Here is a 72089-nt window from a genome sequence, read left to right as displayed (position 1 = left end):
GAAAGCAAAACTGTCTATTTGCAAAAATGATAATTATGGCCAGCTATGGTTGTGAACCTGCCAGATGCACTTGTTGACTGAAGTTATTCTATTCTTCACTAGCAGATAATTCCTCATCTATGACTTGTTTACAAAGACTCTGGGCAGGATATATCAAATTTTAATTTTCTTACTATGGAAATACCAAGATTTATTTCTTTTTCTGGCCATGGATGAGGACCATTCCTGGCAATAAACACCACAAAATTTGTCAAATTTAGATAGAAGCACATAATTTTGAAAATTATCTTCAGTGAATACTGGAGCAAACAGTGTTCTTACATCCTTTGCATCCATTTTTATGGAGCTAGGATGTAAGGATATTGGGAGATAGTGGACACAGAGCAGCTGGTATTTGACTGATTCAGAAGTAGGCTGGTGCTTTCTCTGGAGCAGTTGTCCAGCCACGAATAACGTTTTTTATTTAGACTTAGACTCCATTCTCAATCTCTGATTTTGAATCATTGTTCAGAGATGTTTTGCCAACCATCTAAGCACTAACTTATATGTACAGAAAGAAAAACAAGTACCTGCAGTGCCAAATATGAGGATGGAGATGGATGCTACCTCAACAAAACCAAGAGAAAAAGGAAAATGCCATTGCAACAGCTCTCTGCTACTAGCCATAGCAAAATAGACAGGGTGAGAAGCAGCAGCTCTTCTGCCAACTTAATGGCCAAGAAACTCGTCATCCGCATGTTGATGGTGATAGTGGTTTTGTTCTTCCTTTGTTGGACTCCCATCTTCAGTGTCAATGCCTGGCGTGCATTTGACACCACTACAGCAGACCAGCGTCTTTCAGGGGCTCCCATCTCCTTTATCCACCTGTTGTCTTACACCTCTGCCTGTGTGAACCCCATCATATACTGCTTTATGAACAAGCGCTTCCGTATGGGTTTTCTGGACACTTTCACCTGCTGTGCAAAGCAAAAGCCCCCTGTGATACGGGGAGAGGTTGGTGATGAAGAGGAGGGGAAGACAACAGGGGCTTCACTTTCCAAATGTTCTTACATGAACATGAATGCATCTGCACCCCTGTGAGCTGTGGCAGAAGAGGCAACAAGTGGTCTACAGAAATACAAGCGTCTATCATCTGATCTTGGAAAGTGACTGTGGCATCAGCTGAATGCGATTTGGTTCTGAGGTAGAGAAACACTTCAGCTGACAGTAAATGCAGTGAGAGTTTTATGGGAAATGGATGTTATCACTGAGCTTTTTATCGTTTCCCCTTCAAAAGTAGAAAGGAGGAAGAGAGCTCTTTGAAGATAAGGGACTTTATAAAAAGCCTTAGAAGATGCTCTATTTGTCATAAATTCTCCTGTAAAAATTGGTATCCTCCGTATCAACAGGTTTGCTCAGTTTTCAGCTGCAGTCTGAGTATCTCTTAAAATTTCCAAGACACTAATAGATCCTCCTCAAACATGAATACATGTATTGCAGTCTTCGATATCTATGTCTCAAAATCAAAACCTTTCCATTACATTTGTAGGATTTTTTCATGTTATTTTATCTGAGCTAATCCATGTTGAGATAATTTTGGTGTCATGGTCAGTTAAAAGAATTCTGGAGTGGATGAATGGGCTTGTCCATGTGCAAATAATGCTTTTAAGTCAAATAATTTAATCTTTTTCTTAATAAAATGAAAATAAATATTGGTGACTTTGTGGATGGAATGCATTCTTCACTTTGGCAATAACCTAAATTAACATAATTTAATGCATTTTTGGTTTAAATAAACTCCATCAAATAAGCACACATAAGTGGTTTTCTTCTGTGCAGCTGCAAGCACTCACATGTAAGGGTAGCAAGGTCTTAGATGACTCCCAAAGGCTTGTGTGGAAATAATCACACTGGGTTAGCTGGATAATTTAGACTAGGGATAAATGCTTGGGGTAAAGGCAAAGAGGTGATTTTACAAAAGATATGTGACTGAAGATGTAGGACGATACCCAGAGTAGTCACGTGGTTCACAGATATATATTTGCAGTTGCTCCTGGCATGGTACTGCCCATGTGGAAATAGAAGCCATTCGATGTATAAAGGCAGAAAGAACACACACAATAAGCAAAAGTGGAAAGACTTTGTCAGAAAACACAGTTATTTAAGCTTTTCCTCCTTGTACACGATTTTCTCCAAGCACACGTATTTGTAACTGTGACTCAGCACTTGGAATGATGCAGCTGTTGGTGTTTTGTTGAGCGAGGACACAGTCTCTTTCCTGTGCAGTGCACAGGTGAGTGTGGGTGTTCAGGTCATTTATTTTGTTTTGTGAAAATATCCTGTTGGAAACACTTCTATCTTCCACCTGAATCAATATTATTTAAAAAACTTGTTATTAGACAGAGATTAAACTTGAGCACAGCACAGAATGTAGATGTGGATATTAAATATCATCTCTCTCAAGGTTTTTAATCAGGAAAATCTGATCTCTTTACAGAATGATTTTAAATTGGAAATACAGTTTGAGTTCCAGGCACTCAGATCCATGTTCTGCACTCATATAATGCCTGACATGGTTTGCCCATACAACTTAGCACACCACTTTGGCCATTCTTTTTGTTGCATCCAGCTTGTCCACAGACAGGAAATTAAAACAAAAATAATTCCGAACAGTATTTATGCACAATCCATAGAAACAATGTTTTCCCTGCACGGTAATAAAGTGCCACTGTTCCTGGAATGGTGCCGAGACTGCCGATACCAGCCTGACCTTCTGCAAATACTCACCAAATTAAATTATGGGCTTTAATTCACAGCAATGAAATGAAAATTTTACTTCACTGAAGGATGCAGGATAAGACCCTCTAGAAACCTGTCCTGTGTGCTGAAATAGAGGGAACAAATTTCGTTGCTTTTGGATTTATGTAAAACAGTGAGAGCAGAAAAACTATTTGTGAAGTCTTCTACACCATTCAAAAGTCTGGTTTTATTATAGGAGATAGTTTAAAAATTGTTGTTTAAGTAAAAAAAAAGATATATATATATATAAATCACGTTTTCTAATAGAAAGGATATGAATTTTGCTATGTGCTGTACAGTGGAACCATCTACTTCACTACTCTGTATGCAGTTTAAAAGGTAAATTCCTTTTTGTAGCTATAGATGCCCCGGTACCTTTAGAGCCTAAGTAGCAGTATGTGCAGCATTACAAGCTCCAACTGATTTAATCGAGGAATAGTGGTTTCAGATGAAAGGTAAAAGCTATTTTCAACAATGCCTTAATCAGATCATAGCCCCCTGTGGCCTCCATTCAGTACCTGCAGCTGAAAGGAGCTGAGTCTCTGATTGATTCCCCACTCATGACTATCAGGGAGCACAATTTGGAGGTGATGAAGTGAGGGAGGCAGGAGAAGAAGACGCTGATGGAGTGGCAGTTGGGCGACAATCAGGGGAGGGTTAGAAATGTGCCTGAACAGACAAATTTCCTTTTCTCCAAGGCTTGTGTGTGCATGTGTCACTCTTCCCCTCCATTGCCCCTATGCACATTTTGCTTTTTAAATGGATGCATTAACTCTTCAACCAAGCTCCCAGAGTCATGAGCCTTAAGACAAATTCCAGCAAGGGGGAGGAATCAAGTTTTTAGAAAGCAATATTGCAATCCAGTAATTTTGTCTCCTTCTGTCCTGCTTTACTAGCACAGGAAATGTCATCCTTCCTGCAACCTGCATGCATCATAATGACATTTACCTGATCAGTACCTTCTGCATTGCAGAAGTCATTCCTGGCTCCAAGTGTTGCCTTTCATTGCTGAAGAGCTGTGGAATTGTCCCAGCATCTTTAACTCAGATACCACTTTGTGTGGAACTGTATTCACCAATATATTCAGCAATAAATGTAGGTGGAATAATTATATCAAAATAAAAGAGACCATGAAATCTCCTTGTTTTAACATTAGTTTATAGGGGGTGGGGGGAGAAATCCTATCCCAAAAGTCTTCTTCTACAACGAATGGGCAGTACCTAACCTAAAGCCAATCTGTTTCCCAGACATAGCGCATAAATGACAGACCAAAAACTTTCAGGTGTATAATGCCTGTAAATCTCTGAGGTCTTTCTCTTCTTCCCCTTTCTTCCCCTGACTCCTGTTCTTTTGTCTTCCTTTGTCTTTCTGTTATCTCTTTCAGCTGCATGTCACCATGGTTTTTTTCTTCTGTACCCTTCCCAGTCTCCAAGTTACCTTCCCCCCATCAGCAATTGCTAGATTTTCTTTCCTCTTTGACAGGTTTATTTTCCTTCCCAGATTTACTTTCCCAGAAAGCACTTTTATCTTCATTTCCCCTATCACCCACAGTTGACAGACTCCTGAAACACATTGTTCCAGGCAATATATCCTGCCCACAGTGCAACAGCTCTGCAATCGTCTCTTACAACCTTATGTCTGAGTTCACACATTGCGTCTCTTGAACACCAGCTTCTGGCATGCTCAAACAAGTGGCATGTGCTAGTTTGTAAGACAAAACCATAGCACAAAATAACGTCCAAGTCCTCCTTTTCTACCCTGTCATTATTGCTTTCAGCCTCTATTATTAAGGTCACTTTAAGGCAGATGCTTAAAATATGACTAAACAGAGCACTTGGTGGGAAGGGTGAAAACTGAGGATATATTTGACTGTTGCCAAGACAAAATGCAGGTGCTCTGAATGAAAAGTAGCGTGTGAGTTTGGAGCTGCAGCCACCGAAAGTTTACACACCCTTAGAAGAGTTGTGACCTCCTTTGTGATGCTGCCAAGCCCTTTTTGGCAAGGTGGTGAACCTGTCCTTGCTCCTGTCTGCCCCTCCTTCCTCCAATCCCAGGGATGGTGCAACCTGCATTTACACATCATGGCTTGTCATGACACTCTTCTGCCATGGAACAGATTATTTCAGGGTCTGACAATACTGAAATACTACAATACAATACAGACACACTGCAGCCAAAGCACAACAAATAAACACACACATAGTTTCTAACAGCATTTAGCAGGATTTCCCTTAAAGCAGGCACTTGCTAGATCATGTGTACAACTGTGCTAGGGCACAGGGCTCATCTGAGGGCAGCTGCCTTCTGTGGGACCTCACAGATAGCGGCTGCCAGGAAAATCTGGATGAACAACTGTGTAGCACAAGGTATAACACTGCTCATGTTTCTGCATCAGAGCTAATCTACACTCGGATATATTCACACTGTGCTCAGATAAGAATGTGGCAGCCATTTAATGGCTGCAGCCAAACCAGCTTCTACTGTTACAATTGCAATGGTGAATACAGGTTTTATTTGTATTTTGTTTCCTCATGAAGCATTTAGCTTGGAAGTACCCATGTAGGTGTTGAGAGGACTCTAATAGCTACTCACTTATTTTTTCAGATACCCATTTTTTCATAGACGATGCACTTTATACAATTGAGATGCACAAACTAAGAGTGTCTTCAGATTCAAGGACTGTACTTACTCCCTCTTCCATTTCTTAGGACTTTGATAAAAATGCTTCTTTTTTTTTAACTCAGTCTAAACTTAACAGATGTTCCTGGTGGCAAAAGATGCCTATTCTCAAGAGGAAATTGAAGAAAGAGAAAATGTAGTGGCTTTGAGTGAGGATTATGTGAAAGGAGAGGCTGTAATCTTTTTATTACAGCACAAGAGACAGGGTGGTAGAGAGGGTTGGTGTTTTTACAGATGTCATGTTCTTCCATTCAGAATATGCCACACACCAACCAAATCACACTTCACTCAGGTGTATGCAGGTCAGCAGTTTGCTCACCCTCTGACCTCAGTTTTCCTCCCACTTTTCTATATGCATTATTCATTTCTTTTATACAGTTCCAGCCTTCTTTCCTCAGCTTTTCTCTCATCAGTTACATCCACAACATAGAAATGTGTGCCATAGAGATGCCAGAATTTCTGTGTAAGTGCTTTATAAAAAAGACCCATTTCTAGCACTACCTTTTTATTTTTCTCCTGCAGTACTTGTTAGGCTGCCTTGGGTACCTACCAAAGTGACAAACATGCAAAGGAAATGTTTGTGAATTGTAAAGCTCCTGCTTTGCTTGCCTAATAGCAAATCATCCCTGCTAGGAGTTATTTATCTGCATCTCTACAGGTAATTATGGCATGAAGTTTTCTTTGGCTTCCGCTCCCAGTTGTGCCCAAATGCACTGATTTCAAGCTAGTGAGATGTCAGTTGTCCACTGTACTAAGGACGAGAACAAAACATCTTCATTAGCATCAGCAGGTAGCAAACATCAAGTGGGAATCATCCCCTATGGGGTAAACACCAATTAATTGACTTCCTGCTATTTTGACAGTTATTAAAAAAATTAAATATATCTCCTGACAGAACAAAGAAATGCAACTTATAATGAGAGTTCGATTTAAAACTGGGAACAAGTAGCTCCTGTGAACATCGTACAAACAGCAGTGTTACAAAAGAAGCATGACACCTACAGAACCCATAGAGATGAGGGGCTGCTCGTGCTCTTGGCTTTCTCTCAGAGCTCATTTAATGAAATGGACAGTGGTTCAGGGCCATGTTCTGGGAACACTTAGCAACTGGCAAGAGTCCTCATTTATAACCAAGTGAAGAATGACACACGCAGGTGAAAGCATGAGGCCAACCACAATAATCAGATGACAACAGCCAAGGGAGAACTGGCCAGTCAGCTGAGAACGATGCCTTGGCTCTTTGAAACCTGCTATGGCCCCTCTAACACTGAGATCTTCAGGACTTCATAACTAAAGTGGGGCAGATGCGGAGTAACCAGAGGTGCTTCCTGCCCTGAAACAGCTCAAAACTGAGTCCACATCCCTGTGAGGGGCATCTGGCAGCATTACCATGCCTGGCTTGCTGTTACCATAAAGAAATATAAGCACAGTAACGTCATCTAAGACACTGTGTCTTTCTCTCTTTGGAGTTCCTTTTTCTGGTGTCCCCCCAAAAGATGGTCCTTCCACAGTCCACTTGCAGGTAGGAAAAATAACACTGTGGTTATGGGCTGAAGTCAATGTATTGTGTCAGAGGGCGCAGCTGCTGCTTCTGCCAAAAACCCAACCCGTTGTAGCTTCCTAGGATGCTAATTAAACACACCTCTGTTTATCTGATGGGGAAGGGCAGAGGTCATCACAGGACGAGGAGGCTGCCATGTCTTAAAGACAAGGAACTTTTTATCTGTGGTCCAGATGTGATCAGTATTCAACTGAGGTAAGAAAAAAGCAATAGTGACCAAAGCAAATTTTCAGCTATGAGACAGATTCTCACAGTGGATTTTTAACCAGAAGAAAGTCCTGCTAGCATCAAAGTCCTCACTTCACTGGGACTGCAGATCTAGGAAAAGGATCCAGAAAACATCTCTCAGTGCCCTTGTGTTTATTGGATAAGAAACCTGCTTAAATAGCATCAAGTGATTGAAGCAGAACAATACAGTCCAGGAATGACTGTCAGGCATAGCTGTATGTTCCCTGGTATTTTTCAAGCATTTTTGTTCTGTTGCATTTCCTTCCTTTTTAATGAATATTAAAAGCTGGTCAAAATTCAAAGAATGCTCACTGAAAGGCAGTGTTTTCCACAAGACATCAAATCTTTATTAACATCCAACCTCACTCCTCTGCTGCACTAATTTGTCAAATATCCATTAAAACCCACAGAGACTTTCTTTGCTACACACCGAAGCCAAGACTGACAAGCCTCCAATTACAGAGGCTGTGTAGAGAGGCAGAGAGCAAGCTGCAGGTGTACAGCTTTGTCCTGTGCTGCTTGTGAGATTTGAAAGAGATTAATAAGGTAGGTAGAGAAGCAAACATTTAGAAAGATGGTGACTGAAGAAAAAGGTGAAATTGATGCACTTGCAGCTGAAACATGGCTCTGCAGAGCCCCAGTGTAGGGCTGGGATAGGAATAGAAGGGAAAGAAGGTGAATAGGAAATGTTTTGGCCTTTTAGAGTCAGGGAAAAATTATAAGGAGGAGGAAAGGACAGTGTGATCTGATCTGCAGGGAGAAAGAATCATTGCAAACACTTTCTGGGTTTGGACTGTCAAGAATGCTCCCTTTATCTTGCTCTCTTTTGAGAGAAAAAGCAGCTGTGCCCTGTATGTGAAGGAGACACATGGAGGCAGACAAAATTTTGCCTAGGCAGCAAGATGGAAGGAAAACCCAAGTTCACTCTGTGTACAAAAGCACACAAGGGCGTGCTTTTAAACAAGGGTGAAAGTGGAGATTTGAAAGGAAAAAACTATTATGGGAAGAATTTCTTTCCCACAGGCTTTGCACAGGGTTTTGCTGCTGAAGGGATTCTGACAACAAGACAGACCAGGCAAGTGGATGTGGGGTCTCAGCAGCATGCCCCAAGCCAAGAAGCCAGATGGAGAAGTACTCTCAGGACCATGGAGAATCTGCTGCACACACTGTACTGCCAGTGAGCAGAACATTGCTCTTGTCTAGCTGATGGGTTAAGGGAACATAACACTATTTTTCTCTCTTCCCCAAAGCCTAATACCTCAGAACACTGTGCATCCTACTGAGAGCTCCATGTCTTGTCGACCAGCCAACCCAGATCTCATCTCTGCCACCAGTGGCATGATAGGAGGTATCCTGTAAGGATCGTATATTCCATCAGACTGAGCTGAAGTGACAAAGGTTTCAGAAACCATAAACCCCAGCTGTGGTCAGGTAAGTAGGAAAACAAGTACCTATGTAAGCAAGCCATTATTTAAAAAAGGAACCAAAAAAACCCCACAACCAACACCCTCCTCCCTCCCAAACTGTGGTGCTTGCATTTATTAGTTACCAGTAACTGGAACAGGATGCTAGTTTTTCACTAGAATCCTGTAAACAAACTTAAAGAGTGGTACTCTCTGATAGGAGGAAACAGCTATTGCCTCTCCTGCCCCACCTCCAGCTCCTTCTAGCTGTAGGTCCTGTGCCCTCAATTCTGCTGACTGACAGCAGCAGTCTGTTGTGTATCCCAGTGCTACCAGCTGGCTTTTCTAGACAATCATTTCCAAATCTACGTGTCTGCCTAGACTACAATGCCTTGTACATTCAATTATTCTCCTGACTCTGACCAAGAGCAACATGTTTCTAAATTAATATAAACTTACTAAAATGCAATTTTATAACTGATTCATGTTGTATCTGCTCTTCCTCCAAATTTAGTTGGAATAATGCTTTCTAATCCACCGCTACATAAAACAAACTGAAGAACTTTGCTATTATTTCCATGAGCCTGTGGACTCAAACGCAGCCATCTGTGCAACTTCAGGCTCTGCTTCCGAGCCAAGAATTGTTATTTACGTACATCTGTCCTTGGTCCTCTCTGGAGGAACATATTTGTACAAGTGCTTTTGAGTACATTTCTTGGTCTGTGAGACTCTCTCCACCTGTGCAACCAGTTATCTCAGATAGCAGTCACAAGGGCTTTTGAAGAACAGACACTTGGGAACACCTGCTTTTCAGTTACACAATCAAGTAACTTCATATCCACTTTTCCTTGTTTTCTTTTTTATACTGCAAATTTTCACATTTGCCTTGACTTCCCTTTACTTTGTTTCCTAGCTTTAATATGAACCTTTCTCTTTCACCTCCCCTGACTGATCTCTGCATTCTAGCAATTCCCAATGTCCATGAGAAGTGTGCCAGATCTAACTCTCTCACATATAAGTCACCAACACAAATAAATCTTCTAGATTTCACTTTTCGCAGTACATTTCAAGGACTGGCGGCACATACACATCTATTGTTACAGGAGGTGCAGCAAGGTGAGAGTGGATTGAAGCTTTTAGCACCTGGTGAAACAGGAGCAGAATTTTCAGGCCACCAAATGAGTACATAGATTGTGTCTGGACTGAAGTAAGAGGAAATTAGTTTAAAATACAGACATTTAAATGTCTTTTGGCCTGGGTATAGCTAGAAACTATTCTTAACTGGAAAACCAGGGAAAACAGATTAGAAATCTCTAGAGAAACTGTTACTGTTCTTCAGTGGGATGCAAGACAGTTACTCAGGTCCCAGCTCTGCATGCAAAGCAAGTATCTTGACCAGTTTTTTTTATAATTTTATTTTACCCTTTTCTACTTTTAAAAAAACTTGCTCTATGTGGCTCTGAAATACATCAAATTGATTAAGATTATGTAAATTCAATATTATTTCAGCTTGGACAGCACACAAGCCCAAGCTGTCCTAGTAGGTATCGTGTATGTGATTTGATATTTTGTACCTGAGCTCTTGGCTGTTTACCAATGAAAATAAATGAATTGCTGGAGAACGACAGATCGTAGCTCAGCTCTGCTCGAGTCCAGCAGCTGATTGCACTGCTATCACCATTCATCTCTTATTTGATTTTTCTCATTTTACATTGTTAGGTTTTAGAACAAAATGATTCATAAGTCCTGGCCATCAAGGAGACACCTCAGCTGGTACTCAGCAGAAAGGTTTCATGTGTCATCATTCCTCCTTCTGAGTCAGCAGCGCTGCTGGCCAGTGGAACAAACCCCTAACAGCATCTCCTCTTGGCCTATATGACAAGTAGCACTCTGACTTTCATAATGGCTGCATACATTATATGATTCATAACTCCCATCAGCCCTGAAATTTCCAGCAGCCTTGCTTAAAAGCTGGCATTCACCTTTGCTGTTAGCTCTCTCCTTCCATCTTATGTAATAATTTGGTAGTACTCACGTTTTACTTAAGGTCTAAACTCTTTTTTCATTCTCATCTCTAACCTGGGCAAATGTCCTTTGCATCAGGATATTACTGCATTGGGACTGTGAATTTCCTGCGTCAGAAAAATGAAAAGTGTCCAATCTGCATTGAACATGCCATAGTGCTTTTGCAGAGAACACTTCTCTAGCTGGCTAGCTAGTGTGAAAAAAACCATAATTTTTAAAAGAAAGAAATGCTTCCATATATATCAAATTAACTGAAAAACAAGACAGACATAGTTAGTGATCACTCTAATATGACCAGCTGCAAATAATTCACCTGTTAAAACAGAATGAAAGTACAGACAAGAGAAGTTAGACTGTAATATAATGTGAAACTGGTTGATACTTTTTTCTCAGATCCCGACAGACGAATAGCAAAACTCTGCACATATTTCACAACTGTGTCCTCCTGGTAGCTGGGGGAACAAGCTGCAAACAGAGGTTCACACGTAATTTTTAAAAGCTATGACTGCACAACATATTTAAATGTTCTCCTTAATCTGAAGACAATCCCATGCAGGTGGTAAGCCTGTTTATTGTTTCACCATCCTCATGTCCAGTGAGGGGACATGGATTTTTTTGCTTCCTATTTTAACACATTTATATTGGTAGCTGATAGCTATTTTCTCCAAGTTTACCTGTCAGATGACAGTAAGACGTTGTGCAAAAGCAGAATTGTATCAAAATTTCTCATTACATCTCTGAATTTTAAAGTAGTCCAGGATATAAAGACACTCAGATCATAATTTTTAGGATGAAATACACTTAGCTCACAATAGCTCAAGAGCCAAAGTATCTGAAGGTAGAATATAAACCAACATGTAAAAAAAAAATATGTAACATTTTTTGACTAAATAACATAAAATTAACTTGAATAATGAACCAGGAGGTAGAAAGTGCAGAAGTATTTGAAATCTTAAACACTTACTGATTGCATTTATACTCCCAAAATCAGAAGAAGTATTTTTCTTATTCACATTACTTGTAAATGAAATAAATAATAAACTTTTGTTTTCAGATCATTATTCCATTTCTATGTCTATTGAATCTCCACAGTAAAACTCTTCACCAGAAATGAATTTAGAAGTCTAAAACTTTCTGAATGTAAGGAACTCGGAAAATGACATAAACACCAGTCTCACAACTGAGGTCATCACATCAAGCAGAATCCAAAACCCTGACAGCTCCTTAAACCCTGGCATGCTGTAAAAAGCAGTATGGAGCAGCAAAAGGACAGATACACAATGTACACACAGAGGTTTATCCACATAAGGCCCTTCAGAAGTTATTTAATTTGCTAAGAACTCTTCTGAAATTTTCACTAACTAAGCAGTGACCTGCACAGCACTGCCACAATGTGTTTTCATTTGGAAAAAAAAGAAACTAAACTCCTTCTTTAGATGGAATTTTGTGCTAGTTGCCTACTTTGTCAATAAAAGATTTTAAGATTTTTGTGGTTTTTAATGGTTTTGCAAGATATTCTGCTTTGTATTGCTGCAGGCTACAAGACTGCCCCTTATCAACTATACTTGATCACACCACTTAAATTGTCACACAAATAAGGCTCTACCACCCATAAAATCTGATCAGGCTGAAGAAACAATGGGACTGCTGACTTTCTTCCCTCAAAAGAAGAAAGTAGATGCTCTGGCAGAAATTGCATTGACTTCAAGAGGTAAATCTGCAGTTGCCTTGTCTATATGTCAAGGTGCTTGTTTTTTCAGTCTTGCAAAGAACTCCACAGAACCAAGTTAAACAGCATGAGAAATTTAAAATTCTTGCTTTCAAAGGCAAAGCACAGAAACACCTTTCACTTTTTTTGTGAATTCCCAATTATGTTTTTTAGAGCAGTACATTACCACGAATCCTCTATTTGCCCTTCGCCAATTTCCACAAAGCAAAATTGTTGGCAGTGAGAGAACTGAAATGGAATTTGAAGCACACCTAATTGAAAACCAAAATAAACCAAAACAGAAAAAACTACAAGAATAGGAAAAATACATAATTTAAGACATCACAGTAACAGATTACTGGGGACAAAAACAAAAGATGAAAGCTAACAAACTACAAACTGACCATTTGTGTCTGCAGTTTGTGTATCTCTATGGTGCTGCATGAGACGTGCTTATGCAGGTAAAGAAATATTTAAGAGTTCACACTGAACTAACAGTGCAACCACATGCACATACAGAAGTATCACACAAAGTTATCCAGATGAGGACCAAAAACCCGAGTTTGAAGTCACTGCTGTCATGTTTGCCATGTGTAATGAAGACAGCAGTGTGGATCTCAGGATCACATCCCATTTCACAGCACAGATACCTTGGCTGGATTAGTTCTAAACAGATTACATAGAATTCATCAGAATTATCAAAATCAAGAAGAAACACCAGAACACACTGACTCACTTTAAAAAAAAAAGTCACTGGGCTCAAACTAGAATTAAACTCACTTGGAGCTTTTAGGGACTACTTAAATGTTTGTGACCAGTTGGCTATTAGACAATTTCCAGGCAGAAAACACAGAGTGTACAGCTCAGTGCTTCTACCTTTTATATATTTGTATTCTTGAAGCAGAACTATGAAGGTTTGAAAAATATGCTGATGATACGGTCTGTAAGACTGTGGTTTCTGTAATGAAATCCTTCCTTCTGAACAGGATGGCCAATGGAGAACAACTTATTATAAATATCTTAAAGTATGGGTATAGCAATGAACAAATGAATGCAGCTGGTATTATTTATTTGTATGTCAAAGGCCTCAATGTGAAGTCACTCAGGAGAAGCTGATGTAGAAAGTAAGAGGTGGAGGCAGGGCATAGAATTAGCTCAAATGGTACAAGGTCCCATCTTGCTTGAGAAACATGTCTGTGGGGATTTGCAGAGGTGGAAAAGGACAAATTTCCCAGTACACAAATCAGCAAGTAGAACAATGGTATTTCAGTTAAAAGCTGAGATGATTTTAAGGTTTTAATGAACACAGGTGAGGGGACAACATGACAAGAAATATAATTAAAAGGTGAGTAATAAGCAAAGAATTTCTACATTCAGATGGAAGACTCACAGGCACCTTTGTATAGTTCCACATTACACGTCATCTTCAGATGAAGACCAGCAGATCACTAAGGCCAGGTCTGTAGAAATTTCCATTCAACTTATCTATAAGCAGCTTAAAAAACAATGAACATTTTTTTCTCCCCCATCCCACAGCACAACAGTAGAAACAGCAGGGATGACAGCACTTAGTCTCACAACTTAATAGTTCACCTTAGTTAACACCGACTCTTTTCTCCTAAATTATGCAGCAAAATTTATACATTCAGAGAAAAACTAGAAGCTAATTAAGGATGTGGAAAAGTTCCCTCACATGAAAAGTAAAGGAACCAAGACAAGAATACAAAGGCAATAGCACATGGAAAAGGTGACAGTAAGCTTTTAACCATCGTTTTCCTTACTTGAGGACAACGCAGGATCTGAAAGCTGTAAAATTCAGGCGGCTTTATCAGATCTTCTTCAGACAGCAGTTAGCTTGCAAGTTTACTGAAGACTTCCTCAACTTATTTATCTTTAGCATACATAATTAATGCTGATATTCAATACAAAAGTAGTGATAAATACTTGAGAAAATAAGTAATATGGGCTAATTCTCAATGCTTTTGGCCACACACTAAGAATGTGCTACTGAGTAACAGAACTAAATATCCTTTATGGACACACTAACTGAGCACATACAGGTGGCTTCCATCTTTCTCAGAATCACACAGCTCCAATCTACACAGGGCACTGAGAAAGGTAAACTACCTGTCCCAGTTCTGTAATTCTGAATACTCCTGAAGTAGCATATATTGTATGTAATCCTCCAAATGAATCCTCTCCCATAACCAAATAATTTCACACCATTCTCCTTTTAATCCTCTACTCTGGATTTTAACAGTATTTATTATTGAGACTGTTTACATAGCTAATTGTCAAGGTTTAGGTTAAGAGATTTTTTTCTATCCGTAGTTCTTCACCTAAGACCAGCACCTTCCCATGCAGTTTCTTATGTACCAACACTAAAGTTTAGCAAATGACTGTTCTGCCAAACCCTCAGATCCAATTCCCACTCTGTTCCAGAAGAATCAATTTATCATTCCTGAAACAGACTGCAAGAGTCCTTGCAAAATAATTTTAAGATGTTATCTGCCCATACTGTCCCTGTTTCAAACAGCAGAAGCTCCACAAGTGCTTTGTTTCTGGCTACTTTATGTGTCCTAATAACAATGGCATTCACCTCTGCAAATGTCTCAATAAAAATCCGTAATATGCTTCTTTTAGTCAAATGATCTATATCTTCCAAACACACCTCTCTTGCTCTCGCCACACTTTCTTAACAACCACTTCTGTCCCCTTCACAGTCTTATGGACAAACTAGTGATTTTTGGATTACACCTCTCTTGCTCTCGCCACACTTTCTTAACAACCACTTCTGTCCCCTTCACAGTCTTATGGACAAACTAGTGATTTTTGGATTAGTTTAACACAAAACTAGTACTGGTAGGTTTTTGCCATTCCAGATTCTCTCTCTGCTGTGTCCACATCCCATCTCAGAAACTTTTTTTCAAGTGACTATGTCACCTGTGCTTGCAAACTAAAAGAGTGTGTAATTTCAAAGTCCTTACGGGCCTGCTAGAGTATTCTGTCAAAGAAAGAAACAAACTAGCTTGCTAAATTTCTACTTCTAATTATTAGCCAACTGAAAGCAATCACAGACAACCTACAGCTAAGGAAAGGATGAAAACAAGTCAGGTATACTAGTTACAATAACAAAGTAGCTAAACAATTAAACAGCTCTTTTTTTTTTCTTATTTAATAAATAACATAAAAAGTGAACCAGTTATTGATTTGGTTTTGGTTTTCAGTTGTTTTCAGATTTGTTGGGTTTTTTTGTTACATTACGGAAATAAACAGTTTCTTATCTAACTCCAGCAATAATACAAGCAATAATGACACCAGTTTCGATTTTTGGGTGGACATTCCATATCCCGTTTAAGTGGAGTCCAGTGTGCACAGCCTCACAACTAGTGATGACTTTTCCACTCCTGGCTCGGTTTTCTTTTGTGGTGCTCTGGCTCCATAGATGGCCTCACTGTTTGTTCACACAAATAAGAAAATAAAAACCATATTCCTTGGTTAACACTGAAAAAAAGTCCACAAAAATGTGGCAAGCTTCAACACCTGATCAAATCATGACTACTTTTAAATCACTGTACAGATGTTCAATTATGTTTGTCACATCAACAGTAACATGGCATTTTCTCTTTAGGGAAAAAAAATTAAACCCAATAGTATATGCACATACACACACACAGAGTACACTTGACAAAAACACTTTCATGTGGTTTACATTTCACTTTTATTTAATCCTCAAAACTGCCCATATTGCAGGGTTTTTCTTGATGAAATATGGAACTGAGCAATTAATTCTACAAAATTATGGTAAAAACTTGCTCATTTTTCTACCTTATTGCTAAGAAACTTTACAGGTGCACAGTTTGTAAAAATAACCCTTTTAAGACTGAATGTATACACATGCTACAGGATTTAGAAAGAAGTCATTAGCATAGCACCTCCAGATGGGGCAAATGCAGTGCTCAACACAGCATGTTTATGAAGTTAGAACTGCTCATTTAATTTACAGCATCTAAAGGGAAGAAGTCGTTCAGTCCTAAAAGGGTTAAGTAGAAACCCTAATATACTTCTTTTTCTAACAAAGCTGCCACTCAATCCCACAGTACAGTGCTTGAAAACAAAGTCAAAAGTCTGGCACAGGAAAGTATACACATTTGTTCAGTACTCATAAACACAGCTGCTTTTGAAAGAAAGTAAATAATATGGTTAATAATTGAAGAGCATCTTAGTTTCAAGATGGACACCTCAATGGAGTCATTCAATCAACAAGTGGGTAGCTTACTTCCAATAGATAATTTGCTTCACTTGGCATTAAAATTTTGTATATGGGGAATTCTCTGATTTATGTCTTGAGTTCATGTCTTTTCAGGTAACCATTCTGATCTTACAAGTCTGTGCAATGAAAAGAAGTACAGAATACCATTATTAACACAGTCGTGGGATGCCCTCGGGCAAATAATTAGGAAAAACATCAGCAGCACTTTATTAAAGACTATGTTAGTGTTGAATTCTGAAATGCAGTTCCAAACAAAAGAAAGTAAGAAAAAGGCATCGCTAGATTTGAGCACTTAATATGCTTTTTATGCTTTTTCTTCCTATAGTTGGAACTAAACAACATTCTGAACACAGACTCAATTTCTATGTATATAGAATTAACAGCAGACTTAACACAGCTAGACTTGAACAGTTATTATAGTTTCATACTGAAACATTCTAAATGTAGTTTTATCAAAATCTTGAGATATTGTTAATAGCATGAAAATTGATTAACAGCTCACAAGGCCAATAAATGTAACAATATCACCCCACAGGAAAAAGTTCAGGAAGATAATGTATCTGAACTACCAGACATCTTAACAACAGTAAGGACCTGGAAGACCATTTCTGTACTACTGAATAGCTACTGGCAACAACGGAGCCACAAGCCCAAGGGTAAAATGGGGTTTAAAATGATCTTGTAAGCAGAGCTTTGATAGTCTCTTTTTTTCACCCACTTCGCTGTAGTGTGTAGAACACCAAACATTAGGCTAAATCATTAGGTTCTTTACAAGTCAAGGAATATTGCATCTACTGGGCACAATTACTGTAAGTACAGAAACAGAATATAAAAAGTATTGCATTTATATGTAAAAATTTTAAAATAATGAGTATAAAAGCATGTGTCAAGTTCTGAAAAGCTATTTTAAATAGTCTTTGAAAGTTAAAAGGCTTGTTATGGTTTGTCTACCGTGTGTATATTGTGGTTTCTTCTTGAATACCCTCTAAATCTGATATATATTTATCACTTATTTTAATTCTCAGTCTAACTGGTGATGAAAATCTGTGGCTCTTGAATTAAGCCGTACTGTAAGATACTTATGTGCTTCTAACAAAAACACTGTGAAATGATTCCTGCCACAACACAATTAAAACAAAGTTTTATAGCACTCACAAAGGTAAACAGATTTGCAAGTAAATGCCAGTAAACAGTTTAAAACAGAGATAAGGCCACAATGAATTCTGCCCTTGGTCACTGAAACGGAGATGAGGTGAGGCAGTATTCACTAGTGCTAAGAACCAGCATTTGCAACTACGTCATGGGAAGAAATTTTGTCAGACAGAATAGCAAATATGAAGGCCTGTGGTAGAATACAAGCACATTTTCAAAGGACAGTGGCACTATGAGCTAAATATGCTTTATAATCGATTTTTTCCTTTAACCACATTGTTTCACATATACAACAGAGCACTAAAGCAAACAAGTAGAACGGAGCACAGAGTACACAAATATGGTGCAGAGACAATGCTTTAAAATGGTGGTGGGTGTTGAAACTGGAATAAGTGGTCAGAAATAAAACCCCTGTGAAAATGGTCAACAGATAAGCTCGTAAGCAACACACTGTAGGAAGCCACAGGTTCACATTTACACAGCAGTTGTGACTCTTGCTTCAGGGTATGGAAAAGGCTGAACACAGCACAAAATTTGTATTTTGGCTTTTAAAAGGAAGATCACACTATCAGAACTTGTCCTATGAGTCTACACCTAGTTCTGTGACTACAAATGAACTACTGGGGTATACTTTCAAATACAAATGAGGCAGGCAGGTCTACAAGGAGGGACAAAAATATGGCAAAGTCAAAATGAAAAACAAACGCAACAACCAAAAAAGTCAAAGTGCAAATGAGCCTTGAATTTACGATGGAGAGAAAACTTGAATGCTGCATAAGCTGTTGGCAGGGAAAGAGAAACCCACATGAAATAAGGATGGAAGGAGTTAACATCTTCATAGTGCTTTTATGGTTTTCTATTTGCCCATTTCTAAGTAATAAAATTTACTTCTAGTTATTATGGTATGATCACTTCACAATGAAAGCACGTTCTCAATACAAGTATTACATCGAAGTCTGGCCTAATTTACTGAACAGTATGAAGAAAAACATGCTTGTTGTGATTCTCAAATGATGAAGGGCATCACCTACCGATCCCATTTGTAGCACATATTTCTCATGGTACTTTAGTTACATGCCAACAAGACAGAAGACATGCTGCCAAATGAAGTTATTGGGAACATTCCACTTTTGAAATAAAACATTTAACTTACACTTAATACAAATTATGTACAAGATTAGAAAAACCTGAACAGATCCTGAAACATTTTCAGATGTACTATGAGCAAGGAAGAGGGGGAGTAACCCAGTAACAACCCTTCAAAAACACCAACGTATGCCTGTGACATGAACAATCATTAATATGACTGCTTGAGATGCCACTTTTAAAAAAACTCACGTAATGTTAGAACCTCATGAATTATCACTATAAATACATATTTAAAAAAGGAAAACAGAAATAACTATTAACAATGACTGAAAACAGAGCACTAAAGTTAACATACATTGCATGTATTGCAGGCAAGGCAGAGGCATTTTTTAAAGCTTTTGCACAGACTTCATATAATCTTAAAAAAAATATGCTGGCCTTTACAAGGTTCTACTTGCTGAAATAAAAAACAATTTCAGTTCATAAAAAGTCACAAGACTTCAGTTTAAAAAAAGGAACAGTTCCAGCCACAGACCAAAAATATATATATTTTTTTAAAACTGGAAGAGTATGGTAATTAGATTATACAAGCATGGTCAGGCTTGGAACCTGAATATACTTCAGAGCAAAAGCTCAGAGGAAAAAAAAAATATAAACTATTTGGTAACAAAAGTGTACTATATGTTGTGATACAAAAAAGGTATGGTGAAAATGTACCTTTTATACTAAAGCTTATACAAGTTCCTTGGTCCATAAAAACTATGTTGTGTTCATGTTTTCTAGTTTGCTCAACATGTATCCCAGCCACATTTTTTGTTTCTTGCCCATTAAAAAAAAACAGCTGAAAAATAGATTTTCAATAAAGTTCTTACGTTTCCGGTGTTGGTGGTGGTGGTTGTTTTTTTTTTTTATTGTGGCTTCTATATTTAAGATCAGCACTTGCAGGTAACAAGGTTCAAATAACATCACCTAAAATGGAAAGGTGTTTTCCCATGAAACCACAAAAATTGTTCAGTTCTCTTGAATGTAGCACTCAAAAGTCAGTTAAAGTCCAGACAAACAACAGTAGTTAGGAAACTACAGTTGCTGTAGATGATGTGACATTGGTTGGATTTGTGCTGACGTTTGTGTAACTTCCCTCGCTGTTTGTATTTGTTTCATTGGAAGCCATGAGGCTTGAGCTGGCTCTGAGGATTGCTCCAGCAGCACTGCAGTGTGGTCGTGGCCCTGGTTCTGGTGTGTACGTAAAGGTAAGGCTGGTGGAGTAAATTATGCCATCATTACGGACCAAAGTTACTGGAACCTGGACTGGCTGACGGACCCACCTCCAGCCCTCTCGAAATGCAGAAATGTCTGGAACAACACACAGCATACTCTCTGCACACCTGGAAAACAAGAGAATCAACTGAGCACAATAAAACTTAAGCTTGGAGAATAGAACAGATCAGCATAGCTCAGCTGGATGGGTCTTACAAAAGATCTTGTTCAAATGCCTGAGCACTTCAGAGCTGACCAAAAGTTACACCGTATTATTAAGAGCAGTTTTCAAATGCCTCAAGTGCTGACAGGCTTGGGGAACCTCTCTGGGAAGCCTGTTCCAGTGTTTGACTATCTTCTCAGTAATGCTCCCTAAAGTCCAGTCTAAAACCCAACTGACACAGCTTTCAACTGTTCCCATGCATTGTGGCACATGATATCAGGGAAAAGAGCTCAGCACTTCCTTCACCTTCCTTCCTCAGGAAGCTATAGAGAGCAAGGAGGTTACCCCTCAGCCTTCTTTTCACCAAACTAGACAAAGCCAGAGTCCTTACCTGCTCCTCACAGGACATTCCCTCCAGCCTACCTCCTACCAGCTTTGTTGCCCTCCTCTGTACACATTTAATTACTTCCACATCCTTCTTAAACTGTGGGGCCGAGAACTGCACACAGTGTTCAAGGTGAGGCCGCACCAATGCTAAATACAGTGGAATAATCACCTCTTCTGACCAGCTGGATGCAGTTTGCCCTCTTGGCTGCAAGGGCACACTACTGACTCATATTGAGTCTGCTGTCAACCAGCACTCCCAGATCCCTCTCTGCAGGGCACAAAGTATACGCTTTAGCGTGTACATGTGAATATGTTCTTCAAAGCATCCAGTAAAATGCAGTCATCATAAAAGTAGTAGAAAATACTGTACCTGTACATAGTTTCTGCTTCCACATCCCCAAACCAGACACGTAAATTTGGAGTGAAGTTCTGTCCTGTAAGTTCCAACATTGCTACATCCCCACCACCATTCAACTGGAAAGGAATTAAATAGAAAAAAAGAAGAAAATCCACTGTAAAAAAGTATTAATAAAAATATACACTCCCCTCTGAGGAAGAAAACCAAAATAAGAAAAAATTCTTCACATGCATATAAGAGCTGTAAACAGTGCTGTTTCTAACAGCTGGATAAAACTGAAAGAAATACCTACAGAACTGAACTGTAAAAGAATTAACACATCTAAAAGATACTGCCAATTAATTTGATATCCTGAAAGAGCTTACAAGTTTTGATAGTGGCTACTCAGAACAGGAGTTAATAAGGCTTTGAAAACAAAGAACAAAGAATCTTTCAGAGAATGTGTTAGGAGAGCTTCAAGTTTTTCCACAGCAGAATGCTGATTTTCTTAACAAGGTATATGTCTGGCTTTGTCTGATCTACAGTTGGTTGGTTTAAGAGCCAAAATCAATGTCTAAATAATCAAACAAAAGTAGAAGTCCTAAGGATATTACTACCAAAGTACTCTAACAAATAAAATACTTAACATATAGAACAATATCAATATTATTCCTATGATGGGCAGGCTCATGTATTCTGAAATGTAGGTAAAAAAACTTGTTGCAACATAAATTAAGTTTCCTATTTATAAAGCAAGTAAGAATGCTTTCCTACAGTATCCCACAATGGTACCATGAATGTTAAATCTGCATGACAAAAATAACCTCACGTAAGAGAGTTTATTAAAATAAAAAATTAAAAAACAACCAACTTACCTGAAGACTTTCTACAACAGGCACAGGTGTCACAGGAGCATGGACCGGTCCCATCCCCTCATAAAACGTGTATTCTGCTTTATCTGTGCTAATGATTGTCCAAGAAGCTCCATCATTAATCATTTCCTTATTTGGTTCTTTTGGGCATGGAGTGGCCTTAGAAAGAAAGAAAAGTTTTAAATCTTACCTGTAGAGTCATTTGCCAAGTCACAGAGCTAAAAACCAACTCAGCCAGTGACAATGTTTATTCCAAAAACATGTTTCCTTATATATTTCTGGTAACAAAAAGAAACAGTCACATACATTTCAGCAAAAGTAGTAGAAAACTAAAGCTTGTGAGAACACTGTAACTCTCACATGTGATATTGTCATGTTTCCAACTTCTGTTTATCATTGGGTTTTATTTCGGTTCCACTTTCAAAGTTTTAACATTACTGAACAGCCAATAACCAACAAATTATACCAACTACAAGCAGCTATTTAAAATAGATCTTGCTTTAATAATGCAAAATGACTAAAACACCCACAGATTCCAAATCTAATAAGTTTCCATTAGCTATGATTTACATAAGGCCAAGATTTTGTTTTTCTTTTTAGAGAGCTCTTCACCATCCACAAAATGATAGAAAACACAAGCTTATAGAATCATAGATTCATATTTCAGTGTTTGTATAGACATGGGAGAGAAGCTGAACTTACAACCTTGCAAATTAGTCAAACTTTCACTGTCTCCCTGTAAATATTACAAATTAGTATACAAGCATACATAGAAAATACACTGACAACTATTTTTTATAGCAACAAACACCTTTCTGACTAATTCCATCATCTAGCAGCCAGTAAGAAAATTGTGTATAGGTTAAACACAGGTACGGAAAAAAAATGGGACTCAAAAACTGTAATTTTAATACCTAAATTCTGTTTTCTTCCATTAAGCTTTAAGGATATCTACATATGTAACCATAACCTTCAGTCTTCAAAATGTCAGATGCTTCAACTAGCATGAATTTACCAGTTTAGATGACAGGAAGTTAAAATCAAAGCTGCATTCTTATGCAGACTCTTCATTTTGCTATGATCATGTAAAAAAAAAAAGCACTGAAAACAGCTTGCAAGAAAAATGTGTAACAAGGATAGGAACTACAGATCTTTCCAAGCTCAACCCCATTTTAAACAACTCACTTGAAATTGGATTATTCTCTCCTGGGAAAGGCACAAATACATTCTCTCAGTGTCTTTAAGGTAAAATGCACATTTATGGAGCTGTGATACTGGATCATCTGCATCCAATAACGCTGTTTGTTTATCTACTTTTCGAATTATCTGTGAAGGAAAATTGTACATATATATTTAGGTCAATTTCTGTACTTCATTACATTGGAGATTACATATGTACTGTTAGTAAAAAGTATTTTTTTAATTTTCCATGCCTCCTGTTTTAATACGAACATTAGATTCATAATTCTCAGTGCTTTTGAAGTAAGAACGCAACACTGAAGTGACATTCAGTACTACATCTTCAGTGTGCTGCATGCATATATATTTTATCTTTTTTTTTTTTTGAGTAAGAGTAGTGAAAAAACTTGATGCTTCAGCAAAATCTACTTTTGTCCCATTTCAAGGTACAAACAAGCAGTAGGTCAATATCATTGATAGCATCCACAACATCCTGGGGCAGACTGGTTGCTGAATGAGAAAAGTCAGTTGAAAATAGACATGTCCTTAAGTACAGTTTTGCAAACATAACAATCATAGCTTATCTTAACAATAGGTGGTCATTAAATATTACTTAAAGACAACTGCAAAGAACAATTGTTCCTCACATCTGACAGTTCAGTGAAGAGGTAGCTGCTGACTTAATTCAGAGCTGTTACACTAATTTATCTTTTAAAGTTAAAAAAGTTACTCCCTTACAGATAGTGGAAGTCTGTAGCTTGGAATTTAAACTCAACTTCTAGAAAAAAGTTTAATACTTCATTTTATGCAACATCAGCAGAAGTGCTTGAAGATTTCTAAGCCAACAATCAGAAAGCCAACTATGTCTCTGGAATTTCTAATGATAATAAATGACATTATTAGCAATATAAGTTTCAAGGTTAACTTGTTTCTTCAAAGTTCTTTGCATTAACCTAGAAAATGTCTGCAAGTTACCTTTTAATCACATTACCTTCAATCAATCTTGTAAAGCAGCATGACAAATGTTTCCAATACAAACAAAACAGGAACCTTTAGCCTAATTTGTTTTAATCTATTTCTACCTAAAAATATGGTTTTTGGAATCATAAATGATGGCATCTCCTTTCAGCAATAAGAAAATATTATCATGAAGACCACAGATAAAGTGAGATCCTCTTAGTGGGTGTCATGTGCACTGAACCAGATCAACAGTAACCAGGTCTGGATTTTTCTGTCAAATAATGTGATTAATAAAACAACTATTCAAGTGATCATTTTATACTGCTTACTCTGAGCAGTTTTACTCTTCTTTTTTAGCTAAGTTTGATATTATGAGAGAATTTTGTATACAGTCCTAGTAAGAGAAGTCTGGAAAGGGGAACAAAAACCTGCCTGCAGGGAAGGTTGGTTTTACATTGGCACATTCTAAAAATTGTTTCTAGTTAAAAGTGGAATTAGCAAAGCCTCGTATGAAGTTCATAATGGGCTGCAAACCACAATATCACAGAAGACTGCATATGAAGCATTATCAGTCACATAAAATTCCACTTAGGCTGACATTAAGTGCATGAAACAGGAGGTAAAAAATAAATCTGTAATTATACTTGTATTTATTTATAAAAACCATTACAGCAATAATTTGTTTCATCCACAAACCATAACTAGTTATAATCAATTTTGTGTCTGTGACAAAAACAAGAGCTGAAATTGTCTCTTTCTAAAAACAGTAATTACAAAGGCATTTTCAATGTTCCATATTTAAAACAGACAGTATTAATAAATGTCTAAAATGCTTTTGCAAGTTGATATTGATGTCATTATATATCCTTAGAAGTACACAGAAATGGTTTCAGATTCAAGTTGGAAGAGCATTTTTAAAGCTGTGCTGAACTCAACAAATGGAATAGTGCTGCTGGCTGCAAAGACTTTACTCAGCTATTTGATACCAATATTTAAACTATTTTGCTACACTGGGGCCTACATTACTGCTTTAAAATAGACATATTCTTAAGGACAGCTTGCAGATTAACCTAGTTTGGCAGGTTTGAATCCTGAGAAATTCCCTACACTCATGCTACAAGCTGTTCTTTGCTTACAGAATTAATCTGCAGATACAAAAACACACTTTCATTAAACTGTAAGTAATTTTCCATATAAAACGTATATTACTAAAAGAAAAAATAAAGCCAAATATTGTAAAGAACACAAGCCCAACTATGCAATTACACACACTATGCAATCTACAGATTAATTACAGCATTGGAGAAATTAAACTGTACCAGTCTTGGGAGTGCCATGCCAGTGACTGAGCATACAAGTTTGACAGTCTGCCCATAATGTATGTAGCCATCTCTCACTGTGAATTCTTCTCCTTCTGATTCATCATCATCCACTGCATGAAAGAGGAATTTTCATATTATTTGTTTTATCCACCATTTACCCCAATAGGAGGAACATTTAACATCCCACTATTACATCAAATATACAGTCAGTAACAAAACAAATCCACATATGGGCAATTAATATGAAGGAAAAAAAATGCAGAACCTTTTTTTGTGGGGATGGAGGGAGGGAGTTGAAAATACATATTGCTTCATTTTTACTTACAGAGGTGAATGTAAAATGCTCCCCATTGCTGTGAACTGGCATGGAAATTACCACCTTCTACGTGCAAATATCTGGTGCTAACTGTTTGGGATCGAAGTCTATTAAATAGTGCCACTTTTGTCCCTGACGCAATACATACTGCAAGGAACACATACAGACTTGAGATTATAAAATTACTTCATTATTACATAGAAAAGTAACAAAAACTCACAAATACAGTAAAATAAAATGATGAAATTAAGAAATACTTCTCAACCACTGGTAAATTTAGAAAATATTTATATTCGTGACAGATCAAAAGTAATCACAAAATTACAAGTGGGGAACATACAGTGAGTGGGCCATTCTCCAAAGGAATGCTAGTTCACAGAATTTTGCCACTTAGCCAAACAGGCCAGTGCTTGCCAGCTGAAAACTCCTCCTGCTCCTAGTTCAACAACTGACCATTTGGGCTTAAGCATTAATTTGCCCTTGTGAAGTACTCCGACTTTCAGTGATCATTCAGAGTATATATGAAGTATAAAAAAATTATTCATAGAAAATACAGTCACTTGAAAAGAAGGCAGACATAACTATGTAAAATTGTAACCATGCAACTTGACATTTTCTTGTACCTGAACTTACTTAACATTCAAGAGAGAGAGAAATGCTAAATCTGCCGCCCTGAAAAAATCTGCAACTAGCATTTCGCTGTGAAACAGGCATGTTTCTTCTACTTAGTTAATATCTATTATCAAAGAATGCTTGGTTCATATTCACTGTCCATCAAAACTATCTGTCTGAACACAAAGTCAACAGTGCATACTCTGAACCCACGGGCATGAATTGCACAGCAACAGACTGCCTTTAGTCATGTGGCAAGCTAGCGCCCGGAGATCCACATTCCATAGGTGAAATGGGTTTCAGCCCAACACAGATGGAAGAGCCTTTTAAAGCACTAGTGAAGAGAGAGAGAAAAACAAACAATCAAAAAAAAAAAAGGGTATCTCTTGAGATGCTCCAGTGGTATGGAGGCAAAAGCAAAAATGCTCCCAGTTATACATTAGCACCAGAGATACCTTTACTTGAAATGACACAGTAAGCAAATACATCTGGGTGAAATATCACCAGATTTTCTCTTTACCAATTACATAAAAGGAACCATGCAAAACATATTAAAAATAAAAACATGCAAATGGCATGAGATAGTAAGAAGGTGGCTGTGATAAGATGAAGTGCAATTTGGCTAATGTGATGCTATTCATTTATTACAATCTGAAAGCTATCTCTTTGAAGCCGATCAGACCATCCTAAGCACCACATCAAGCAGCTTAAGGGATCTAACAGCTTAGAAAGCTAAGGTAGAGCATTCTTTATGCATTTGTCTAAAAGGATTCACCCCTAAGACTAGTTTTTTTGGTGGACCTTTTATATTTACTAAATTAACTGTGACTGCATAAAATTCAGTGTTGTCTGAGACACATCAGAAAAACAGAAATTGAAAATTGTATTTACTTTGTAGTCATAAGAACACCTAAGAAAAAATCAGCAGGAGGCAAAATGAATTGCTGCATAAAGAAGTGTAAAATACTTACAGTCTGCATTTTTCAGTGACTGTTTCTTTTTAGAAGGTTTGGAGATGACTTTGATCCGTTTACTGAGGAACACACCGATGTCATCACTATTGCCATAGAACATTTTTACTGATAACATGAAGTGCTTTCTCTTGTCTGAGTCTGATATGTATAATGTTTTGGCAGTGCAATAATTCTGTAGGTGAAAACATACTGTTGTTTTTTCAAGTCAACCCAGTTTAAGAAACTACATATATTTAATTATGAACAAAATAGGAAAACCAATGCAATAGTTTCTAAATTAGATCAGAAACTGTTTTTTCCATCTCTTCAGTATGGGTATCTTTTATGACTATTGTTTAGCTTTGGAAAGTTTAGCACCCGATTTTAGTGCCTTTTCCTAAAGACCCTTATCAGAACTAGAAAAAAGATGATTAGATACTACAGCTGTGTCAAATCCATCTCTGATTAAGAGCACTACTAAAAATTACATTTGAGTAGAGCTATAGTAGAGCTATACAGAGTGCACTGGGCATGCACAAGAGGCTGCCTGTGCAGAAGTATTCAGCCAATTTTTTCTTAAAAGGCTGGGAGATGACTGCAGTTTGAAATGTGAAACATGGCTAGGTACTATATGCCAGGTGACAACAGAAGCTTCAAAAAAAAAAATCTCAAAAAGAACTTTTATTCTTTTCCCTATTCAGCAATGTATGAAGCATTTCTAAGTAGACTGGGCTGGAAATTCTAGATAGCTATAAAATACTGTTTAACAAAAACAACCAGCTAAAATGAGCATTGACATGTTGCCAGTTCTATTCCAACTGTTTAAGTCATCACAAATATTGTGATTTTTTTATAGCAATTTGTATCACTGAAAAAAACCCCAAACCAATCATACTAAATTTATTAAGACATAATTTAAATAGTATTTTTATGCAAAGTGACTTAAAGATCACTTCTGGCAGCAGATGGTGTTCAAATACTTCTTTGTTAAGATTATCCATTCACGTAAGCCAGAGAGAAGGACATGGAGTTTGGGCCAAAAACCTTACTTCAGTTAATCACTGATGCCTACCAAATAATCTAACAGTTTACGGACTCTGAATCAACAACCTGCACATTAAAGGTTAGTACCCTGAATCCCATGAACCAAATCCACCTAGTCAATTGTCCTACATATTTTTGACAGATTTTTTTTAAGCCACTTATGTAGTAGCTGTAAAAAGTTATCAAAAATAAGCAAAAGTATTCTTTGAAATGTGCACCATATAGCTACAATATCTTTTGCACTAATCTGAGTGTTTTATTACGTTTCTTCTACCTTTCCTTCCAAGTTCAGCTGTTGCATTTCTTGGTCACTGTTTCCTATTCCAATGAAGGCGCAAGGTTGTGACTCTTGCTCAGTGCAACCATCCCGTTCCATTTGTTCTTTTTTTTTCTTCCATCCACTGCCCATAAGATAGACACACGGAGGAGGACAAAAGAACCTGAAAATGAAGAGCACATTATAAGATTACACATAGCTTTCAAGAAAATTCTTGTGACCAACACTGTTGTGTACCCAAAACTTCCTCAACCCAGTTACCCTTTGCATTCAAGTTTATACATATATGCTCTTCATTTGCCTGAAGATTTTCTAAAACACAAATAAAAAAAAAGAAAAAGCAAAGAAAATCAGCATGAGATGCAGTTACTATCTTTCCAGTTCAATATATGCAATGTAACATTCTGCATTTTTATAAAACAATTTCTACCCTTAGAAAGAAAAAATTCTCAAAGAAAGTAAAAAGTTGAAAGTGATGACAGTGTTTTGTTTTTATAGGTGCATAATATGAGTCACACAGAACAACTCCACAAGCTAATTTAATGGAAAACTGCTGACTACAATTCCTCAACACTTGGTGTTTCATCATTAGCAAGGTGGGAGTCTATTTCAACAAAGCATTAAGTCTCTTTGCAGTCTTTAAATGGAATACATGTTACATCTTCATAGAATCATGGAACAGTTTGGGTAGGAAGGGATCTTCAAAGGTAATCTAGTCCAACCCCCCTGCAATGAGCAGGGATATCTTCAATTAGATCAGGTTGCTCAAAACCATGTCCAGCCTGGCCTTGAGTATCTCCAGGGATGGGGCATTCATCAGCTCCCTGGGCCATCTGTGTCAGGGTTTCACGACCCTCACTGTTAAAAATTTCTTCCTCACATCCAGCCTGAATCTCCCCTCTTTTAGTTTAAAACCATTACCCCTCATCCTACCATGATCAGAGGCACCTCCCTGGGGCAGCAACAGCCCACTGTGGAGCCTTTCACCAAGGCACAGGTGACCAGGCTCTTTCAATTACTCTACAGTAACGGGTAGTTTTAACTTTCATTGCTGTAAGAATAAAGTTCTGAAATTTTAAAATGGCCATGAATAGAAGGAGTAAGCAGTAATACATGCTATGAAACAGCACACATGGTATATCCCTTTTTTGCTTGCTATTTATTATGCCTTTTGCATCTCATCTTCTGCTACCTGACCTCTGCTGTTCCAGCTTTCCTCATGAAGATGCTGAATGATTGAGCAGGAGTGTATTTAAGTACAACATGACTTTCTGTTACGTGCCAACTAAATCCTCCCCTTCCTATTACAATTTTTTGATCTCAAAACCAAGAATGCATTTCCTACTTTTCAACTGCATTTATTTCAAATAGAGACAACATGACCTAATTTCCCCCAATGCTTCTCTAAAGAAAAAATGATATTAAGAGCACTTATTGGTGAGGGAGCCAGTGCAACGACAATGGTCAAGAAGAAAAAATTCATATTAAAGTACAAGGTGCATGTTACTTTCTACAGGACCAATCTAATCTATATACCCTATATCACTCTGCATCTAGATGTAAATATCATAATTGTCACCTGAATGCTGCAACTTTCAGCATGTTTTAGGAAAAAACTTAAACAAAGCAAGAAATAATTGCTTTAGCATCAGACTGAGAAAATGTCTACTGCAGACACCTGTGATCACATTTGAAAAAATACACAGATATATACATGTGCAGGTGGGAAGGAAGTGGAAGTGTAAGAAGGAATCATTTTTATTAGACTGGTAAGGGATCAAGCAAGGGCAGTGATCATGCCCAAGCGCTGCTTAGGAGGCCTACTCTGCCATGCCAGATAGGGGAAACATGATGGTGGTCCTCTGTGAACAATACTTTTCAAATGGGGGTTATGAACGAGCTCCCAACTACCTGGGGAGGAAGTTTCAAGTAAAAGATCTTTTGGAAACAAACTCATATTGTCAGAAAAAGCACACCATATAGCTAGCCAGCTTGTGAACTCCACTGACAACGCAAGATCCTTTTAGTGTTAATAGATGTATTCCACCAATTCTCTTCTCAACATGTATAAGCTACTTCCAGTAAGAAATTATATACTGACTCAAAATTATATCCACCTTTATTAATGGAGCAATACTTTGCGAAAAAGAATCCATGCCCCTTGTCTTCCAAGTAGATATAACAGCATAAAGCCAACATCACACATTTACCTTTCTTCCTCATGTACTTTTTTGTATTTTTCTTAACATTAGAAGAGAAGGGAAAAAAAGAAAAACAACCCTCAAACTTTTTCATATAATTTTTCATTATAGCTTTATTCTAAACCAAATCCTTTGAATAGCTATGGCCACTAGGTGGCAAAGAAGATCCAGGAGAAACGAGTTTTAACCCACTGACAGAGAGAAAACAAGCCACAACAATTAAAGCGCTCTTTTTAAATTAGAACACAGAGAAAAACCTTGGAAAACTATGGCTCACAGAACAATGACAGAAAGTTTTTAAGCTGAGGCAATTTAATGTTTGGTTTAAACTACCAAACAAGAAAGAAAGACTCTGGACATCCACAACTGGAATGGGGCTCCTTATGTGCAGTCTCCTAACCTTCAGATATAGGCAAGTACAGTCTCGGGGCTTTTTCCTTTGTATTTACAAACCCAGAAACTCATGTGTAGAGGAGATTAATTATAATTTTCCTATCCAACATAGTGTGAGTAAACCATGAGTATTTCTGATTTTCACAGATGATTAAAGAAAGTATCTTTGATATGTATAAAATAACTGCTGTAAACAGGTTTGCTCATTAATATTTCTGATGTAAATAGGACTGTAAATATTTATGTGAGAAGCTGGCTTTCAGATAACTACAATGAGCAAATAAGAAAAAGAAAATCACCTCCCTAAAATAACTAAATTAGGTAGTTTCCAGTATTACTTATGGGAAATAAAGTAGGACAATGTTTGGTGGAACAAATGAAAATACTCTTCCTTCAATCTCTGATTTACAGGGCCCACCTCTCTCTCCTTTCACCATAAAACTAAAATAAGGCTGAGTAGGAGGTAAAAATTCTTCTGAAGTATTAATTTGACCTATAGTAAAAAGAAAATCATGTTGGAAGGAAAGGCAGCTGCGTCTGGTTCTTCTGAGCTTGCTGAGAATATTCAGTACAAGAAATAATGCTGGAAAAGCATGTAGGATGCAATTTCCTCACTGGGTTTATTCTCTTAATACCTCTTTTCTATGCTGTGAGCAGTAGCAATTCCATGCTGAAAATGCAACGAAACAATGCAGGATCTTAATGTTGAGTGTTCACACTGTTCAGACTCTGTCACACTGTTCAGATTCTGAAGAGAGAAGTCTCAGTGAAAGGTAAATACGGAAATAGTGTAAGAAGCACCAGACAAACACCCGCACTCATCACTAAACATCACCTGAGTATCAGATGAATGGTTTTGAAAGATGAGAGCCATCCAACAGGAAACATTAGGCAAAAAGTCCTAAACTCAACTGAAGTCCACCCCTGAGCTTCTTATCTCCTGGCTTCTTTGTCAGACTAAACGACATTAACTTTAGGAAGAGCAAGGCTAGTAACAGTAGTCCATTTGAAGAAAGTGGACATCCTTTTATTACTGTTATTTAAGCTAAGTACTAAGAACACTCTCAAATTAATCCAGAAAGTCTCCATACACATGGCAACAACCTGGAATTGCATTTCTGTAAGGCCTGTTTATACCAAACCACACTACATGAGACTGCACCATGTACCCTGAGTTTACAACAGAGTATTTCACCATCTATTAAGCCTCACCAGAACAATGAAAGGTAGTTATTGTGCTAACCTTTTAATTATGCCATGCAACACTTATTAATGATACGTATTTTCCATGACATCACAACAAACAAGGTTTAAAGACTAGAACAAAAAATGGAAGCTTGTTTAGGGTTTTTTTTCAGATTTTATGTTGAAAGACATAGAACTTAAATGTAAGAAATAATTTAAATTCAAGAAATTTAAGACCAATTTAAGAAACAATTCCTTTTTTAATGTGACTTCTCAGTTACAAAGATAGTGCAATTTAACTTATTCTTCAAGGATCAAAATTTAACCAGATTATATCCATGCCATCATTACTGATGCTAACAGTCTGGGAAATAGCAGACCAGCAGCAGAGACAGTTTAAATGATGTGTTAAAGCATAAGAAAAACTAAAATATTTAAACAGGATAATGAAAGCTTAGTATGTATTCCCAACTTTCATTTCACACCCATACCAGAATGGCAATCAGTTCACTATGACAAACATCCTAACATTTTCATTCCTAGTCATCTATCGAGTTCTGAAACTCTCTAGACTCATTTGACACGCTCCCATTTTTAAAGAGGTGAATCTGAGATACCTTTCATGAACTAATGCAGCGGTGCTGAGACAGGCTGCTGAACTGCACCTCCTAAAATCTGAAGTGGTAAAAGAATGCCTAATGTCAGTTAGCAACCGTTTCGCACAGTGGGAAACCAATATCTAGTTTATTGAGCATTACTAGTACTTTGGTAACATACATGCCAAAGTGATTTTTAACAGAATCAAATTAAATGTACACATCTATTGAGGGCAACACGAATTTATGGCAATTCTATTAATTACACATGGGAGCTTTCAGAAACTTTCAGCAAATAACAATTTGAAGCTTTGCTCTGTATTCTTCAGAACACTTACTTAAGTTTTCCAAACTGTAACAGAACTTCAAATAATCAAATTTACTATTTTATCTTTTTATTTTCTCCCTTCTTTCAATGCAACCTGCTCTCCAAAGTAATGATACACAGGACAACTTTGCAAAATGTTCCTACCCTCATGAACTGCTGCAGCCCCTGGAGAACAAACTGACTGAAGTTAGAAATACTGTTTAGAAAATCATTGTCTTATCTGCAGGCACACCCCTCATTTTTTTGGGAGTAACATGCTTTACTCATCTGCAGTAATGAGTCAACTATTCAACTACTGAATGACAACACAATCTGCCAAGATAACGATCAGAGACCTCTATACTGCCATGATAAATCTCGTGGGCTGCAAAGGGTTAAAGTTATCATTTACTACTAGTAGGACCTTGCATTGCAACACTTTTGGCTTACTTTTGGCAGTGAGCAAGAAGGCTGTATAGTTACAGAGCAGATACGCAGCATACTTGTCTGCTTCCATGCCTTTCCTCCTTCCTGTTTTGCTGACTTTCCATTTGATTCTCATCAAGAATTGCACAAAGATCTAAAAAGCACTTTGAATTAACAGTTCCGTGGAGCTGCAGAACCTGGACCCTGCCCAAAAGAAAGGGCTAACAGAAAGGACCACACATATTGAAAAGACAAGCAGTCAGGCACAGAATACTGAAGAACAGTTGAAAATATAGTCTGTATCTACGATTCACAGACATCAGGAAGTGTGATTTAGATTGGCAGCAAAGAATGAAGAACTTTGCAGGCTTAATTCTAACATTCCTGTTTTCTAACACTTTCATGTTTAAGTATGTTAAAATCTCAAATCTCAGAAAGCTGTGAAAAGACATAACGATGTAACAGGACACGAGTGAATGTAAAAGTAAGGTTAAAACTTCAAAACCATTAATGCACTAAATACATGGTCTTTTGTGATGAGAAAATATTAATAATAAGTATCTGAAAACTAACCAAATACTGCACTTTTTATTTTAGTGAAGTTGAAGGTAGAAAAATACAGTTTATACTTAAAATTCTATTTTACCATGAGGACTAGAAATCTGCATCTGAAGGACCATCCTATTTGCTTCTACTAGTCATTAAATAAAAATATCACATAGAGAAGACTGCAGGAAATTCACCTTTACCTAAAAAGCATTCATCTTCACATTTACAGATTCCATCCTCTAGAGGACTACCTATTATTGTAAGTTGCACTGTACTGATTTTTACAAGAGAATGTTAAAGAACCATAAATATGGTTATGATTGACCTGTTATTATTTTAAAGCTATTACAGATCTGATTCAGAAGAATCTCTCACTGAGGCTGGTAATTTCCTTTTCACATTAATTTGAAGTTACTCAAGAGAAACCTCCTCTACAAATAGTCACCATTGATCACCTTGCTTACTCAAAACTTAAAATGGAAGATTTAATATTAGAGTCATTTTAGTGCAATGGAAGAAAAACTTCATGCACAGATAGAGAACCTGTTGGTAAGAGCAGACATCACCACACAAAATCGCCACAGGTTTGCAGCCTTTGTTAGACAAACAGATGATCTCAGGAACACATTTTGGCTTACACTTCTTCATAGTATAAACTGAGGAATTCTACTCCTACTACACACCAGACCACATGCTACAGTTTCCTTAGCAGGGAACTCTAGAGGAAGCCAGGAAATAATAGAAACTTACCTTTTTTCATTTCCATATGACTTCTGCGCAACTTTTGCATGGAGTATTAGCACTGTTTGATCACCTCGCTCCTTCAGGTAATTTCGCATTGCTTCCCTAAAAATTAAAAGACAAAGTAAGCTTTGAAAATTAATTTGTTTGTGATTATAATCATCCAAAGAAAGTTTTAGGACAAAAAACCCCAACACATGGAGTTCAAAAAAGGCAACCATTAATAGCATCAAGATGAGTTTGCTTTGGTTTTTAAGACAATTACACAGCAAAAAAGCAGCAACTCTCTTGCATGAAGCTAGCAGTAAGGGTCTGTGGTCATTCTTACAAGTACTACATTTTCCAGAACAGATGCTTGTGATGTAAAATTATATCCATTATCAATTACTACACCACATTTAAAGTCCATGCCACAAATATTTGATTAGAACATACTTTATTAATTGAATATTGTCTCCTTAACCAACTTAGATAGTAAAAAAAAAAAGTTAAGATTCTCCAGCTTATCATTTCATCTGGTTTTCTAGAGGAAGTCTCTACTTCCTGCATACAATTGGGTAAAAAAAAATTAATTAGATTTTCTATCGTTCAACATCACTGCAATGACAGACGTCATATAAAAGCTGTAATTACCTTAAACACACTAACAGTGATTCCTTGAGAGAAGTAAGAGAACAATACACCCTATCATTCTTCTGTATAATAATCTAACTGTTCATTAAGCAGCATGCCAAATTCAACACCCTGGGGTTTAGCTGTGTCAGAGTGCTGACACGAACACTTTTAAGTCCCTGGAGGAGCTTTTGTGGGTTGAATGCCCACCAATGTGCTCATCTTCAAAGTCATCAATCAGAGAAACAGATTATGAGTTTTAAGGAAGCTATATGAAGAGACAAAACCCAGCAGAAGAAAGGTTTTTTGTTGTTGTTTAGTTTGGGGGTTTTGTTGTTGTTTGAGGTTTTTTGTTTTGTTTTTGGTCAGTTTGTTTTTTCAAACTGTACCTACTGTTGAGTTCTCTTTGGAGAGACCCAGAAAACCAAACATTTCCAGTGAAAAGAAAATGGAATATTTTGGATGGAAGCAGTATTTTGTTTACAAGGCCTTTTCCAAAAGAAATCCCCACAGACAGCTTCACAGGCAAATGCAAGTAGGTGGGGGGTGTTGGACAACAACAATCCAACTTTGTTAATGGTGTTTTGTAAATTCTTGCATTTGTCATGTCTGCATAAGACAGTGACCAGTGCGTGAAATTATCTCTGTAAACAGCAAGATACAAGTGCAAAGACTTGAATTTCTGTTTTAAATTTGGATTAACTTGATCGATGTGTATTTGATATTGGTAAAATGGATGTTTATCCATGAAAGCACAGATGAAAGTTCTATCTCGAAGCATGCAGACTTACTTTTATGTACAACCATTGTTTAAGAATACATTTCAAACCACAATGCATAATTCACTGTGAACTCATTATTATACATTTCATTATGATGTTATTAGTTGCATTTAAGCGGTTTAAAAACTTGTTATCTGACAATTCGAAATACTATTAAGAACAGTGTCATACAAAATTAAGAACATCTGTCATACTAAAATCTTCTGACTTGACTATCGTTTAGAAAAACATCAGCAACCCACACACACAAATGCTAGGTGCTAGTTAATGTTTATTTAGCACTGTGTGAGGATGAAATTCTGCCTTTTCTACTGGTCTGTTGTTACAGTGAACTTTTACAATCCAAGTTTCAAGAGAACTAGGAATGTTCCACTCAGACCCCTCCCACTGATAGAGAAAATACGTAATCATTGTAATTCTTACACAACATTTTTCTTTAATTAAATCTTAAAACTCTCTTCGAATGTAGCACTCTCGCAGTTTACATCTAAAAACAACTAGCACGGTATGAATAAAGTAGTGCTGTTCTGCTGGAACTAGCATGATGATAAACAGATTATTAGACCAACAGGATTACCTTTACACAAAGAGGCAGAATAATTTCCCAATAATTGAACTAAACACCTTTAAGGGTTTACAGATACATTTTTGTAGCATTACGTAAACCAATCATAATCTTAAAAATGTGTTAAGGTTTTTCCATTTCAGCATTGTTTGTTTCCAGCCTCTAGCAGTATAGAAAAAGTTTACAATCTACTGAAGGATGGCTAGCAGTTCCCAGCTGCCTACTGACAGGAAAGAGTACCTGGCACATCTGGTAGCTAAAATCCTACACATGAAATTTAGAGTCACTACAGTTATAGAAAACTTATTTAAAAGACCTTACACTGAACGTCATTATTTCTGTTGCTTTTTTTAAATCATAGAAGATAAATTCTATCAGTAACTTCACAGTTACACTAAGATGCTACTGCTGAAGACAGAAACCAGATCATTATTTAAAACTTAGTATCCTTAAATATCCCTGAAAATAGGTAGGCCAATGGGAAACAGGAATCTTTCTTCAATTACTTATAAGTCAGTACAGATAAATTTTGCATTGAAACAAAGTTTAACAATACGCAAGCTAACCTGAAGCTTATCCAGAAACATGATGAGACAGATATACCCAACACAAAATGTAAATGCTCCTCCTCACCCTGAGCTTTATATGAGGCATCATAATTTCAATTCAAAATATAAGCAGGTCAGAGTGATATCTTTATACAGCACTATTACCACACAGAACTTTTGAAAAATTGCACACCTATCGTACTTCAAGCAGACAGTGGATTATAAACTCAGTGGCTACTTTAGATCAGCACAGTTTGTGGCACAGAGAAATAAACATTTGCACAGACCGTGTTACAACAATGATGACTACCTGACAGATTGCAGAGTAAATACTTCCAGGCAGACCAGAAGCAAATCAGGCACTGTACTTGAATCACTCCAAACACTTCTGAATGGTCTGACTTGAAGGTACTAACTGATGCCTTCTCCAACTGTTCAGGTTTCATCAAAAACTGGTTAAGATCAGTCCTTGACAGTACTGTGTTCATTTTTCTTCTACCTGCTGCATGACAGCAGTAACATAACTGAATTTTGGCACTAAAAAGTGTTATTAGCAAGACAAAATTTTTCAACTTAGAAATCCTTCTGAGAGTGAAAAGGGTAACTTTAGAAAACTGTTAAAAACAGACTTTCTTTGATGCTTACCTGGTGAGCCGTTTCGGTTGAGGTCGCTCTCCAAATTTCCTGGAAAAAAAAGAAGATGCTAATTTAAAAGTGCTTAGTCATAATTTTACAGTGAAATACTATCCCAATTTTACAATTTTTGAAAATGTATTGAGATTCTACATCTTTTCATTGTAATTTCCTGGAGAGGATACTATTAAAGTATCAGTCACCTCCTAGCAATAGCTTTGTCCACAATAGCAGAGGGGGGTTTCTTTATCTGGAACACTGGATGACTTCCTTTGCTAAAGTCACATTTACTTCCTCTGAATCAGTTTTGAAAAGTTCAGATATCACACTTATGTAAATATCCAATGGATCTTTGCCACAGCACTGACCAGAAGTGCCAACAAAAAGCAATTATTATCACCATACAGAAATCAACAGACTAATCTCCAAATTGACAAATCACAGTGAATGCTTCCCATGAGGACAATTCCTCATAAATTTGTTTATCCTTAGTGACTTCTCACAAAAAGGATGATAACATAGTTCATATGTGCTGATACAGAACTGTAAGAAAGATCTCCCTCGTGGAATGTAGCCAAGCATGATCCAGAAATACCCTGTTATATACTTGTTTTTTAAGCCATTAGGCATAATGTATTCTGAGGCAGAGCTTTAGCACTGTCCATGACAGAGAGGATGCTCCTTACACAAGTTAAGACTTTCCACAAAAGTATTTATTTATACAAGACACTGAATTTACACAGGACAGAAACATTTTCATTAACAAAAACATACTCAGATTAAACCAAAATTACCAGGTAAAAAAACTGAAAAAAGAAAGGCTGTATGCTGCAGTGTATATCAAACTGGCACAGAAGTACAACCACAGCTAAAATAAGGAAAAAGAGGAAAGTAAAAAAAAAAAAAAAAAAAAAGAAAAAAGAATCAAAAGAAAAAAGGAAAGGAAAAAAGATAGAGGTAGTTTTAGCTTAACACCTTTATATCTAAAAATAAGCTGAGGCATAAGAGACTCTGCTTCTGCTGCCAATGTTCATAAATATCTCTATGACTTGGCAGATTCTTTTAGAAGTGGTCATATCTTTGCCTTTACACTTCTGGGACAGTGAAAACCTGTGAGTGAAACTCTCCTAAACCTGAGAGTGAAACTCTCCAAATATTGCCCTACAACAGTGTTGGAGGCTCCCTAGGACAAGAAGTACTTCATCATTAAATGATATGATGAGAAATTCTACTGTTGATGCCGAGGATCTGTTCTGAACTCTACAGCAAATGGTGGTGGAATGATTTGATGTATTCCAATTTCATGTGAGTAACTCCAGAAATGCACAAAGTAAAAATGCAGAGCTAATGGCACTATACAGTTGAGCAGAACAGCACTCAAAAGAGTGACTAGAACATGCAGCAAATTCTGAAGTTATTTTTCACAACTTGAGAAATTAATCTTCTCAAGTACTGTCAGTCTTTCCTATGCAGAAGATTTAAATAAGCAAGATGAAATACAATTATTTCTTTTCAGTTTAAACAATGAAATTAAAATTTACATTTCCAACCAGAAAGAAGCTCCTTTCACATTGTACTTAGTTATAGTTTTGTCGTGGTTTAAACCAAGTCCCCCAACTCCCTCTCAACCCGTGGGGGCTACATTCTTTGGATTTTCCTTCCTAACTCTCCGGGAGTTGGGGGACTTGGTTTAAACCACTACAAGTTTGCATACTGTTCACATGTTTGGTTTTAACTTCAAATGAAACAATGAAACCAAAACTTTTGCTGCAAGATTTGTATCCATGTATTTTCAATTTTCAGATCTATGGGACATGTATGTCATTTCTATTTCCCTCTGTGGTATGTATCACTGCATTATCATATTTGCAATGCAGAAAGGTTACAAGAAAACTGAAACAGCTTTGCCATTTGGCAGTCACAAAGTTATATCCCAAAGCCTATCTACTTATCTTTTCAGGATCAGCCTAGTGTCATCTCCTAAGCACACCCTGTGCCTCTGATTTTCCCTGGGTAACTGTGAGTAGGTGTGTGCATCCCACCTCACTGTTCTCCCCTGAAGACCTAGGATCATTAAATCTGGCAGAGGATTCACCTCTCTGTGACTCACTGACTAGACAACAGATTATCTTTAAGCAATGATTTACAACATCCCTATAGATTAGCTGCCTGATCTGGAGTAGAACTAGAGTCTTTGTTTCAATCCCTCTGTACATCTCAATTCCCCAAGAAAAAAATTAAGAGGTGACTATTTTGGAGCAAAGGAGACACTGCACACACCACACTTGCTTGTACCATGGCCAAGAGATCCCATCCAGGATGAGGACACTAGTACATCAGAAACTACATTAACACAGAAAGAAACACCCAGACAAAATTTTACAATCCTGTAAGACAACATCTAGCCATGCACAACTCTGAGCACAGATGATTTGGTCCCCTTGCACGTACAGTTACTGCTGCCTAAAACACTTTATTAACAATAGAGGCATCTACACACACAAAAAAAGAAGCCATTACTTAGAGAAATAAACACCTATCTTTCTTTAGTCAAATCCTGAATATACCACACAGGAAAAAACACCAAAATCCCCACTCTTCAGAGGCAGAGCTAAAGCACTGAGTCATTCTGGAGATGCACAGGGTAAACCCTGATCATCTGATGCTCAGTGCACCACATTTATACTTCAGCATGCCAACTTTCCCTAGCCTCCTCCATTCAAAATAAAGTTAGTGATGTCACTGTAATCAACTTGTAAACCTCTATAAAAGCTACCTTTAGCCACATGAACCTTCCAAGACATTATGCAAATTAAATTTGGTAGATCTTTTATTATTCATAGAATCATAGAATGGTTTGGGTTGGAAGGGACCCAAAAGATCATCTCATTCCAACCCCCCTGCCATGGGCAGGGACACCTTCCACTAGACGAGGTTGCTCCAAGCCCCATCCAACCTATCCGTGAACACTTTCAGGGATGTGACACCATAACAGCTTCTGTGAGCAACCTGTACCACTCTCACAGTAAAGAATTTATTCCTAATACCTGATTTGTATCTACTCTCTGCCATCTTAGAGCCATTTCCCCTTGTCTTATCAGTACATACCCATGTAAAAAGTCCCTCCTCAGATTTCCTGTACGCTCCCTTTTAGTATTGGAAGACATTAGACAGATGGGCAAAGCAGGAATAAATTACACATTCATATTTACTGAAAGTCCATTTTTTTACTAGCTCTGAATTAAATTCAGCTACTTTTTCCTCAGTAATGTTATCTTGATGGCCAGTTGATGGTTATGTACCCTAGCCTTCATGTCACTGAACAGCACTTTCCTGTACCACCTTCAAAATAATTTCAAAGATCCCATAAATGTTCCTCAGAACTAAGAACTCTAACTGATGCACAAACCACTTCCATCACTAGACATCTTCATAGGGGAAACTATTTTACCAGGTAAAAAAACTGAAAAAAGAATGTGACTTTGTACAGGAATGCTATAAATCAAATTATTTAAATAAGTATCCAATAAGTACATGAGTAAGGTTGATTGACATTGCATTCTTACGCATCCAGTAAAAAAAATCTCCATAGCTCAATAGCAACAGCTAAACAAGTTAGAATTCAAGAAAGATTAAGAAAGGAATAGGATTCTTAAAGGAACATTACTATGTCACAGCATTATTCTGCCACACACCCACAGTCCTGAAAACTGCCTGCTGTTCACTGAAAACATACGGGAAAAAAGTTACTCAGAGCAATAAAACACATCACAAAAGTCAATATGGATGATCAACAGTTTTCATCTGCAATTGGCTAAAACACTTCAGCTTTTAGTGAGAGTGAGCACACAAGACAAAAGCAACAAAGACATAGAAGACTAATATAAGATATGCAATATGTGAAAAAGAGATGGCTGTTCTCCACCTTGCAAACACTGGAACTGGAAAATACATCTAATATCTGAAAATTTCATTTTAGAATAAAAATCTTTTCCCTTGCTCTACAAACCTTGTTATAACTAAGTTGTGAAACATATTGCTAGAGGATATTGTGAAGGCTAAAGCACAAATGGACTCAGAAACAGAAGTCTGGTACAGAACTCCATTAGCTTCTGCTAAGCATAATGACCTATTTTTTATAACCTCGTTTCTCAGGAAAATCTAAACCATTCACTATCAGCAGCAAAGAAGTTACCAGGAGGGAAAAAAAAAAAAACCAACAAATCAACCCAGTTTATATTTAGTCTCTTTCACATTCTTAAACTTCCATTATTGATTACTAGAAGGTACAGTCCAGTGAAATACTTCTACAAGCCAGGTATACTCCGCAGCAGCAATTGCATCCAGGATGCCAGATTTTCAGTCATGTTACAAAACTCGAGACATACAAACAACACATGAAAAAAATTAACTATTTAACTGTTCACCTAGTTTATTCATTCCTTATGTTTGCAAACTTGATTGAGATACCTCTATTGACAACACAATCTGAAGTACAAAAACTATCAGTAACTATGCTGCAGAAGACTGAGGCCTTTTGCTTTTTCTGATGTTAGGACAGCTCATCTGAAAGTGCAAGAAACACATTATCTATGGTTTTGTACTAAATGAGAGACATTGTACAAGTGATGATTGCTGTTATTTCGAACTTTTGTGTTTCACTGGCATGTTGAAAAAAGGGTCAATTCAGACATTTCAAGGTTACCTGTCAGAGATAACAGGGACTGCATTATTTTTCTTGCATAGGTTTTCCCTGGATTTCACTGTTCTGGAATTTCTCTTGATATTTACTATTTCTACACCTCTTCTTTGTTTACATTGTGAAAATTTGCAGACTGATGGATAACAAAAGGATACAGTAATGTATCACAGTTCTATTCTTACAGTGGCTATTAAACAAGCTAAATATATATAATTTTAAATCCTAATTATAAGTTATATAACATTACATCTCAATGCTCACCAATTCCTTTTTTATTTTACTATCCAAGAGTCAGCACTGTTTCAGGTGCACTGTACTGGAACTCTGGACATACAGTCAAGTTGCCATTTTAATTCACAAAACACAAAAACCTTGATAATTCAGTTCAGGACAAACTATTTTATTAGTATTTCCCTATCACACTGCACTGCAAACCTGAATGTGAGCATTAGTCACACCATAATCACTTGCTGTAGCAGCAAGTATTACTTGTTCTAGTAATTCTTTTCCCAGTATTTTCTCTAGCTAGTAGTTCCTATTCCATTATTTTCATGTATTTTACTTATTTTCTGATGCCTTGCATATATTAATTTCACTTCCCCATTTTGCACTGTAGGCATAACTTTTCTCCCACATCACATCCCAAATCAGTCTTCTTTTCAAGTCCATCCTTTTCATTTCACAAGTCCTAGTTTGCCGTTCAAACTTTTATTCAAACTTCTGTTCCCCATTCAGAGAATGGGAAGTAAACTTACTCTTTTTACCTCTTTACTGACATCAAGTAACTATGTAAATGAACAAGTGCACTAACATTAATCTTCCAAGTACACTAACTAGTTTTGCTCAAGCTTTTAATATTCTCAGGCTAGGTAAAAGCATGACACAACATATAGAGTGTTTGAAATATTTTCATAAAATACCAAAATACCAAATCCTGTTTGTAATACCTTGCTCAGATAAAATAGGTACTATATTATAGTTTTCTGTGGCTGCAGGAATGTGATGTCCATTATTTCCAGCATCTACAACAAAGCACAATCTATATCTTATCCGTATTTACTAAAAGTATCAAACTTTTTTCCTATTATAAAGTCTTACTTCCTAGAGATAAGCATAATTGTAAGGGCTGAATTGCCTTTTCTTTTTTTTCAGTGGTTCTACATTTCAAGTCAACTTTGGAAGGAAAAATAAAAATTAACCAGAGATGTGCCACTTGCAAGAAAAAAAAATTATAAATAAATAAAAAAATCACATGTTATCCCATTCTCAACTTTGAATATCTGTAGTCGATGAACTGCTCTATCATCCTCCTGAGTGGAATATGAACTACAAATTCTTCTGGTATTGGCCTTCAGCCAAGAACATCCTTTTCACAGTCCCTCATAAATTCCATTCACCTTTACTTACCGGGCACAGAAGCCTTAAAAAAATACTTCAACAACATTCAAATAGAAGCAAACCTCAGTCATTTGCCTTAAGAATTCTATCTTCAGTTGGTCTATAGACTGAAACAATTCTTGGCATCTAGCAGGAACAGCATGGATCTTTCTGTAAATAATGCTCTCCAGAGAGGCAAAAACAAGAGAGTTGTCAAATTTGAATACAGCAGGAATAACAGCTGAGCAGAAAGCAAGCATGTTGGAGAGGCCCATGTGGGGGGAATAGCAGGAAGAATGAGGACTGAGATGGTAAAACATGAGTGGCAAATTAAGACTTGCTAGGTGAGAAGAATGGGCCTGAGAACATTGTGGGAGACTAGGCAACAGAAAAGCCTGTGGCAAGACAAAGCATTCAGATTTAACTCTAGAATATACAAAGACTAGTAAAAATGTATTACAGTTACTACCTTCTCTTTTTTTTGTGACATTTTCAAAGTGTTTTAAAAAATTCAACACTGAAAATAAAAGCAAAATACTTGCCTTACTCTGAGGAATCCAGAAATATAGGAAACAGCCATGTGTTGAGATTTCTTTTTCTTCTTTTTCCCTTACATAAACATGAAGAGATCAGCATGTGTGTTGGGGGCTAAGCTTGGTAGGCAGCTAAGAGCCACACTGCCGCTTACTCTGCCCTGCCATTGGACAGGTGAAGAGAAAGGCATGAGTGGAAAACAAGAAATTTGTAGGTCTAGATAAAAACTGTTTAACAAAAGAGAAGTGGAAGAAGAGAGAAACAAAATAAAACAAGCCAATCACTCACCACCTCCCAAGGGCAGACAGATGCCCAGCCGGTTCCAAAGCAAATGCTGGGTTAGCCTTGCTAAACGCTCCCCCCCGCCCCCATGTTATCACTGACACTATATGCCATGGAATATCTCTTTGGATAGTTTGGGTCATCTGCCTGGTGGTGTACCCTCCCAACATCTTGTGCACCCCCAGTCACTGTGGGGGGATGCAGATGGGACATAGTGAGAAACCTTGACACTGTGCAAACACTGTTCAGCCAGAGCTAAAACATTAGTGTGTTATCAACATTGTTTTAATTGCAAAGAACACAATATCAGACCAGCTGCTATGAAGAAAATTAACTCCATCCCAGCCAGACACAATACAAAGAGAAAACTGAAGAAAAACTGATGCTTTCTACATGGGAAGCAAGTGCCAGATTTTGAAAAGGCAGACTGCCTGTTCAATGGAAGTATTTAACTCCCAAACATCTCACTGTCAAATCATTCCCAATGGACACCTGTTGGTGCTTTTGACTGATTTAGCAAGGGCACATATCACAGCATTTGCTGCAGAACATGTTATAGGAACTCTTTAATAAGCTACAAAGGATGACTGTAATACCTCAGCATGGATTCTGGAAACAATCCCCAGACAAGTGCTCAGGAGGCAATGCCCTTGGAAGGAAGTTACCCTGTAACTGTTCAGTTGAATCCTTCCAGCTCCTTCTCCTAAACCACAAACCTCTCGACATTGTCAGAAATAAGATATGGCGATCACTTCTCCAGGGCAATATAAGACCTAGAGACGGACCAAGTGGCAAGTCCCACTTGCCTTAAACAAAGCTGTCAAATAAATGGGTTTTGAGACAAGTACAATGTGCTTCACATAGGCTTACTAAAGGACAGACATGATTAAGAACACTAAATTAAATACAGAATAGAGTGACTAAAGAAAGTTTTTACTTCCTCAAAGGAGGTCTGAGGGAAAAAATGCTTGAAACAGGAGGGGGCTAGTGAAAAGAATTTCAGATTTTTATATAATCTCCAGAGAAATTTCAGAATACACTGTGCAATTCAGAAAGAGAAAACATAAGAAATTCCAACCTCTGGTCTCCAACAATATGAAGTGACAATGAAGACTGGTGAGAGGCTGAAGTTCCAACATCTCTAATATCTACCAAATACCTGGTATCCCAAAAGCCATTAAGTATGACAGGACTGGGGAGGAAGAAATACTGCCACTTCAACTACTACAGGCTTACCATAGTTAGGAGAGTACCAAAAGAAACCTCTGTGCTACTCTTAATCCCAGTTCTAAAAAAAGTGAACTGTCAGATGCAACCTTCTCCTACACCTATTACATAGCATGGAATCTGTGAATGAATGTGAAGAGCTTGCTGTTGAACAGTGAGAAGAAAGCCTTTTAAAAAAGAAATAAAAATAAGGCAAGTAATTTACAATCACTTCTTATTATTCTCCCTCAACTTTAAAACAACAGCCACATACTTGAAAACCTACAGTCATTCAAAAGTACATTCAGCTTTTAAGACAAGACAATTCTCATCATAACAGGACCTACTGCTTCCACAATAGAAACAAAAATACTTTTCCAATAATTAATTTCAAATTTCTATGTGATCAGTTACTACAAACACTTTAAATGTGGTGTACTACAAGATCACCGGTACATGACCTCTCTAGGTTTACCTGGTCTACTGAGGTTGAATCTAAGATCAAGGAAAGTGAAATCTAGGTTTCACTTAAGAACTTAGGTTTTCTAGGTTTACATTTAAAGTTTGAGGATTAATATAAAATATTCTTTTTCAGACATTAGCAGAGGCATCATCTAAGAAAGATGAAAGAGATGGATTCAAATAGCATGGTGGGCGTCTATTTTCCCTCTCTCTTCTAATCCTCTATCCTATGCCCATTTCCAGCTTCAATTTGCTTGCTACAGACAAATGAGTGAGGAACTGAAAAGGCACTAAGGAAAGCTTGCACTCATGGACTTTAAACATGCTTAAAATTATCAAAGTCAGTAACATACAACAGTGTCCATCTATAGGACACACTGAACACTCCCCAAGAGTTATCCCTTAATCTTCCATTTGTTAAAAACAGGTTAAGCAGTTATAGGTTAAGCAGTATACCCCAACCTACATGGTTAGACTCAGCTACTCCATATCAGACTTTTTGCATACTTTGCAACAGGGTTTTGCATACTTCACCATTTCAAACATCACAATACACCAACAGTAAAAACAAAGCAGCAGATGTCCATTTTAAAACAAAGGGATTTGCTGTTCATGTAGGTTTATTTTTCTGTGCACAGATTTCTGTGAAGGGAACATGCAAATACTGAAAATATTTCTGTGCATTCACCTACACAACCATATTCCCTTATAAACATTTTAGAATACAACTCCAAGGGAAAGATCATCTATCACTAGGAAACATGATCCCATCTGCTGATTTTACAGACACAAAGAGAATTCCTATGTTTTAAAAGATGGCCCTTTATAATCCAGCATGAGCTGGCATATAAAAACGACCATAAAATTTCACACAGTGGTTTCTGCTACAATTGGCTATGAAATCCACATTAAATGTAGCTGTTGATTCACATCACTTTTAGTATTTGTTTGCTGTTGGGGATACCGGGTGCATTTAGTTTCTGTAAGTGCAATTTTTTCCACACTGCTATCCTTTATTTTTTAAATTAAGCTGAAAACAGGGCACTCTTACGATTTACCAATGATAAAAATGCACATCTCAAGGAAGTGATGTTTTACATGTTTAATATATTGGAAAAAAAAAAAAAACAGAACACCTACAGGACACAATTTTTAAGTGATTAATGCAGAACACAAGTAATTGGATCTATGAATTCAGTCAGGATGGAACTAAATGCAAGCAACTAATATTACTTGTGCTCAAACAGAATATTTCACATTTATCTCTTCCATGGATGAGAATACTGAATAAATGAACCCTAAAAATGGCTAAAATAAGGACCTTCAGAAGGAAAATTTTATCTTCTCCAAAACAAAGGTCAGACCATTAAGGAAAACAAAGACAGTTGTACTACCCATAACATCCACTGTTATGAAGACTTCATCCTGAAGATAAGGACTTGAACTAAAAGCTAACCAATTCTTTTTAATAAATACAGTTTTCATATTGACACATACTGTACAAAGAGCCAACCTCAGCCAATCTGCTTTGAAATACTACTGACCCAATGTACCTTCTTTTTTATCCATCCATCACCACACTGGAAACACAAACTCAAAGGCAAATAAACAAGCTCATATTGTCAAAAGAAAGGACAAGCGATGAAGCAATTCTCTCAGACACTCTATACTCCACAGCCTACAATTCCACAAAACCTTCGTTCTTCAGAAACTTGTGAGCAGATGTACTTTCATCAGACTACTCTGCTTCATCTCCCCCACATATTTTCAATTTGTCTTCCACCGCTTTTTACAGTTTGTTGTAACTTAATGCCATACAGACTAATACAACCCAGCCTATGCTGTGAGTGCCACTAACTACTGTGGCTTTACCTGTGTGGCATCTTGGAGAAAGAAGTTTTTAAATCCTTAGACTAATCATACCCTAAACATTTTATAGTCTTTTACTATTTCCTTTCACTTAGCACAACCACATAAGTCATTGCTGTGCTACTTCCTCAATAAAAATACTGCTGTGGCTGTTACTCAGCTCTAAGAAAGGTCAACATGACAATGAAGATTATGCAGATCCATTACATTGCAGTGATGTATCTGTCTTAGGAGTGGTGTTTTTTTCTGCTATGGACATATGTCAGACATATGTAATACAATACACAGGTAAATGATGCATTTCAGAGGCTCTTATTCATTCTATAATATCAGACACCCGAGGTACAGAAACTGCTGCAGAAATCACACTGATCTCCGTTGTTGCTCCCTACAGGTACAACTGTGCACAAGCATGATCCTTTACTGCTGATGAAGTCAGCAAAATGACAGTTTCCAGATCACCATCACACCACAGGCTGGTTCATCATTCAGGATGAACACATGCACTAACAGTCACATGCAGTCATCAGCTCACTCTCATTTTCGCCTCCCAGCATCACTTAGGCCCTGATTCTCATTATGCTGTCTACAGTAATAAATATTGCTGTGAAGACTCTGTCCTGAAGATTAGGAGTTGAACAAAAAACTAACCCATTTTTTTTAAATAAATACAGTTTTCATATCGACACATAATGTACAAAGAGCCAACTTCAGCCAATCTGCTTTGAAATACCACTGACCCAATGTACCTTCTTTCTAATCCATCCTACAAAATGAGGTAAAGTTAATTACAACCTCACCAGTTGAGACTGTCTAAGGGACATGAACAATGTTAGCATTTCTACTACTCCTGAAGTCCTTTTCTCCTCTGCAAAGAGCAAATGATGGGTGGTCCAACTGCACTGTGGCTCTGTGGAAGTAGGGGGCATAGCAGCCCCTAAAATCACAAAACCAGAAAGCTTTTCATCCATACACAAAACATTCCCTCTCTTCAAGAAAAACAATAAGGAAAAAGAAAAAAAAAGACCCACCTGCTCCAGGGTGAATGCCACCAACCATGCACTATCACATCTTTGTACTGCATGTTCCTGCACTGCTCCAGCCTACACTTAAAGAATTTAAGTCTTCCCGCAAAGGGAACATGTTATATGTTTGAAACAAGTCTTCTACTGTACAGCCCTATATACACTTTTGGCACTATATCAAATAATACTGACATAAATACAATAGAAAAAGCTCTGCTTCATTTAGTCACTCCCTCTCACTGGAAGTCACTGGTTCAATCAGAAACTCCCTCTCCCTCTTCTGACCCGCTTTCATCCTCCCACGTTGCTTTCATTATTGTCCTCTCTGTTTTCCAATCCCCATAAAAAGAAAATTGCAGAACCACAACTGCAATTTAAATACAGCTTGCAATATGAGTAAATAGGCTCACTTTTGAATAACTTACAGAAAGTAACCAAATTCACTTCTTTACAGTAGTCTACCTACCTTTGTGAAAAAAACTCCATTCAGTAAGTCACTACACTTGCTCATGATGCTAAGAATCAAAGGTCTAGCCCAAAAAAGGCCTTAAATTTAATCCAGACAGAACTCACACAACTCTGACACACTAAGTAAGGCAAGAAAGTCAGTAATGACAGCTTATTTAAGAACAATAAAGTGCCTAAACATACATCTGCAGATGTGTTTTCCCTGCTTTTGCTTTTTGCCGCAGATACTTGTAGCAAAAATCTCAAGTATATTAAACAACTTAGATATATCAACTTTAAGTTGCTATTAAAATGCTGGAATGGTGTAGAATGTGAGAAACATCATAAAAAATTACTCCATGTATAAGATTGATTTATATTCACATGCTATTATTCCTTTTTTTATTAACTCCCTAATAACTTTGGCTCAGATGAAAACTGCAGATTTGCACACACTTACCTTAGCAACTGATAGTGTTATCAGCTTGAAAAACCAGCATGCCAACAGGATCTCAGTCCCTAAAACACAATATAATTTGGCTCAGCTATTGTAACTGCATAGGGAATACGCAATATAAGGCTCATTAGTTTTATCTTCATCCACTCAAATCAAAAAAGACTGTTAGGAAAACAACTGCATGTATTTCACAAAATTGGCTACTAAAACAATGATAAACTGCTCACACAAAAAAGCAGTCTGAAGCACGTCTCCACGTGTAACATCCCACATTCACAACTGTCACCAAAAACTACTTTGCTCAGTGCATGGTTATTTGGATTCTTCTTGATCATCTAGCACAGTAAATTTTCCCCTGGATCTTACCTTGCACATCACCTGTGAATAGATTATTTCACAAGTAAACTTGACGTTTATTTGCTAAGTAGCTCTACTATGTCCCCCTTAACCATAATTTTAGTACCAGCAAGCCTTTAAGAACCAAGAAGCTACCTTTTAAAAAATTCAATTTCTAAATAAGGTAAGAAGAGAGCTACTGAGTACTAAAGCAGTGCTTTTTAGTTTACCATCTGCCAATAACTGCAAATAAGATTCTTTCTTTTTTAGTTGCATTAGTATCAACTTTAATAAACCTACTGATTTTTACCTCTCTTGTCTGCTTATTTGACAAAAGTCACAAATCAGACATCAGAGAAGACTTTTTCACCTACTTTCCTGCCAACGTAGGAACCCTACTATACTGCAGTACCTGAGGATTTGCTCAACATCACTTTCAATGACTGAATGACTGCTGTTCAGAGAACAGTTTCCCTCTTTAAGTATACCTTCCATCCTTCACTGGAAGACAAGCATTCATCTTCTGTGCAGAAGGTAACTTAAAAACACTGAATAAAAAAGGACACAAACTTAAGGTTCATCGCTTCCTTTTAATTACCACTGTTCACTGCAATGCCAAAAGAGATGCAGAAAGTGTGAATGATTTTGCAAGGAAGTGGTAAAGAACCATACTGAACTGCAAAGGAGGAAGACTCAAAAAGCCAGCCTAACCTCACTAACCATAAAGGCAAATATGTACTTATTTTGAACATCCCTTAAAGAGGTAATAGGTTCTTGACAGGGACAGTCATTGGACAGCTCAAAATTTCTAACCACTGCTCTAATAAAGTATCAGGTTAATCACTCTTCCATGCACTTTTCCTTATTCTATACTCACATAAACAAAGGAGTGACTGCTTCCGGCCAGTAGGAAAACAAGGAGAACATACTAATCTGTCTCCAAGGGGCTTAATGTCCGGCTCCAAGTGCCCCAACCAGCTTCCCCTTCACCCACCACCTGCAGAGCTCAGACCTTCAGAGGGAATCAACTCAGCCCATCAATCTGTCATACCACTAATACACTAGGAAGCAGGAGACAGAAGGAAACCAGTGGGTTTGGTTGCAGAAAGCTGCTTGGTCACCTCAGCAAGTTCAACTTTAACAGAAGCCAAACGAGATTACATAGAAGGAGCAGCTAAGCTTGTTTTCAGTTACATTCTACCAAGTCTGTAACTCTCATGGGAAAGAGCTGTATGTAAGAAAACAAAATACAGAGAAATTGTGTAAGGAAAATGACTGGCAAAACCTAAGTCTTAAGCATAATTAACAGATCTTACCCGCAGACTAACATCCTTACTCAAAGTTTAGCTTAAGATAGTTCTAAGACCCTCACCCCACATGCAGACAGAATTCAATGCAAAACGACAGCTAAGTATACTAATATCCCTAAGGTTTAAGCAGACTGACTCTGACAAGTCTTGCTGTGACAGTTCAAGTCATCACTGTCTCAAATGTCTTTCCCACCTCTCTGCTAGGTCAGGGTAAGCTAATGTGTCTGTGCCCCAGCTGCCCCAGTTCACAGCTGGAGTGTGGCTGCACAAGCTGATCAGCTGAGCTGATGTGCCACCACCAAACACAGGGTGCCTGCCAGTTTCCCCCAGCTACCGTGACCTACCCTTACACCCCCTACTCCAGTACTTGTCAGACCTTTCCACAGACAGATTGAAACCAGTAACCCAGAACAAAGCCTGTATTTTAGAAAAGGAGAGGGGTGAAAGAAAGGAAGGAAAGTGAATTTTACTGATTCAGTCATGAGTCCAGTGAGTGCCAGCACAAGCACAATGCAATCAAAAGAAGAATGTGACCTCCCACTTTGGTGGCAAAACACTATTAGAAAGCTGGTGCATCCATAGCTTCACTTTAGGCCCATTTCAGTGTATTTTAAATAACGTAACAGTACGCACAGTAATGCAACAGTATATACAGTGCTCAGCCCACCAAAGCAGAAGTTTCAAGAGCCATCTTTAAAAATCTTTACTGTATTTTTATACTTCTACAAAGCACCTTTAGGAAGTGGGGATGACTCCCTATCATCTCCTTTCTCCAGCAACTCAGTCAGTTGAGGCAACTTTTTATATTGTAGAATAATTTTTTGTAAACACAATATTACTACAGTCTGCACCCTCTCCTTTTGTTCCTTTTCTTCCTCCAACTTCCATACTTAAAACCCTTCAAAAGGCAAAATGGAAGCAGCTCCATATATATGTTAAAAGGAAACTGCTAGAGTTTATATAAGCTTATTGCTATGTAATTATGTCTCATTCACAGATTCTAGATACCTATCATAGGAGCTATTATGGTGTCTAGCTCTTTAAATAATCAGATTCACTTGTGACTGGTATCACAAGTGATACCAGTATGTAAGCAAAGAATAGGTTATCAGCTCATAAGCAGGTTTCCATGCAAACAGTAATTTGCAAATTGGCAAATAAAATTAATCTCTTCAGTAGATCAAAATGATAACACAAAACCTGTGAATACATATACTTTTAAACAAAGCTGTATTTGGCACCAACCTGGTTTACAAAATTACAGGGTTTCCTAGATTTCAGATGTTTTATTATTGCATCATCCAAGAATTATGCAGTTACACTAACATTAACTGGGTGCAGTTGCAAAATGAGCTGTCAGGATCCTAGAATTAATCAATCTCAAGTATATTGTTTCATAATTAAGCTTATGAATACATCATTCCATGAATATAAAAACAGTAGCAATAAACACACATCCCAGAAAAGAGGGGGTATTAGAAGGCTCTTTTTCAGCTTTCTAGGACAGCTAAACCATTTGGAGACCATTCTTCACTGTGAATCTTTTTCACTGTGGTAGCACCAAAGGTCTCCAACTGGGAAGCATTTATACACACACATTAGTCTTAAAGGTTTAAAGCCACATAAGTAGACAGCAAAACTAGGTGATACTCCCTGTGCAGTTTACAAACCTCTGCTTTTATTAAAACATACATGGTTTATAATATTTAAAAACACTGGAATTCACTGGTGAACTGATTCGTAGTTCTAAGTTTCCAAGAGATTAATTTATTCTCCAGCTACAACCCCTGCAATAATGAAGAGAACATTCCCACATATGAAAGTTTCAGAAGTTCACATGCCAATTTAACAAATACTTCACTACTGAAAAGAGAAAAACAGGGTATGTACAGCAAGAAGGGCATTTCCCTTACAATTATATATGCTAGATGTTACTTTCAATTAGTGCTATTTTTAATTGCAAAACTCGAATATTTAGAAACAAATTGTTAGAGAAATATAATCTCCACAAAGCCTATGATCAAATATGATAAATACTTTAATAACTGTTGTGGTAAATGGGTCAGTGATCCCTGAACAAGATAATTAAACAGACACACCAAAAATATACTTTTACTCCTTCTTACCATAACACATCCACAACAACCATATGAAAAGATTAAACTATGCGTCTGGGATGACAGCAGGCTAACACCTTGACATCCTTTCTCCTGGTACTATAATATCACAGTTCTCTTACGTACTTTGTGCATGTTCCTATTGTGCCTAAATAGCTTTTACAGGGCATTTTTCATAAGAAAAAAAATCTGTAGAGTACAAATGCAAAGCAGTTATTATTGTCCATTTTTTTAAATGGAAAGTGTGTGAATCATACTTAATTCAAGTAGGCTCGCTTTTCAGGTTTGTCAAGTTTAAACTCCACACAGATGCAAATTACTGGTAAAACTTCTCCCTGCATCTTAATGAGGTACACTATAAACTATGAAGCCAACTTGAAAAGAAGAACCTTTCTGAGACAAATTCTACTTGACCTAGGTATTCTAAGTGTTTAAAAACTAGTATTTAAAAGAATATTTTACCCAACAGCACTTAACTTCTGCATGATTTTGAACCTGGGACTGCTACAACACTCGTTTCCCAGAATAATGCCTATGCTGGCACAAATTTTTGTGTAAGGATTTTATTGGATGATAAGCATGCCTAAGCAGTGTTGCAAAGGCTCTGAACTACTGAGCTCTGAATCCAAACTCTTTTCAAAACATTGCTCATCCTTTCAAATACATTCAGGCCAGAAGGGAAAGTAAATTGTCAAAACTATTTTGAAGTACGACACAACTAAAGTCAGGAAGTCATTTCATTCAGCAGCTACAAATGTGTCTCAGTTGTATCTTGACCGGTTTAAAAGAGATGGCCAATACATGGCTGCTTACTGTGTAGTACATGAAACAAGCTAATCAATAGAGAGATTTGCTTCCCACAATTCCTGCCTACTGCTGCTTTAAACAGGCAGACTGAGCTCTCCAAGAAGAATGGGAAAATCATGGACATATGTGATCATTAAAGTTCAGCAATCAGCTAGATAAGCTGAACCCCTGAGTTAAAATATGCTGATGCCTGTGCAGTCAAGATAAATGAACAAAAAAGTCTCATCCTGCAGAAAATTGGGGGATGACCTATATTAGAAGTTACAGCTTCAAATTCAGCATTGTAGACAGATGGTAGCTTTTCTTCCATGGCCTTAATGCATTCTGGAAAACAGGGACACGCTAACATGTCCACAGAGCAGGCCCAGTACTCCACTAACAGCTAATATTCCTTCATTGCTTTAGTTTTGCAGTTTACAAAAAATGAAGCTTATGCTACAAAACTAATTAACCATCTTTGCAGTAACTTTGGAACCCATATATCAATTCTAAGTTTAAAAAGAAGAAAAGTTAAAGTTTTAACAATTAAGTTGCTAGGAATTTTATGAAATCTGGAAGCTGGATAGGCATTTCTGAAACACTGATGTCACTGCAAAAGACAAGCAGGACTTGGAAATTACACGCTGTTTCAGAGCTGGTCACTCTGCATATACTATTTGAATAGATAGTAAGCATATGCCTTAGCGATACTACAAATACACTTTGCCCATTAGGGATGAAGGAACTCCTGATACTGTCCAAGAAACTTTCCTCACCATACAGGGCACAAATGTATAGGAAGCACAAGTTCTTCAGTCAGGCTATTTATAGAACAACTTGGAGACCAAAAAAAAAACCCTCTTACTTGACAACAGCATATGCAAAATGCAGTCTAAACAAATGAAGAAAATTCAGAACACCAATTTGAAAGTGCTTTAATTATCTTATAAGGTTATGGGAAAGTTTAAATACTGTCAAAACAACATTCACACATACAGAATAAATACCAGCATTTCATCTTGCAAGTCTTTTAAATTTGATATCTACATTCTGTTAACATAGGCATAAGAAATATAGAAACCAAATGTTTGCTCTGCAGTCAGATTGTAAGCAGAGGGTCTCCATAATTTCTAATGATAAGAATGCCATTTAACTGTTGAGTCATACAGAATTTTAGGGCACCTGCCTTAAGTGGATTTTAAACGAAAAAACACAACCAACCAAACAAAAAGGCCCCCACAACTATGAGTTGAGTACTAAATTTATTTATGACTATAAACCTGTTGGAAGAGGTACCAAATTATGTTATATTTACTAGACTGAAGAAAAGCCTAATAAAAAATTCAGGCAATTTAAAGATAAACACCAGAAAAGTACATCCCTTTGCAATTTGTTAGGTTTTTTTTTCCCCCCAGTGTTTCACAGGTTGTTGCAGTAACTTTGTGTGGCAAGTTACATACCATATTAGCTATGGTGGTGTCTAGCTCTTTAAATAAATTATATTGCTATGGGGACAGAGGTAGAACTGCTGAACTGTTTCTATGACAAGAAGGGTAGTGGGAGAAGTGAAATGTGAGCGGCAGGTTTGGAAGCCTGAGGTATTTTTCACTTCTGTATTTTTTCCAAATACACAGGAAACTCCCTTGGGGGGGGGGGAAAGACCAACTTCCCTACAGCTAAATACAAGAACATGTGTAAAACAGAAAAGCCATTCAACATTTTCTTAACCTTAACAAAAAATAATTTAAAGAATCAGACAAAAAATTCCATAATGAGATAGCCAAATCTGATTTTCCCAACTGCAAAATTTCTTCTGACAAAGTTTCTTTAGTAGTAAAAAATTCAAGAAAATCAAGAGAAAAAATATTAGGATGCCTCCATACACATATTATCTACCTTTGTATTTAGAGAATTCATTCCCTTCCCCGACCCCCGATTACTGCCCATCCATTCCCCCCCACTCCCTTTTGCTGCTGCAAAGTGAGTGAGGCCATGAGGAGGAAGGTCATATAAGACAGTCCACTCAGAAGTAGAGAGCTTTCTGCTCCCACTGTAATGGACGCAGTCATTATTCTTACTCAGGCCAAGACTCCAGCAATCCATCTGCCCATCTCCAACAACAGAATCAACAGACAGCTGAAGAAGAGTAAGAACCAAACAAGCTTAAATGGTACTTCCCCTGAACATTCTCCTGTGTATGACTGTTTTCAGTTCAGGGGATTTCTGAGCCCTATGCTGATGCCAGGAATGAACATGGCATTTATTAATAACTGGATCCCTCATGGTCCAAGTACACTGAAGACAGTAAAGGACACATACTATGTGCTTTGGAGATCAATGGGGCAGTGAAGAGACAAAAAGGGAAAGTTCTGCTATCTAACAGGACTATACTACATGGGCAAGGGAATCCCAAAGCAGCTTGGCATAATCAGCCTCAAAGGTTCACCCCACTCCTGAACAAAATTCAGTTTTAACACCTCAGGAAAGCCAGTGTTATACTGGAGTGGCATCTGAAAAGCCTCCAGCTCGGAAGCCACAGCCACTTTTCAATTCACCCTGAACTGAACACTGTGACAGAACACCACAGCTGTCTGAAGGTGCACATGGAACATACGTACAGCTGTCAAGTGCAGTATGACCATGCAAATGCTTATTAATAAAACTAACTAGAAACAGTAAGGGCAAACAGAGTGAATCTCTACTAGTCATGTCTATGCTTTTAGAAAACTGAGCTTCTACATGTGAGAGTCCCAACCAGTTTTGCTTTGGTAACATGCAATACAGCCCTACTACCAGATGTTTCCAACTTCTGAGAACAGAGTAAGACCAAAATTTTTTCTGGGGAGCGGTGATTATTAGTTTGGTTTATTTAAGGTTTTTCTTTTTCCCCGAGAAAAGGATTTCTCCGTTTTCCCCAGAGACTGACAACTACAAAGCACAAGGTCCCTTAGGAAAGATCTTCATCAACCACACACACAATAACATGACAGGCACCCAACAGCCGCTCAACCATGCTACTTCTAATAGTTACAAGATCTCATTGATCATGCCAAGCGCACCCTGGGACAAACCTAACATATTCACCATGAGGGCACCATTCTTCACAACACACAAGAAACAGAGAGAGGCCCCAAGAGCTCCAGTTGTCCTGACTGGTTTTGTAATGAAAACCAACATAAAATCATAGAATCACAGAATAGTTAGGGTTGGAAAGGACCTTAAGATCATCTAGTTCCAACCCCCCTGCCGTGGGCAGGGACACCTCACACTAAACCATATCACCCAAGGCTTCATCCAACCTGGCCTGTCATTACAGTCCCTAATGAAGAGTCCATCCCCAGCATCCCTATAGGCCCCCTTCAGATACTGGATGGCTGCTAGGAGGTCTCTGCACACCCTTCTCTTCTCCAGGCTGAACAGCCCCAACTCTCTCAGCCTGTCTTCATATGGGAGGTGCTCCAGTCCCCTGATCATCCTCATGGCCCTCCTCTGGACTTGTTCCAACAGTTCCATATCCTTTTTATGTTGAGGACACCAGAACTCCAGGTGAGGTCTCACAAGAGCAGAGTAGAGGGGCAGGATCACCTCCTTTGACCTGCTGGTCATGCTCCTTTTGATGCAGTCCAAGATACAGTTGGCCTTCTGGGCTGCGAGTGCACACTGCCGGCTCATGCTCATTTTGCCATCAACCAACAGCCCCAAGTCCTTCTCCACAGGGCTGCTCTGCATCTCTTCTTTGTTTATCCTTTCTGGAAAAAGGGTTCCCTGAACCTGCATGCCACCCAATAAATGATGCTTACAAGCAGCATGAGCTATAGCTGAATACAGGCTACTTATGAGAATGATACTGTGCCAAAACCTAATACACTTTGAACTCCGAGTCCCCCAGAAGATGCATCTAACAGCTACAATTAACTGTAGACACTGCAGAAAATGCACAGAATAAGGAATCAAGAGTACTGCAACAGAAAGGCAAAAAGCAAGTAGACAACGCAATAAAGGCCTCAGGCAGAAGGAAATGTAGGGATTCCATTACAGACGATTTGGCAAAGGAGAAGTTGATAAATGACTCAAGTCTTAAGAGAACAGCATGAAGTTACTTTTGGCTTCCAAGGCAGAAATTAACAAAGCAGCTGAAAAAAGGAAGAGGCCACAGACAGAAGGAGCAATGAAGACCTGGGACAAAGCCTAAGTGTTTGCTTCCTGTTTCTCCAACTATGGTCCAGTGTTGCAAGACTGAATGTTTGAAGGTTCCTTTTACCGAAAGAGAAAGGTCGCACACATTTGAGCCTTGATGGCTAAAACTGCTACTCAATTCTGATATCCAAACGACATCCCTATTTGACTTTTTAAATTATGTTGCAAAATGAAGGGGGGGAGGAATGCTTTAGCCAAAGCTGCTTAATCACTGAGAGTGAAATGAGGCTCACTCATTTTGAAAGAAAAAGTGCACCAGTGTTACATATCTACTTCAGGAATATCAAACAAGTTCATGACAAGTATATCACAAGATCTACAAACTACTAAAGATGCCTCCTCTGATGAGAACAACAAACACAGGAGAGAACCACAAACAAACTGGTAATTTTTAACCTATAATAAAACACTGCAATATGAATACTATTTCTTTAAGGTTCTGAAATGGTATTAAGAAAAGCAAATTCAACCACTGAACAAGGCAAAAAGAGAAGTTACGATTTTATGCAGAAAGTTACACATGCTCTTTTAACCCATCTTATGTTAGGAGAAACTTTATGTATAGTAAATATTAACTCAAGTTGTAAAACAAAAGCTGTATAACAAACAACCTAAAGTTTATGTGTATACACACACACCCTTTTTTGGTCAATGCTTATTTACAGCATTAACTCAGCTTTCAAAATCTGGTCTCAGCTTTACTTTGCTTTCACCACTCCAAAACCAATCCTTTCTCCCAGTTCTGCTGCTTTAGAAATACACCATGTTAGAAGAACAAAGTGTTCTGTTTCTTCACTGCTTTCAATATACTCCCCACAAAGCCACTAGGAACAGACTGCAGTCCCTGAATTCATTCAGGATTCTATTTTATCCATCCCTTTTGAAGCAGCAAAAGGATAACAAAATAGTAAGTTTCCCATATACTTCTGAGATGATGAAGAAGACAGAAACACATCAAAAGAGAGAACCAACAAACCCCTTCAAAAAAAATGATTCTCTACTATGTTTTTCTTCCTACCCCTCATAAAATACATTTCTTGACTCACATTATTCAGTTAGGATCTTTCTTTGGCTTTCCCCATATAACTTAATTTTCCTCATCCCTCTGTATCAATGTTTTGTCTTTTGTTACACAAGATATCTGTGGTTCTTGAATTCTTTAGATTCTATTTTATCTCAAATCCTTACCCGTCCTTTAGCTGGGAGACAAGCAGCATACCAGCGCTTATTAGACATCCCCTCTCACAATCAAAGACACTGACATAGCCAAGCGCCAAGTACCAAAACGTAAGGAATAGAGTTTGGATGTGACCTAAAGCATACAGTTGTTAGATTATCACATTGGGTGAATAGTAACAGTGACTTCACCATTCTGTAGATAATGCTGGTGGTGCTTTAAGTACAACACAAGCCTGACAGGCTTAGTAAACAGCAAAAACCAGGGATGGGGCGCCATAGGGTGGGGAGAGAAAAGAGAACATGACAGACCCAGAGCAAGGAGCAACACTGTTGGGAGGTACTCTGGAAGTACTGATCTGAGCAAAGGTAAGTGAACACAGACTGCCCAGGAACAAAGAACAGGGCTTATACAGAAACTTCACTGGAAAAAAGGGGAGAAAGTATTCCAGTATACTGCTCCATGAAGAGGTGTAGAAGCAAAACTAATTGAGGGCTGTTCACAAAGTTCAGGCAAGAGCAAGGCTGAAAGCAACTATGTAAAACAAAAAACCTCAACATTACTTCAATATGCTTTATATATAACAAGAGGAAGCAGAATTGACCAAATCTAAACTAGAATCAGAGGAAAGGAATTTCAAGCAGTGGCTATACACATTTTTCAACTAATGTCAAAACACAAACGAGAAACTATTAGTTAGGAAAACAGTTTGGACACCAGTACAGTAGTATTTTCCATCCTGAAAAAGAAAGTATTACTGAAAGAAACTGCCTAAAATGAGGACATTAAATAGGAGAATATCAAATACAACAGAGCAAGTCTCAAAAATGCCACCATAAAATCTGTGTTAAGAATGCACCTTAAACAACAATATTCACAATTTGAATCCTATGCACAAGAAGCACAGATGAAAATCTCCAATAAGTGAGTAAGTCTCTTACCTCTACAGATGTAATACTCATCACTGCCTAATAATTCCTGGCAAATACAGGTCTGTTGCTTTTGGGTTTAAGAGCTGTTCTAACTGAAAAAGATAAACTTTCAAAACTGAACTGATGCAATGTGACTTTCATGACTATGTAAACTGACAGGTCTAACCAGTCTACTGCTAAGTGCCATACAGCAGTAAGGTGCAACAGCCAAGAGTCAGTTCAGTTTTTCTGATGTTGCTAAGTATTGAACAATATTAAGGAAATTTTAAAAAAAATAAAAAAACAAAGATTTGTCTCCAGAAAACCTATCTGGACAAAACACTGGAAAACCACTGGATATGTCCAGAGAATTCATTCTTTTATATTTTATTTCCAAATGGAAATTCTGTCTAGATTCAGGCAATACTCACACAAGGACTGGCTTCAAACTCTGCCTTGACAGGTACCTTTAACAACCTTGTGAGGTCACCTTTTGTTTACTACAGTCTTAACAGCTACATTTAGTGTGAGGTGTCCCTGTCCATGGCAGGGGGGGTGGAATTAGATGATCTTAAGGTCCTTTCCAACCCTAAATATCCTATGATTCTATGTAGATGCACCAGCTAGTCCAAAAGAAGAACAAATATCCTTACAGCTCAAGGGATCCAACAAAAAGAGCTGTCCTACACTTTCTAATAACCTTTAAGAATTGTGAATGACTGAGAGCCTGGTCTACTTTTCCTTTGCTACCATGTGAAGTATGATTTATCACTTCAAAAAGCTAATTGTGAGCAAAACTTCTCAATAAGACCTTTTCAAAACACCGTTTCATAACAGCTTGTTTATTTTGCCTTCTAACTATTGTGAAATACAGGTATTTTGCCCATTGCAAACGAAATGCAAAAAATTCTGACGCTTGCTTTAGTGTAGTTTTCACGTTTAACACTGTTCTTAGTATTTTGAGAATGCTGCTATCTAAACATAAGCACTGCAAACACAATTTTTATCTTCTGCATTACCAAAACTGAACATGAACCTGGCCAACATCTGTATTATTAAAACAGACATCAGATTCTGCCTCAACTTTCCTGTTTTTGATGACCTTTGGCAAAAAAATCAGATCTAGAGAACTCATTTTCTATCTATACATAACATTGCTCTATCACTCTAGCAGATGAACCAAGAGGCACATTCGCCTTCATAATCAGCAGCAGAACAATTAATATTGGAAGCCACTCTTGTAAATTTAGTGCTTATATGAAGATCTCTCAAGCTTTTACATCATGATTAGGACTCAAAGCTAGTATCATCTCTGCCAAGTTTGTCACAATGCATGAAGCGTGCTACAACCCTCTTCCAAAGAGGAAGCCTGATGCCAAATACTTATTTTGATTAACTATTCTGCATAGCTTATTAATGAGAGATTTGTAATACACATGCAAACAAAAGCCAAAAATAATACCAACCATGCACTACTAAAAAGAAATGGAATGCATCAGGAAAAGAAAACAAACGAACAAATAAAAACCACACAAGAAAAATCATAACACCCCAGAACTCAGCACTGGCAAAGTTTTTTGCTGTATCCCCCTCACTTCTGGAGGATATTACATTATTAAGGATTTTACTAGTCATCACTATGGATCTACTGCAAAACTAAGCCAGCATGAAAAGAAACACACACACATGTAGAATAACACCAGTCTTTCACTAAACTTTTCTGAGTTCTTACACTCACGACTGAAGCCAGAGGTGGCTGGCTGATCTGGAAAGCAGTAGAACATTTTAATTTTAAAAGTAAATACCTATACAGGATAATTTCTTCAGTAGTATAAACACATGGCTACAGAACATTGCAGTGATGCTTCATTTTTCTTCAAGCCACAGTTACCCACTGGTCATGCCCTACCCACTGCTTTTATGTCTCAACTACGAAAGAGCAGCACCTCTTTAGTGTCTATTCTAATAGCCCTCAGTATTACCAAAACACATGAATCACAAATACAGTCACTCTCAGTCTTCCATACCATATCTTTTTGTTACACTGATTAAAAACCTAACAAAGTTAGGTACCTTCTGACCATCTTTCACAGTCACAGTAGGGAGAGAAGACACAATTCCATCTGCAGCAAACTGCACAGCAAATGACACATAACTACACAGAGCAACAAGAACCGAATCAGGAGACTAATTCCATTTCCACCTATCCACAGACTCTTTTTTGACCTTGGCAATTCATTGTTTTGTTGGCTTGTTTTTTCATGTTTAGGACATGAAGGGCTTTTACGCAAATGGCTGGAACAACAACAACAAAATAACTGAGCAAGTTTAATTATTATTTATTCCATTATGCCAGGCCTTAGAACTCTTCCACAATGGCATAAATTCAGAGTGATTTTCTAGACCTTCACCTTGAAGTTCTCCTTATGTAAGAGCACTGGTAAAAGCACTAAACCATTATCAGAGAGCCCCCTGCAACATATCAAAACCAGATAAAAGCTCCATTTCACAAATTCTTCTAGTGAGCAAACAAATTTAACGTTATTTTCTACACTGGCAGTTCCCAATCTACAATTTGCAGAAGAAACACGACGTGCAAGATCCTCTGCCACTGCTCCCAGACAAAATCAAATTTTAGAGTCAAAATAAGAGCTACCAGGAAAAGGAAAGCGGGATATTGCCTTGAGTATTTTTAACTCTGTGCCATTTCTGTGGTCTGTCAAAAATTAGGGGCCAGTATTTTACACATTTCAATTCTCCCTCTCAGGCTTTGAAAATTCTGAATTTCATGGCTGTCTGATCAAGTTTCATTCTGATACCAAGTTTCCTGGTAATCTCTCAAAGTACCACACACTGGAAACATGCCAGAAGTACAGGTTTGAAAAAAAAAAAAACAAAGTACAGATGAAAAGTTTTACAGACTAAGCAGTGTTATCAAGAATATCAAGAGAAAGACTTTTTTCCTTACACGTACTGGGAAATATCTGCTTGAGCCTGTACTCTTAAAGGGAAAACTGTGTTAAATCTGCTACCCAAATAATACAAATACTTAGATTTACAGCAAAAAGACCATGACCCATTGCAATGTATACCCTTGAATCTCACCTACCAGAAGTAGAAAAATTAAGTAACAGGTACACACAGCGCAGTCAAAAATGACCACTTGCCAATACCGATTGTTGCCCATTACAGCTGTTCTGGATTTTGAATACACTTATTAAATGGCACTTCATACAAGGTAGTCATATAATTACAACAAAAAGGAGATAGTTCTTGCTCCTGAATAAGAAACAAATGAGAAGTTATGGTTGTGTGTATATGTACAACTACCTTAATGCCTTTATGTTTTCCAAGCAAGGCAACAAAACCAGATTTATTTAAATAAATTACAGAAATACATACTTAAATTCAACAAGAATTTTTTCAAAGACATACCTGCATAAAAAGACATATCCAAAAAAGAGACTCATAAACTCACTGAAGAAACATGCAGTGACTGAAATGTTCAGATTGCTTTAAAAATAACACATTGTGCCCCAGCAGCATGCCATTCATTGAATAACCTGATTAATCAAAATAGTGAAACATTTTAATAATTGTATCTTATGGTAAGAGTTTATATATATATCAGTCAAGCTGTTTTCAAAAATTACACAAAAATATTAAATGGAACACAAAACCAGTATTATCCTTGTAAAGTTAAAGCCTCTGTCTATTCTGAGGATGCAAAACTGCGACATTAATTCAGAGATTTCTCATACTTTCCATACTGAAAGCCATACTTTCTTCTCTTTCTTGCTAAAAGTTTACCACTGCAGATATGCAACTTACAAGTTACAAGCTGAAGAGCATGAAGCTACATGGCCATGTATCACTATCTATCTAACTAGACTCCAGTTGAGAAGTATGAAGTATTTTAAATAGTATACATAGGCTCTGAAGAGTGGCCTGTGATGTGACATTGAAATAGGCAGTGAAAGATTTTCTTTAGGTTGGAAAGGGTACTTAACATTTTTTTTACAAAAGGCAGCAACCACAAAATACACAGGCACACACGAATTACGAGCAAAGAGAACCACAACATCAGTAGAACCCCAGGAAATGAGATAACGTCAAACTCTAAGTTTAGCGCTTACTTTTGCAAGACTCAGAATCTAATTATATGGAAATTGCTATTTTCTATTAATAATTTTCTCTTCAAAGAAATGTATCGGCTGTTTCCTCTTCTGAGTTTTTACACTGAAAAGAAATAACCATAATTCCATAGTTATTTCTTTACCTCATATGATCTTCATGATTAATTATTGCAATTATGTTCAAGACAAGTGTATCATATCAGAACACTGTAAGCATTGCCATATAAAAATAGTGAAAGTTCAGTAAGATCAAGAACATCATTTTACACCTATAATTATAAACCTGCCTTGAAATACCATAGACTTAAAAGGCATATAGAGTTTTGTCAACAGATCTAAGATTTCATCTGACAATATAGCTCATGCTGTTCACCTTTTTCTTGTCTTCACCTAAATACACAGGGAAAACCAAGCAACTCCGTAAAAGCAGAGACATTGCGATCACTGAGATTTTTAAAGAACTGAAATAACACAAAAAAATAACATCCACTTAAAAGTACACCTTGCCTGTGAATGTTCTTGGGAAGCAGTGATTCAGCATATTACAGTGCCATTTAGGTCAGCTAATACAGTACTTGCAATTGACATCCAAACCATTTAGAACGGCAAGCATGACAAACATAGAAAAGATGTCCTGAAACTTTTAAATTCTGCTGCCATTATTCACTCTCCGAATGTGAAGCTATTATTTTGTATTGTGTAAGAGATTTGTTTGTATTAAATATTTTACAAGCTCAAAATTACAATTTTTCTCTTCAATTTTATCCAAACCCTAAGAGTGCATAGAACAGGTACATATCACATGTTAACTGTACCCTTCACCAAAAATTAGTTACTAACTATAAAAACTTGCTTCAAAATCTTTGCCCATGAAGGCACCACAGGTCTTTTAGGAGGACTTCACAAGTAGCTATAGGCTACTTAAGGTTCTTTTCACATTCTTTTTAAAGACAGAAATTGCTTAAGCTCAAAATACTGAAAAACAACCAACCATAGAATCAATTATTACTGCAAAGCAGAAATTAGCAAGTCAAAGAAACTGCCATTCACAAACTAGTGATCATTTATGCAATTCACAGAATGGAATAGCATGCTTAAAAGAATTATGACTGCAAAGAGATATCAGCAAAGGGTACTGCCTTGTAACTAGCATTAAAAAAAGCACATGTACTATGCCTAATAAAAGAGTCTACAGATCTTTCCAGCAGAAATAAAGCTATAGAAAGATTATTTTCAAAGTTTCTTTGTGCTACTATCAACCAGAGTAAGTCAGAAATTACAAAGAGCTACTTAATACAATGAATAAACAATAAAAGTAAATAAAATCAAAATCAAGAGCTTAACTTCATAAAATTGCACCTACTGAAACTACAAAAGCTTAAAGAATATTTGCAAGCATCTCAGAAGACTCCTTCAGATATACTGCCCAAAGATTTCCCAATAGCCAGACTTAAGACACTGACAAGCTCTTTGATAATGATTTAAATGTTAGTCACGCAAAACCATCTACTAATTTGATTGTAAATGAGTTTTTCCCAACCTTTAACACTCATCATGTGCATACATGCTATACAATAGCCGTAGTTATGCTATTACTCAAATCTTAATAAGCTCTATGTTTAAACCTCCAGTGACAGTAAAAACTGTAGCCTGAAGATCCCATGATCTTCCCTTGAATTCTACTCCTACAGTCTATATAATCCTGTTTCTACACCTTGAGCATCACTGAAACCATTCTCACTAACATCTCGCAGCCTAACCCTCCAATGAGGCTCACAAGCAACAGGTAATTCTCATCTTCCTAGATGTGTCAGTCACACAAGACTACCAGCAGTGCTCCTTTTCCAGAAATATTCTCCCTGGTTTCCTTGGCATGTGGGTCTCGTGATTCATCCCCTTATCATTCTAATTGTTCTTTCAGTGCATCCTCCTTAAGAAGCCTCCGCATTCACCTGCACTATTTTATGAATCATTTAATCGGTTCCTGTCTTGCACCCCTTTCCATTCTCATTCCCTTTATCCTGGGCCAGGACTGAAATCAAACTATTAACTCCTTGCCATTAATCACAACATACTTTCTACTTTGTATCTCCTGTGTCTGTCCAAGCTAATACCCCAGCTTGTGTCTTTCTCCATACAGATACCTCACTATCAGCTCAGTGTAGACAAAACACAGGTCTTACTCTTTCATTGCTTCAGTTTCTTTCTGTTACTGCAAGTCACTAATTTTTGGGACTCTAAACTAAGCATCAACCCTCAAACTATGGTTCTGTATCTGTCCTAGAATTAACCTGGTTTTCATATCCTGGGAATGCCCACCATATCACTAACATAAACCTTTTAGTAGCTTAAATTTTATCCTGTGACCACAGCAGTTTACATCTGAACTAGCAAAGCATTCTTGTTCATCTTTCAAAAGCCAGAGCTGACCTTGTTCTATTCATTCTGAATGCTACTCTCTAGATAGCTCTTATAGCCTAAGGTCAGATCAAACAAGTCTCCCCTTCATCCCCCATCTCCTAAGCAGCATCTGGTTCGCTCTCTAATTCTAGACCCTTACTGGTCAATGCCCTCATCCCAAAATTACTTATCAGGATATAGATGAGGTTCATGTTTCGATCAACTGTTATATTTTCATCTCTGAACTTCTCCACAAAGCAGCACCTTATTCTTCGGAAACACACCTACAAGTTGTTTCCATAGTGCTCACTAAAAACAAACAAACAAACAGACCAGATGGCTGGCACACCTAGACCACTATGCTAAAATTCACTGCACCAATGCCAGATATTCTCCTGTGTTTTACCCTTATATCGTTAAATATTCTGGGTCAGGAAACACCTCTTAACCACAGAGCTGTGGGATGACTAATTCAGACACATCATTCAAATAGTCTGATACTTGAAAAAGTGTTACTAAAACAACTGTCTACTTTACAGTGCCTATGGAAAACATCTTAGCAGTGACAAACTCAGTTATTTTGTCTTTTTCAAGGCTTCTCAACCCGTCTGAAAAATAATCCAAATACTATCCTTTATACTGTGATGACAGGTTTTCACTGGCAATCAAGCATTCAAACCAATGCCTAGCTCTTCTCATTTTTATCTATCTTTTCTAAAATTCTGATCACTTGTTTGGTGGCCCAGGAATTGCAAAGGTGGTTTGCGTTTGGTTGCTCTTTTTTTGTTTGGTTGGGTTTTTTTTTTCAATAGCTTCTTGCATTACTTTCTAGTATTTTTAAGATCAGGTCATCCCAGGCTACAGAGACACTATTCCATATTTTATGTCACTGTAAAATAACACAAAATTCAGTTCTTTGGAATAGAAACTGTCATATGGTTGTGTTAGGTGTAGCATAGAAAGTTACAAACTAATTGAGGCCTATATGGATTTCTGTAGTATCAGTAATCATTTAAAACAAAATGTTTTGCACTCATGTAAATGCTTCTCGAATTAAAAATCATTTTCATTATTTTTGTCACCTTACAGTGATGTTTCCCTAAACCATTCACAAGCAAAACCAAACTATTCCACAAAACCCCAAAATACTACCCTATTATTCCAGCCATTACCCACTTAATTTTAAATAGTGGTTCGAATAGTTGGTAAATCATTTTCAGTTATTTGTTTGATGTTTCTGTGTACTTTCTCATTATAGCTCTGATCCTGTGCAATACAGGTTCTGTCACACCATGCATATAGGATGTGATGCAAGTAGCAGGAGTGTGCCACATGCTACAAACAAGAAACTGGAAATGTAGTTTGACTGCCCCCCAGAATCACTGCAGTAAATTTCTACTATTCTATTCCAACACAGCATAAACCTGTGTACTATCAGGTAAGCTTAGGCACAAAGTTTTTGTAGGGAAAAAAATCACAGCACTTTTATGTTCAGTTTACACTGACTGCAGAAACGCCATATACTTTACCTCAAAGTTTGAGCACCCCTAAGAACTGCAAACTATCCCTTCAAATACAACATGGTATTTGCATACTACATTCTTCAGTTAAGCTTTTTAATTTCAGGAACTTATTTTTCCTGTGCAAGTCAGCTTTTACATGAAGAAAACTGCCTTTACTATTTGGAAAAAAAATAAAAAAAAATAAAAATCAGCTACTAAAGTAACATCAATTTTTAATATTAACACAGACAGCTCAGCATCAGAGCCGCACTCCAAACACAGGACAAAAAAAAAAAATCACTCTTCAATGTAATCTAACTGTAACATTAACTAAAGTTAACAGACTTCACTTTACCAATGTTAAAAATATTTAACAGTAAGAAAACAAGACTACTTTTTCAGATAATTATTCGACTTACAAGTTTTGAACAATAAATTCAGCATAAAAAACCTAAAATATACACCCTTTTTTTTTTAATCATGGTAAAATGCCGTTTTTGCTAATAAATAATTAATCTTCAGTTGTTACTGCCAACACTGTAACAGATCTTAGAGAAGAATAAAAGTAACATCACAAACATCAGAACACTTCTGACAAATCTGTAATAATCAATAAACAAAAGGAAACGGAACCCAAATATTCAGACAAATACACTAACAGAAACGTGGAAAAACTTAGTTGCTAACTAGAGCACAGAATAAAACTTATAGCAAACTTTACGCGCATTTGCTCCCTTCTTTCAATTCTAACCTCGAAAACAGTACACTCCAGGAACCACAACAAAATAAGACTAGCTTGCCCGAAGAACATTTAATTGGGAAAATGTGTATCGGCCACAAGCTGCCTTTCTGAGGAGAGAAATCAAGCAAAAGCTTCAGTTTAGTTTTCGACAAACAAGAGTGAGGAACTGGAAACACTACTGCAGCCAAACAAAACAACAAAATACCATAATGCTACCTTCTCCATGAGAACAAAAGCATCAACCACCAACTCCACCCCACCCCCAAGCAGGCTGTTGCTCTCTAACCACAGACAGAGCCAATGCTGTAGACAATGTAATCCCACAGGGAAGACAGAAGGTCACAGACACACTGTGAAATCATAAAATAAGGTCCACGTTGTAGAAGGCCAGGGCAGTACTTTCAGCACTTAGGGTTTCATTAGCACAAACAGGTGGAGTATAGAAACAGTTTGTTCATCCCTTGACTGTCCCTTCCCTCAACACATAGAGGGAGGTCACATGTGCTTAGTCTAGTCCAAAATTAAGGACGCGGCACTTAGAGTAAGCAGCAGAATTCAAGATGTGGCGAGGATGACAATATGCAATGTAACACCGCAGGTGAGATTGCATACTGTGTACCAGCAGTGGATGTTATTATTCATCAGCTGTAGGTGGCTAAGAGGGTGTCACTTATTACAGTGACACATGCTGCAGCTGGCTAGCCATGATTAAGTATTACCCAGTGTGGCTGAAAGGGATGGCGACTATCATTCATTACACCCCAGCGTGCCAGCGGGGTGGGGAAGCTGCTTGCCCTTCGCTGCAATGCAATATTTGGAGAAAGGCAGACAGAATTCCCTAAAGCCTTGGGAACGGTGCACGGGGAGGAGAGAAAGGGATTCTCAGTCCCCTGCGGGACTGGTGTCCTGCTAGCAGCGGCGGAAAGCATGACCGCGCTCGATGCGACCGGGAGCGCTCCATCTCAGCGCTCGGCGGCATCAGAGCCACACCGCTCCCGGGCCAGGCCGGGGACCTCCAGCTAGCCCCCGCCGTGCGAAGGGACTCAGGCAGGGTAGAAAGGCTGCGCTCAACTTGTCCAAACTGCAGGAGCAAAAGCCTTTGTCCGAGAGCTCCCCGGTATGCGGCCGAAGGAGCCCGGGAGTTCCCCTCCTGCGGCAGCTTAAACTGGGAGGCAGGGAAGGAGGAACGGCCTGTGCCCGCCTCGGGTCCGTCCCCGCTGGTCTCCGCTGCTCTCCGGGAAGACCTCAGAGAGGGACCCCTTCGGAGCAGCCAGGACGAGCACTGACCCCACACGGAGTCCCGACCGCTGTGCCCGTGCCGGAGAGAAGCGGAGCAGGGGGAGCGCCGAGCCCTGCCGAGCCCTCCCCACCAGGGTGCCTCCGGGCAGAGGCCCCGGCAGCTCACGGCCTGTCACCCGAAACGCGGGGGGCCTCCTCCAGTGTGCCCACCCGGCGGGATCCCAACCCCCCGGGGTTTGCTCCCCAGGGTCTGCCCCAGGGCCATCCGAAGGGCAGCCCTCGCTTCCCCCGAGCGGCGGCAGAGGCGCCGACGGGCGGGCGTGCAGTAACCGGTGAGCCGCCACCCCCAGAATCAGCCGGCTGCCGGCGCGGCGCCGCGAACCCCCCACACTCACCCTGTCACAACAGGCGCCATCTTCCACAAACTCTCGCCAAAACTCCTACTCTCGCGAGAGAGCCCCCCTCCCCGCTACCGGAGCGCGCGTGCGCGGGCCCGTGAGACACGCGCGGGGCGGGGGGAGGAGGGAAAGAGGCGGCGCGCACCGCCCACTCCGCGCCTGGGCTCTCCCTTCAGACACAACAGCCGAGGCGTGGGAACTGAGCCGCTCTCGCGAGAGCCGCGCGCCGCTGGCCGGCGGGCAGAGCGGTGAGAGCGGCAGCTCTCGCGAGAGCAGAGTGCGGGGAGGGTGGGGGGAAGGACGGGAGACTGAGGGATTCCCTCTGCCCGGTCGCGCCTCTCGCTCCTGCGCCTTTCCCCGCTGG

The 72089-nt window shown here is 38.0% G+C and overlaps 2 protein-coding genes across 3 annotated transcripts in view; one reads left to right on the top strand and one right to left on the bottom strand.

Annotated features, from left to right (window-relative positions):
- The window catches only part of CCKAR (cholecystokinin A receptor), a 7390-nt gene extending 5694 nt beyond the window's left edge, over window positions 1-1696 (top strand). Inside the window, exon 6 of the mRNA XM_005142882.3 lies at window positions 554-1696. Coding sequence (XP_005142939.1) covers window positions 554-1080 — 527 coding nt within the window. The 3' untranslated portion in view covers window positions 1081-1696. The remainder of the gene's footprint in view (window positions 1-553) is intronic.
- A 14383-nt stretch (window positions 1697-16079) lies between these two features.
- Window positions 16080-71772, bottom strand: RBPJ (recombination signal binding protein for immunoglobulin kappa J region). 2 transcript variants are annotated; one of them, XM_034064633.1, is made up of 12 exons: window positions 71723-71758; window positions 50478-50536; window positions 38126-38164; window positions 34983-35078; window positions 28573-28738; window positions 27273-27447; window positions 25699-25836; window positions 25371-25483; window positions 23098-23238; window positions 21916-22071; window positions 21074-21177; window positions 16080-20281 (listed from the first exon to the last, which is right to left on the bottom strand). In XM_034064633.1, the coding sequence occupies exons 4-12, from the start codon at window positions 35069-35071 to the stop codon at window positions 19966-19968; spliced, it is 1398 nt and encodes a 465-aa protein (XP_033920524.1). In that variant the 5' UTR covers window positions 35072-35078; window positions 38126-38164; window positions 50478-50536; window positions 71723-71758; the 3' UTR covers window positions 16080-19965. The 2 variants fall into 2 exon arrangements, with proteins under 2 accessions (XP_033920524.1, XP_012982870.2); XM_013127416.3 differs by lacking the exon at window positions 50478-50536 and having other exon boundaries at window positions 71723-71772.
- Window positions 71773-72089: the final 317 nt, after the last annotated feature.

This window comes from Melopsittacus undulatus, chromosome 7, assembly GCF_012275295.1.
Source record: "Melopsittacus undulatus isolate bMelUnd1 chromosome 7, bMelUnd1.mat.Z, whole genome shotgun sequence".
NCBI classification, from domain to species: domain Eukaryota; kingdom Metazoa; phylum Chordata; class Aves; order Psittaciformes; family Psittaculidae; genus Melopsittacus; species Melopsittacus undulatus.
Note: the sequence above shows the minus strand (reverse complement) of the source record. Positions and strands in the feature narration are given on the sequence as shown.

What these genes read in the sequence shown, in the direction of transcription:
- RBPJ (XM_013127416.3), bottom strand. Translation starts at nt 71,742, where the DNA reads ATGGCGCCTGTTGTGACAGG. An exon ending in AGCTGAACTTGGAAGGAAAG is followed by an intron (nt 27,448 to 28,572) that starts GTAGAAGAAACG and finishes TTTCACCTACAG; the next exon opens with AATTATTGCACTGCCAAAAC. An exon ending in GTCACTGAAAAATGCAGACT is followed by an intron (nt 25,837 to 27,272) that starts GTAAGTATTTTA and finishes TGTTCCTTGCAG; the next exon opens with TATGTATTGCGTCAGGGACA.